The sequence below is a fragment of the Trachemys scripta genome, chromosome 7, assembly GCF_013100865.1.
Source record: "Trachemys scripta elegans isolate TJP31775 chromosome 7, CAS_Tse_1.0, whole genome shotgun sequence".
Classification (NCBI taxonomy): domain Eukaryota; kingdom Metazoa; phylum Chordata; order Testudines; family Emydidae; genus Trachemys; species Trachemys scripta.
Window position 1 is genome coordinate 57496327 of NC_048304.1, and position 72089 is coordinate 57568415.

Sequence of the window (72089 nt, forward strand, 5' to 3'; positions counted from 1 at the left end):
GAGAGAATTCCTTTCTTGATACTCATATTTCCTTTCCAGTCATGTTATTTTAGGATGAATACCCCATCGTGGGTTAATTTAATCAGTGACTCTCCCTTGCCTGGTCCTGTACTCCCCGAGGCTCAGTTCTTTGTGCTTTATGAAACTTTCCTCAAACAGACTGGACCCTCTACCCCTGAGTGAGTGTTGGGATTTCTTCACTTCTTTATCTGTATGTATATTGGGGAGGGTGCATGTCCAAGTTTGTGCAGGCCTTTGGGTGTAGACAATATGGTTACCACATTTCTAAAAAGATAAACACATAACAATATATTCTCTGCAGTCATTGTAAGGAAGAACTACATTCTCTCTCACCCTGGGCATTTTCTGACCAATAACCAGCTCCAACCATTCCTCCTTATGTTAACATTCTCTTGCAATGCAAATACACCTTTCCCGCAATCCTGACTTCACCCTGCTACTATCTAGTTAGTGACTGTCATATTCTCCCATATCACCGCACTTCAGTGGAAGGGAAAAGTCTTAACATTTGCAGAGTGAGTCAAAGACTCAGGGTATGTCTACACTACCCATCAGATCAGCAGGCAGTGATCGATCTAGCGGGGAGTCGATTTATCACATCTAGTCTAGACGCAATAAATCGACCCCCGAGCACTCTCCCATCGACTCATGTACTCCACCGCCGTGAGAAGCGCAGGCAGAGTCGACTGCGGTGAGTCAGCTGCTGCCACTCCACTGTGAAGACATGCAGTAAGTAGGTCTAAGTACATTGACTTCAGCTACATTATTCACGCAGCTGAAGTTGTGTAACTTAGATCGACACCACCACCACCCCCAGTCTAGAGCAAGCCTCAGTTACTGTTTTGGCAAAGGAGTTTACTATTATTCCTATAGTTGGAATTCAGAGCTGCCCAGTTACATATTATCCTGAATTCCATGGCCTACCACCTGCCATTCTGACAATTCTGCGGTTTGGAGTACGATATTTGATTTCAGCTACTTGTAGGATAGATTGTGTTATCTCTGTAGTCTCATAGAGTAATAGAAACACTTGTTTGGGTAAAGCAGCTTTGGTTGTCCCCCTTCCCACAATTATGTACTTGTTTCTACTGCCACAGCCAAGCCTGAGAGGCTTTGAACTATGGATTTTATTAGAAGTTGGAGGCAAGGAAAGGGGATGTAAATAGAATGTACTGGTAGAGGTGAATTTAGCTGTGCATTAACAGGGGCCACTATGGCATATTTAGGACAAGTGGGGACATTGTTCAGCTGCTAATAATATTTTGCATCTATTTCTCTTATTTTAGGACACAGTGTACATTAGCTGAGAGCTCAGACTCTCAGATTCAGTGATTGGCCCCAAGAAGGCCATGTAATTCCAATCCCCTCTTTCCTCTTCAGTGAGTATTCAAATTCTCCTTAATTCTAGCTTGTGCATACATTAAGGATGGTGTGGGAGAGGGTCCGTAAGGGCTCAAATGCATGTAAGGAATAGTGCTGCCACTTTCCTGAAAATGCAGGACAGTTCTCAGTCTGGGGATTGTAAGAAAGCTCGACATTCTCTCTCTCACCTTGGGCACTGTCTGACCCCTAAATAGCCCCAACCATGACTCCACACCCAAACATCCAGGATTATTGCAAATTGTCCCACCCTTTCCTTATTTATATAGTTCCAACGGTACTTTACAGTGAAGGATGAAGGCAAGGTCCCTGCTTGGAGGCTCTACAATCTCTCTAGACAAGGGACAGGTAAAAGATGTAAAACCCATTATTCCCCTTCCTTTAGTTTTTTGGCTGTTGCTTCTTCATCCTTATCCAGATGAAAGATGCTCATATTGCCTCCTTTAAAGAAATACACATTTTATTAGAGAAGGGAGGAGAATTGATACAGATATGAGTGAAATACAGATTAGCAGAGCTGAAAAGGGGGTTTGCTCTGCAGCAGCTGATGTTTCAACTCTTTTCCTTTAAGGCTGAGCTCTCCACCATCAGCCATTAAAGCATCACTGGCAGCTGAAGACCTTTATTTTACCCCAGACCAACCTCATATTCTGGACTGGGACTTTCCTGAAAGACAACTGAACAACATCATCTTCCCCCCAGTGAGTATTCAGAGTCTCAGCCATTCTTCCCTAAGTGTACCTCAGAAACAGGTTTGCTATTTACCTATTTGTACAAGGCTGAAAATGAAAATTTAAAACTACAGCCTACAACCATTCAGCCTACACCAAACTCTGACTCACTCAGAGCACTGTCTGATCTATGGCCAGATCCTACAATTCTAGGAACTTGTCTTTTGCCAGCCTGCTAGCACTAACTTAATATGCATGCAGTATTTATGCAGAGTTCCCTATTCCTTGATGATGGCAGGAGGAAATACCTCCTTTCCTTTATTGTAGACTTTGGAAATACTATACATGTTTTTGAGGTTGAGATTAGTATTATTTTCAGCATCTCCCTTCAACTATCTGCTCCAAAAGGAAGGACATGCATGACAGTAGCATTTACTCACTGCCCTCCAATAATGCAAGTTCTCTATAATATACTGGAATTTGCTGGTGCCTACCACAATCCTTTACTTGCTTCTTCTGCCCTCTGTGGGCAGAGAGGCTTTGCGTGTTCTCCTTTAAAATATGATGGAATTTATTAGTAGTCTGAGGGAAGGAGGGTGGATTCCTAGAGCTGTGATGTGCATGTCAAATTCCAGGTCTCTACAGGGTATGTAATGCAATTTTTCAGCTTTGCATGAGCATTTAGTTTTCTATTTCTGTCCTTTTAGGATGTGGACTCCAGCATCTGGCCACTGAACAGATCACAGTGTGTTCATTGCCCTGGGAGGCTTCAGTCTAACCATTCTATCCAGAAAGAGGTTTGCTTTAATTTAGAGCAGACCCTCTTCCATTCAGTGAGTACAGGAGATCTACTGTGCAGGTACATCTTTCTTTCTTTTGTGCGGGGAGGGGTCCATAAAGGCTCAGGTTAAAGCATGGAATAGAGTTGCCATCTACCTGAAAACGTAAATACAAGATGGTTATGTTGCTCCAGGCATTCTAAGGAGGCACCAAATTCCAGATTCCTCAGGACACTGACCGGCCAACATCTTCCCCCAACTATTGCTTCTCATCTCAGCATTTACATCAAGAAAGAATGAGTCTTTACTTTCCAATTTATATCATGTCATCAGAGCTTTAAAGAGCAGCATACAATGTCTCTGGCCAAAAGAGCTTACAATGCAGCAGATTGATACAGATCTTCCTGAGAGGTGATAAAATGGGATTGTGCTGATGCAAATGTTTGTGCTTCTTTTCCCTTGAGACAGAGATTTCCTTCATCTCCAACTTTACAGTCTCAGGCAGATCAACTGAAGAGTGGGCCATCTTCTGCCCAGCGAATACTGAGTCTGTCTTCAGTTCCTCCCTCCTCAAACACCACAAAGGGTGATACGTCAGTGTAGGGAGTAGGGTGGAGGTGTGCAATATAGCAATCATCTTCCTGAAAGGGGAACTGTAGGATGATCACACCTTGCAGGCATTTTAAGGAAGAACCAGCTTGTGGATCACTCAGGGCACAGCCTGGTCTATGACAAAACTTGGTCATGGCTTCTCATTTTAGCATCTCCTTCAAAGGTCAATAATCCTTTACCCCTGGGGGAATTCTGCACACACACAAAAAAAAATCAAAATTCTGCAAAATTCTGCATACTTTGTCAAAATAATGCAATATAATCACACCAGGTTCAACTGTTTTGGTAATTTATTTAAACTACAATACAAAAAAATCACAATAACTATTCAGCATTTCCTAAGCACATTAAAGTTAAATTACAAACACTTGGTAACTAATACCCTGCATTCCAGTTATAATCCTGGATTTTCATTTAAATTACATTACAGAACACCAAACAGCAAAAATAATAATAAAAAAAAGTAGAATGTCATTTTAAATTGCTCAGACTTTCACACATGAAAGTCATACAGTTTTGGTAATCATTGTCCTGGACCTGGCTGGGTACTTTGGGAAGTGCTTGGTTCTGATTGTCCTGATATTTTATTGACTCTTTGGTAAATGTTTTATTTGCCCTCAAAGTCTTTTTTTAAAATGGGTAAGTAAAATAAATCCTGAGCTGTAATCTAACCCCATTGTGCCACTTTGGCACAGAAGTAAAGTGAGAACTCCTGGATATGAGTCAACAGTGTGCCCTTGTTGCCAAGAAGGCTAACAGCATTTTGGGCTGTATAAGTAGGGGCATTGCCAGCAGATCGAGGGACGTGATCATTCCCCTCTATTCGACATTAGTGAGGCCTCATCTGGAGTACTGTGTCCAGTTTTGGGCCCCACACTACAAGAAGGATGTGGAAAAATTGGAGAGAGTCCAGCGGAGGGCAACAAAAATGATTAGGGCGCTGGAGCACATGACTTATGAGGAGAAGCTGAGGGAACTGGGATTATTTAGTCTGCAGAAGAGAAGAATGGGGGGGGGGGGGGATTTGATAGCTGCTTTCAACTACCTGAAAGGGGGTTCCAAAGAAGATGGCTCTAGACTGTTCTCAGTGGTACCAGATGACAGAACAAGGAGTAATGGTCTCAAGCTGCAGTGGGGGAGGTTTAGGTTGGATATTAGGAAAAACTATTTCACTAGGAGGGTGGTGAAGCACTGGAATGGGTTACCTAGGGAGGTGGTGGAATCTCCATCCTTAGAGGTTTTTAAGGTCAGGCTTGACAAAGCCCTGGCTGGGATGATTTAGTTGGGAATTGGTCCTGCTTTGAGCAGGGGGTTGGACTAGATGGCCTCCTGAGGTCCCTTCCAACACTGATATTCTATGATTCTATGAAAGCACACAGATCCTCCTAGCTGAGGATTCCCTTACTGTCATTTATAATAAGGCTCCTTTACATCACTCTGGGGATGTAGGGGCCTTAAAACTTTTACAGGTTTTATGCTCCTGGGGAAATTGACTGAGAATGGAAATAGTTAACTAACAAAAGTAACGTTAACATTAACTTTAACAGTCAGGCTGCTACATTTCTGCTTCAGAGAATGAGATCAATTAACCATCAACAGTAACTTTAATGATGTTACTAACTACATAGTCAGGCTGCTAATGCCTCAGAGAATGAATCAATTAACTCAAAGAAGAACAGGAGTACTTGTGGCACCTTAGAGACTAACAAATTTATTAGAGCATAAGCTTTCGTGGACTACAGCCCACTTCTTCGGATGCATATAGAATGGAACATATAATGAGGAGATATATATACACACATACAGAGAGCATAAACAGGTGGGAGTTGTCTATTAATTAAGAGAAAAAAAACTTTTGAAGTGATAATCAAGCTAGCCGAGTACAGACAGTGTGATAAGAAGTGTGAGAGTACTTACAAGGGGAGATAGAGTCAACGTTTGTAATGGCTCAGCCATTCCCAGTCCTTATTCAAACCGGAGTTGATTGTGTCTAGTTTGCATATCAATTCTAGCTCTGCAGTCTCTCTTTGGAGTCTGTTTTTGAAGTTTTTCTGTTGTAATATAGCCACCCGCAGGTCTGTCACTGAATGACCAGACAGGTTAAAGTGTTCTCCCACTGGTTTTTGAGTATTTTGATTCCTGATGTCAGATTTGTGTCCATGGGTCAATTGTATAGCTGATGTCCCTTGATTGGGCATCAAGCAGGCTAGGCAGTGCTAATGTCAATCTGTCTGGGGGTGTCACCCAGACACATAGCACAAGTTTGAAATACAGACATACCCTACATATCTATAACTCATAAGACAAAGGTGATACAAACATATAAACAAGATTATCATACTGGGCAAATTATAACATTTTTGCAGATACCTCACACAGTATATCTGGCACAACTTATTGCCATTTTACAATATTGGTATTCATGATATCCTAAAGTGTCTCCCATATCCATACAGAGTCACATAAACACATATCCTATGCCAAAAAAATCTCATTCCCAGCAATCAAAACCAATTAAACTGCCTCCTACCCCAAAAGAAAAAAAAAATCCCTCACTCCCAGCAACCAATACCAATTCAGTATTTCCTCTCCCTCCTCAGCACACCCTAGAGACCAAAACCAATGCAATGCCATTCCAAAACTCACTCTCTGTGACAAAACCCACTTTTAGTTTCTCTGTAGCTATTTGGAGGCTATTTGTTCATGGCCACATCTTGGGCTACTTGCTACTCTTCACTGTTTCACCAAGTCTGAGGAAGCCATCACACGCTTGTCATCCACCCTCCCTGCAAGCCAGGAGACAGCTACTGCTGCAGGGAGCATCCTGAGCTCAGTCACCTGACAGGCTCTTCAAATTCCCCATTCCCCATCAGGACTCAGGGGAGAGAGGGGCAGCTCTTCACCACCACCCTCCTCAGGCTGCTGCAAACATCCACTCTGCACAGGGCTCAGGCAGCTTCGCTTTTGGCTCCAGTTCCCACAGTGCATTCTGGAGCAATCTGAGGTGCTGGCATCATGAACATGGGGTCATACTCCCAGGGTCTGTGAAAGAGAGGGATCATTGTCCAGGATGGGTTGTAGATTATTGATGATGCGTTGGAGAGGCTTAAGCTGAGGACTGTAGGTGATGGCCAGTGGAGTTCTGTTGGTTTCTTTCTTGGGTTCGTCTTGTAGCAGGAGGCTTCTGGGTACACGTCTGGCTCTGTTGATTTGTTTCCTTATTTCCTTGTGCGGGTATCGTAGATTTGAGAATGCTTGGTGAAGATCTTGTAGGTGTTGGCCTCTGTCTGAGGGGTTGGAGCAGATGCGGTTGTACTTCAGTGCTTGGCTGTAGACGATGGATCGTATGGTGTGTCCGGGGTGGAAGCTGGAGGCATGAAGGTAGGTATAGCGATCGGTGGGTTTTCGGTATAGGGTGGTGTTAATGTGGCCATCACTTATTTGTACTGTGGTGTCTAGGAAATGGACCTCCTGTGTAGATTGGTCCAGGCTGAGGTTGATGGTGGGGTGGAAGCTGTTGAAATTGTGGTGGAATTCTTCCAGAGTCTCTTTCCCATGGGTCCAGATGATGAAGATGTCGTCAATGTAGCATAGGTAGAGGAGGGGCGTGAGTGGATGAGAGCTGAGGAAGCGTTGTTCCAGGTCAGCCATAAAAATGTTGGCATATTGTGGGGCCATGCGGGTGCCCATGGCAGTGCCACTGGTCTGGAGGTATATATTGTCACCAAATTTGAAATAGTTGTGCATGAGGATAAAGTCACAGAGCTCAGCAACAAGTTGTGCTGTGTCATCATCAGAGATACTGTTCCTGACAGCTTGTATTCCATCTGTGTGTGGGATATTTGTGTAGAGAGCCTCCACATCCATGGTGGCTAGGATGGTGTTTTCTGGGAGATCACCAATGCGTTGTAGTTTTCTCAGGAAATCAGTGGTGTCACGGAGATAGCTGGGAGTGCTGGTGGCATAGGGTCTGAGCAGAGAGTTACTTGTACTCCTGAATCAGCTACTTCTAGTTTTCACAAGAGTCGGATGTTAACTTGGGTTTCCTGGCCAAGTTTTAATGTGGGTATTTACAAGCTGCTTTCCTGAATTTCCCCTCACCATTTACAAACAAATCAGCTGCAGCAGCACAGCTCACCCATATTGATAATCCATAAAGAAAAGAAACATTGGGAAATTAACATCTAATGCTTTTCTACTCCTTTCTCCTACTCCTCCCCCTTCCCATAACAACATGTCATGCTTATTAAGCATCCACCGCGCCACACTTCACACCAAACAGGAAAAACAACTCTTAGGAGGGTGACAGTACAAATTTTTCCTTCCTCCTTCAACCCATTAAATCATCAACATGCAGACTCCAAATATATGGTTTAGTGATGGCTCCTTTTTGGAGGCAATCATCAGCAATACACTACCAGCACATGTAGACCCATGCGTCTTTCTAGAGCAGCTGACTAGGACACATCAAGTCCTGTGCAAGAATCCCAGCTGTCTTATGGTGCTACTTTAAGTCAAATGCACGCCAATGAACACAAACCAATTAAACACACACTTTTTGCCAAAAAATCTCATTCCCAGCAACCAAAATCAATTCAACTGCCTCCCACCACTAAAAGAAAAAACAAATCCCTCACTCCTATTGACCAATATCAATTCTATATTTCCTCCCCTCCTCAGCACATGCCAGAGACCAAAACCAATGCAATGCTTCCCCCTCAAAAAAACCCCCAAAAAACAATAAAACCTCACCCACTGAACAAATCCCATTTCTATTCTCCCCATAGCCACTGAAGACTCCTCTTTATGGCCACGTTCTGGGCTACTTGAAACTCTTCACTGCTTTGCCAGGTCTGAGGGAGCCATCACAGGCTTCTCACCCTGCTGGAAGGAGCCATCACAGGCTTGTCACAGCTACTGCTGCAGGGAGCATCCTGAACCCAGCCACCGGCCAGGCTCTTCAAATTCCCCATTCCCCATCAGGACTCAATGGAGAGACAGGCAGCCCTTCACCACCACCCTCCTCAGGCTGCTGCAAACATCCATTCTGCATACAGCTCAGGCAGCTTCGCTCTCTGGCTCCAGTTCCCGTAGTGCATTCTGGGGTAATGTGAGGTGCTGGCATCATGAATGCAGAGCAGCAAATGTTGCTTCCCAGCAAGTCCCCTGCAGGAGGGAAAGAATGGAGGGACTTATGGTTCTGTATGATTTAAAAAAAACAGGACTCTCTTTCAATACACAGAGGAAAATTTTAAAAACAGACACAGTCATTGAGTGACAGGGGCCTGCCAAGATACTTCCCAATAATCCTATGGGACAGTCCAGTCCTGGATCATTGGTGCACTGTGGCTTTGTTCACCCTCACCCAGTCAGCTGACAGGTCATTGCTTTATGCAGTGTTGTAGCCTTCCCACATCCGGGACTGCACCCAGTCTCATTTTGAGGCGGATTTGGAACAATCTGTAAATTTAAAATAAAATCCTCACACACTTCCTGTTTTTTAGAGTTGATAACTAGTATCAGTTCTGAAAAGTAAGTCCCTAACACTTGCCTTCTTTAGAAATATTTTGCTAATTGCCTAAGGTTTCCATGTCTCCTTCCCTCTGCTCTACACAATCCCCTAATACCACAAAGCTTCGCCTCTGGGTAACCTTTGAAACTAGCTTCTGCAAGGGCTAAATAGGAAATTGTTCAAGCAATTAACATTTTTAGAAAACTCTGCTTGACTCTGCCTCCGCAAAGCCAATAGGGAAAGAGAGTGGCTTGAGGATGGCCTATGCTACAGCATTACCAGCCTAAAGATAAAAAATTATGAGGAGTCAGGCCACACAAAACCATTAGATTGGCCAATCTTTTAAAAAAGATTATTATATGTTTCTTTGATCTCTCTTGATTTTGTATCCCCCATGCCCAGCCCCTGTGTGTGTGTGAGAGAGAGTGAGAGAGACAATTCCTGTTGCACAAACTCCCAAATTTATTATTGTGGAGAACAGATGATGTTAACTTGGAATTTTTTGATCTGAGTTGTTGTTCTAGGAGAAGTATTAAGCAAAATTGTATGATGGGGTATGTTGTGGGACAAAGACTGAAAAGAACATATGTAATGGGGTTCACAGACATGAGGCTTTTCCTCTGGCAGTAAGAAGGGTTACAGAACACTCTTGTAATGTTTATTATGTTTAATCTGGTTGAATAAAAGCTTACTGGTTTTTCAAACCCAGAAGTTGAAGGTGTTGTCAATCAGTATGTAGTAGAGTTCACTCACTGAACGCGAGCAAGTGTGTGCATGCCTGCAGTTTTTCGCCCTCAATTTCTCTGCTCACAGTGCCTCCTGTCGGCCGCTGAGCTCATCAGGCAGGTCTTTGGTGACTCAGACCTCTGGCCAAGTCACACGCAGTCCGTATGTTAAATGGACCAAACCCCTTCTGGGGCATAGGGTCCAGCCAGGACAATCTCACTGTCCTCAGTAATATCCTGCAGCCCTCCATGGGCTCAGTCCCTTAACAGTCCAACAGGTTCTATCATGGTACCCTCAGTTGGGTTCTGGCTACCTGACAAAGATTCCTGCTCTGGGATGGACTAGCGCTCCAGGGCTTCCTTCCTAGGGCGCTAGTCCATCCCTCTGCCTTCCCTTGCGTCCTCAGTGACCCCAGCTCTCCAGCTAAGCCACTCCTCTTGAACTCAGTTCATGGACCCCAGCCCTCCCACTGAGTCAGTCTCAGTTCAGCCCCTTTTCAGGGATAACCCAGTTCCAGATGTAGCAGTTCTCTGGTTTAAACTCCCTTGCTCAGGGCTTAGCCACTTCCCCAGTGACTGTTTGGAAGAGAACCAAGCCAACCCACTACTCTGGGTCCCAATCCAGGGACACTATACGTAGGACCCATGTGCCACATCTCTTTAATTAACTACATTTCCCTGGGCCACTTCCCCACGGCCCTTATCTTCTTTGAATCCCAACAACCAGCCAGGAACACCTTCCTTACTCCCCTGGTGCCTACACACAGACTGAATGTACAGCTCTGCAGCTTCTTTTATATGCGCCTGCTTGGCCCTGATTGGCTGCTTCCCTGCAACCTCTTTCTGACTGGCTGTGTCCCATGCAGCCACTCTAGGCAGCTTGGAGGACTCAACTGGCCTTTTCTGGGGCAGGGTGTGGTAGGACCACAAGGCCTCCAGGTCTAGTACAGCCTGTTGGTTTGGAAAAGATCTGCAGGGCCTTGGAGAGACTGAGGTAGGAAAAGGAGCCAGGACCACCCCATATTTACAGGCAAATGGCCCTGGTGCAGGAGATCTCACCCCAACATCTGCCCATCCCCTACCCAGCAATTATTTCTGGCTCCCCAACTTCCAAATCCATCCTTTCCCCCAAGTCCCCACATCAGTTGGGACACCCAGTATTTCTGTGTGTCCCCCTCAAGCCCCGTAAGTTCAGCTGACCTCTGCTTCCCCTGGAGTTCTTTCATCTGCCCACCCAGGCTTGGCAGAGCTGCAGTGGGGTCCCCTTTCACCCTCTCTACTCATTCCCATGCCATGTTCTGTGCAGGGGAGCGGAGGAGCTCTCCCATTGCTCACAGGAGCAAAGAGGGAAGGAGGGAATGGAGCTACCCTGAGCTGCTGGACTCTTTCTGTTGCCCCCTTCCCCACCTGCTAAAATGGCTTCAGGATGCAGAAGAGGAAAAGGGGAGGGAGCTCTTCCTACAGCAGCTCTGACTGGTTGCTCTTCCCAGGCAGGCAGCTAGCCAGATGGGGATTTCCCCAGAGGGGTGGAACTTCTTGTGTCATCACAGATTGGGATGCACCCCCCCAGCTAAAATTCTGTCACTCACCCTCTCTCCCCTCCCCCCCCAACAAGATCATGGGGGAAGTTGGCATCACTATACTAGAGCAGGAGCTTCAGAGCAGGCCTCAGGCTCCTCCCCCAGATCCCTGAGCCAGCCAGTAGGCCCCTCTACAATTCAGCTCCACAAGCCATTTGCAAGTTTCTACTAGCTCGAAAGTAGATCTGGCAGTTCAGCACACTGAACCAGTCAGGCTGGTTGTCCTAGGCACTAACTACCAGGGATCGCTGAACTGCTGTTCCACTCAGCCTTTGTTGCTGGGTGGTTGTTTTTTTGGGGAAGGGTGGGTTGCCGCTCCCAAAATGATTTCCATGGAAACAACATGGGCTGTTCCAAGAACCAGCTGTGCTGTTAGTATCTTCATGACCGCCTGATCTGCTCAAATTCCAATGCAGCTTCAAACTCTGGTTACCCCATAGACTCTCCTCCAGCCAAATGCCCAATGCACCACCAACCAGCTGGGAAGAGGTGTGTGTTAATCTCCTAGCTTACTATCATGACAAAAGGTAACCTTCTGGATGAATGAATTGATTTGTGTCTGTAGAGGGACTTTCCAACACCATGGTGACCTAAATCAATACAATCCCCCACAGCCTATCCTAGGTACCCAAAACCAGTCCAACCTCCCTCTCCAGTGCACCCCAGTGACCAAAACGTATTCAGCTCCCCCCCAAAAATGCATCATGGTGACCAATTTAATTCACTGTTCTCATAAATGGGCCTACAAATTTAGCCTACTTGTGCATTCAAGTGTAAAGAGTGATTGATTGTTCATAAAATGTCACAATAACCTATAACAGTAACTGTTGATGGGGAAATGTGCAAAAGGGAGAAAAAACAAAGTGATTAGCTAAAACAAAAGGGTCTGCTGACATAATTCAAGGACTCTATTAAGACCATGTCTGGTATACAAGAGAAGGGTGGGAGGACAAATTAAATGACCAAAATTGGTAAGGCAGAAATTAGGCCTAATTGGTGAACACAATAATGAGGGAATGGGCTCTTCTGTCACTCACCCACTTTCCAGGTTCTTTGGGGAGGAAATATGGAGGTGTGGAGGTGAAACAAAGGGGAATGCTGCCTGACTGAAGGACAAGAGAAGGGGGAAGGAAGGAGCTTCCCATCACGACTGCCACCACCACAATCTCCTGGGACCCCAGACCTTCTTCATCCTAATCCTAAGAGATCTCCTGAACAGACCAGGTCAGAGAGAGGGACCCAGATGACACTGGCACCTCCACCAGTTCTAGTTAAAACCTGAACACCACCTGGGATGTGAGACTCTGTTTTACCCTCCAACCCCACCCCAGGTGTCCTTTTTCTTCCCCAGCCAATACTGCTTATTTTACAATACTGCTGTAAGACTCTGACCAGAAGGAGGCAGCTAAAAGCAATGCCCTAAACAGTCTGATGATAGAACATGTTTCCCCTGCCTCAGAATGGTTGATAAGACCATGTGCTGTGTTTGTGTTTTTCCAGTAGTTAGGTTGTAAGTGAAAGTCAACAGCAGAGGCAGAAGCTGCATTTTCTATCTTTGCTGTTCTTTTCTTTCCCTTTTTGTCTCTTTCTCTTGGTTTTTGTTTGTTTATTTGTTTGTTTGTTTTTAGGAAACAGGATTGGAGTTTAACAGCAGCAACAACAATAGCACCAGCCTATGTCAGCTAACTTCTTTACTTTTCCCCCCAAAAGAACACTTATCTTTAATACCATCCAATAGACTGTCAGATGGGGGGGGGGAGTTTCTGACTAAAAATCTCTCTACAGCATAAGGGAACAAGGGATGTTAAAAATTAAAGCTTTTTTGATCGTTTACATTTCCAAAACTTTCATTGTTTCTTCCTGCCTGCTCTGTCTTTAATAATAGGTCGGAAAGATTTTGAATGGTTTGTTTGACATGGCTCCACTCTCACTTCAAGTATTGATTTTCTTTGGTATGAGGCAATCATTTACATCCATGATTGCCTCTGTTTATTCATCTTTAAATTAGGAGAGAGGTAACTATTTGAAAAGTTGTTGTGAAACTTAATTATTGTTTTGCATTTTGAGAGCCTTGGAAGCATGGTGTTATGTTATCTAAGGGCCTCATCCAAAGCCAAATAAATTTAATGACTACAACTGACTTTCCATCACACCTTAAGTGCAGACAGCATCATTCATATAAATGGAAAGTTATTTATTTCATATTTCATCCTAGATAATAGGATATTTATCAATATTTATCCTCATTGCGCCTCTGCTTATCCATCGTTGAAATGAAACTAATACTTACTACTCCACAGCATATTTTCTGGCTTAATAATTTGTTGCTACTCTTAAGAACCTTGGAAACAAGTTGCTAGCTAAGTGCAGGCACGGTGACTATAATAAAAAAAAGTGATTATTGAAAAATTCAATATTTATAAAAATATTTATCAATATTTCTTTAAATGCATCAACATTTTCATGTTTGTATGGGGCTCTGACTGGACTAGTCGCTAGAGAGGGCACTAAGATCGTAAACACTTTGATAGTCCTGGGAAGAGATGTACACATACATAACAGCCCATGCACTGCTATTGGGCATTGAGCTAAAGTCAGTGCTCCACTTGGCCTCTGGAAGAGCTGGTTGGCACTGTGCAATACTGCAACAATTTTGACAATACCTGTGGTGTTTGTCGCGAGACTTGGCATACAGGCCTTCGATAGAAGTAAGTGAATTTTTTTAGATGGCCAACATGACACAACTGTGTAAGTTCTATATTAAGTAAATCATGGTTCCAGAGGGGTCTTAGACCAGTTGTTCGTGAGTGCTTAAAACATTTCTTCTGTCCTTCTCAAGCTACACTATTCCCATGTAACAAACAAGGAATAAATAAAAGGTTGTAATGCAGCATGTTAGGAATTTTCACAGAATGTCCATTGGGATGGTTAGTCTAACTGTAGTATAGTCCGAGTTCTCTGCCCACTGATACATTTTGATAATAAAATAGAAAAATCCCATTGACTTTAATCAAATTGTGGCTTTTGGGTAATGTCCACAGTGTGGGTCTGTGTGGTGGGGCTGTACTACATCTGGAGATTCAGCAGGAATTCTCACTAATTTGGGCTTTGGTGGGTAGATTAAGGATTGAGCAAAACTCCTCACACACTTCAGGCATTGATTAACTTTGATTTTGGCAATCATTGACCTTTGAGGTGCCTTACTTTATTCATCTTGAAAACGGGGATAATGGTAAGTATTTATAAAGTTATTAATTACACTGCTCTACAGCCAAAAAGCTTCTGAAATAAATGTAGTCAAACTTTACTAATTCTGGATCACTGAGAATGAAAATGATGCTTAAAATCGTTGATTGGCTCTAGTTTTCAAGATATATACTGACCCAATAGCATATGACCCTTGACTTGGGAATGGCGGAGGATAAGTGAGTTATAAAGGGAAGGGATCTCAATTTAAACCAGAAATGACTAAAATACATCTTTGACTGGCTGTATGAATAAATCTATGACAGGGTTTGGACAGTACTTGCTTTTTAGGCAAAACAATGAATGATGCAATCTGAAGCTGGTATTGCGTCATACATGATATGAATTGCATCATGTTATTCCTAGAAGTCATGGATGATGCAATCATAACGAAGCTTACATCACTCTGCTGAACAAATTGCCCTAGATCAGTTCTAGAAATCATACAGTGTCGTGCTCTCTTATTTGTCAATGTTTGATTTTGCAAAGGGACACATTTCTGTTTAGCCAAAGTGAGCAGAGATGCCTTGTACTTGTGTGAACAGTGCAGATAACTTCTGCTATGTTTGTGGTGAAGTGAATTTTGCATCACAAAAGCGCAGTACAACCACTATGGTAAAGAAAGCCTATCACCTTTATTTTGGCTGCAAAATTGGAGATCAGGACAAGAGGTGGGCCCCACACATATGCTGGAACACTTGTGCAGCAAATCTTTGCCAGTGGTTGAACAGGAAAAGGAAATCTATGCCTTTTGCAGTGACAATGATTTGGAGAGAACCAACAGATCATACCAGCAAGTGTTACTTCTGCATGGTGCCTCCAGTTGGGAGAGGTGTGTCAAAGAAGAAAAAGTGGACTGTGCATTATCCAAACATTCCATCAGCTATATGCCCACTACCCCACGGAGAAGGACTGCCGGTTCCTGATGCACCAGAATCATTCTCACTTGAGTCAGACGAGGAAGAGGATGAAACTTCTGGTCCCGATCCATCAATGTCACAGGACCCACATTTTCTCCTACCCTCCTCCTCTGAACCACACCTCATAACACAAGGTGAACTGAATGACCTTGTCAGGGATTTGGAACTACCCAAGAGTAAGGCAGAGCTGTTGGGCTCCAGACTATGGCAGTGGAATCTCCTGGCAGGTGATGTTAGGGTTTCCATGTTCTGTGACCGTCAAAAGGATCTTGTTCCATTCTTCTTCATGGAAGGTGATCTTGTAGCCTGCAACAACATCGATGGTGTGATGGCAGCCCTCAACGTCATTCACAATCCAGATGAGTGGAGACTGTTCATTGATTCATTGAAGACGAGTCTTAAAGCTGTTTTACTGCATAATGGCAATGTTTTGCCATCAATTCCAGTTGGTCATGCAGTCCATATAAAGGAAACCTAAGACAACATGAAACAACTTTTGAGGTGCATAAACTATGACCAACATCAGGGGCAGCTTTGTGGCGATTTGAAGGTTGTTGCTCTCTTGCTTGGTCTGCAGACTGGATACACAAAGTACAGCTGTTTTCTCTGCGAATGGGATAGTCGTGAAAGAGATTCCCACTCCATCAAGAAAGATTGGCCACTCCGACAGTCATTGGAGCCTGGGAGGAAAAGTGTTCAGCATCCACCACTTGTTGAATCAAGGAAGATTTTGTTACCACCCTTACACATCAAGCTGGGTCTGATGAAGAACTTTTTCAAGTCCATTGACAAAACACAAGCAGCTTTCAAGTACCTCCGTGGAAAATTTCCAAGGTTAAGTGAAGCTAAGATAAAGGAAGGTGTCTTTGTTGGTCCTCAGATTCGTGAACTTCTTCGAGATGATGCATTTGATCATGCACTGCATGGCAAGGAAAAGACGGTATGGAAAGCCTTCCAGTTAGTGGCAATAAATTTTCTCGGAAACAACAAGGCAGACAACTATAGGTTGTTGGTGGAAAACCTCCTCAAGGCATACAAAAGCCTTGGTTGCAACATGTCACTAAAGATACATTTTTTGCACTCTCATCTAGATTTTTTTCCACTGAACTGCGGAGCAGTGAGCGGGAGCGATTTCACCAGGACATTGCAACAACGGAGAAACGCTATCAGGGCAAATGGAGCCCATCAATGCTTGCAGACTATTGCTGGACAGTGACAAGAGATGCTCCATTTAATGAATACAAGAGACAAGCCAAGAAGCGCCGAGTAGACACTGAATAGGACTAAACTATGTACATAATAGTTTTTGGCCTTTTGTTTCATAATAAATGTTATTTATATAACCCTTTTGCTGATTTTTAAAGTGTTACAGAAACAGGACAGGTGAAATATTATCATGTAAAGCATCCATAAACACATGAAAAGACCTAGGTATACAATTTATGATTAAAACTCTATTATCTACACAATATACATAGACATAAAATGTAAAAACTTAAATATCTTAGAAACAGTAGCCAATCAGTTGTTTTAATTGTCATATTTGAATTCAGCACATCAAAATACATAATAAATAGCACATTTTATCTCTGAAGCAGACGACTTCTCAAAAATTGTAGACCAGTGTTATTGTTTGGCATTTTGAGATCCTTGAAAGCACGATGTTATGTTATCTAAGTGCCTAATTCAAAACCAATTACATTTGCTGGAGAACACTATTGACTAGAGTGGATTTTCACTCCTTAGTGCGGACAATATTATTAATATAATTAGAAAGTGATTTATTTTAGGGCTGATAAATATCCTAATTTCTATCGTCACTGAGCTCTGTTTATCCATCTTTAAAACAGAGATAATATTTACCTACTCCACAGTGTGTATTCTAGAGTCAGCAATGCTTTTACTCCACTACTCCTCACTGCCTTCCTTAAACCCATGGTCTATTAGGTCTGGTCTATACTACCCGCCTGAATCGGCGGGTAGAAATCGACCTCTCGGAGATCTATTTATCGCATCCCGTCGGGACGCGACAATCGATCCCCGAATCGGCGCTCTAACTCCACCAGCGGAGGTGGTAGTAAGCGCCGCCGACAAAAAGCGGCAGAAGTCGATTTTGCCGCCGTCCTCACAACGGGGTAAGTCGGCTGTAATACGTCGAATTCAGCTACGCTATTCACGTAGCTGAATTTGCGTATCTTAAATCGACTCCCCGCTGTAGTGTAGATGTACCCTCAGTTGCTTTGGTTACTGGTAAAATATCCTCACAAATTTACTGGGATATTTTCCTGTCATTTTACACACAGGAACAAAATAATAAACATATTGTATATTTCCACCCTAAATCAATAGATAATGATTCCTCCCGGTGCCCCGCCATTCCTAACATTTTGTTGTTTCTATTTCATTTAGGATGAAGTCTCTATTGAGGGTCAGACCACGTATCTGCAGCCATTTTGCAGCTACTTTTCGGCCCCTCACATCCTTCTTCATCCCAAATGAAGCCTCTTCACTTCTCACAAAGGCACATCAATCCTCATTCAGCAGGTAATTCTGGCAATTCACACAGTCAGTCCTCTAGGGTACAGTATTTTAGGGACTGCAGGGTTTCAGGTACATGTATGGAACAGGGCCCTTATTTTTCTGAAAATGTGGATGCAGTCCTGTTTAAAAAATAAAATAAAATAAAAACACACACACACACACACACGCACCACAACTCTTCCCTACCGAGAGGCCTGTGTCCTGCCTAGACTCCTGCAAAATCTGGGTCTAAGGAATGCCCATGTCTGGAGCTTGGGACACAGTTTTCTACATTATGAGGCCCCTCTCAAGCAAGAGAAAATAAGGGAATTAGGAACAATAAATGCAGCAGTCACATCTCTAGTGCTATCACAACTTTCTTCCCTGTATTTCCCTTGGACTGTAGAGTAGGCAGAGGGTGAGGAACATCTCTACTGGGAGGACAATGTATTTGTAAAGGTCCAGTTTGGGGAAGGGGCAACTGAGAGCTCCTCCAATAATCACTTATAAAGAGATTATTCCCTAAAATCCTTTATCTCTGAGTAGTGTAACACTCCATCCCTGATTAGATGGAGTTTATTTTTCCTTATGTAGTGGCCAAGACCAGCAAGAATGGCTGATGAAAGAAACCACGTAGAAGGGACCATATAGGCACTAGGCAACCATGGGGCTCACTGGTGGTCCGTGCTTTTGCCCATTTAATTGATATGAGAATTTCAGGGTATGCAGGAGTCCAGTTCCCAAAATAAGTTTGAAATTTCTGCTGATGAAACAATAGAGATTTTATTAGACAATGGAAGGAAGCTAGATTAATATTCATGTTACTGGGAAGTAGAATTATGGGGTGTTATTAATGTAGATTATGGCATATGGGGAGGCATATTTCCTTTCCATTCATTTTATTTTAGGGTGAGTGCTCCCTCATGGGTCAATTTAATCAGTTACTCTCCTTTGCCTGTCCAGGTACTCTGAGGCTCAGCTCTTCATGCATTATGATGCTTTCCTTGAGCAGAGCAAATCCTTTCCTGCTGAGTGAGTATTGGGATTCCTTCACTTCTTTCTCTGTGTGTATATTGGGGAGGGTGTGTGGACATGTCTGTACAGGGCTTTGCGTGCAAACATGCTTCATGGTTACCACCTTTCTAAAAAGATAAACACAAGACAAGAGATTCTCTGCAGTCGTTGTAAGGAAGAAACAAATTCTGCCTCATATTGGGCACTTTCTGACCAACCATTCCTTCTCATGTTAACATTCTTGCGATACAAATATACCTTTCCCTCACTCCTGACTTCACCCTGTTACTACCTATGTAGTGATTGTCATATTCTCCCATATTACTGCACTTCAGTTCAGGGAGAAAGTCTAAATAACACTTTTTTGCACAGTAATTCAAAGACTCAGTCACTGCTATGGCAGAGGAATTTACTGCTATTCCTATAGTTGGAAATCAGAGCTGCCCTGGTCCTTATTAGCCTGAATCCCATGGCCTAGCACCTGCCACTGACACTTTTGGGGTTCAGAGTAAGATATTTATTTTCAGCTACTTGTGGGGCTAGATCATGTTATCTCTATTGTCCCATGGAATAATAGGCTCACTTGTTTGGGTAAAGCACCTTTGGTTGTTCCTCTTCTCACAATTATTTACTTGTTTCTACTACCACAACAAAGACAGAAAGGCTTTGAACTGTGGATTTTAGTTGGAGGCAGGGAAAGGGGATTTAAACAGATTGTACTGGCACAGGTAAATTTAACTGCATTAACAGGGACCAGTATGGCATATTGGGGACAAGTGGGGACATTGTTCAGCTGCTAATATTTTGTATCTATTTCTCTTATTTTAGGACATTGTACATTAGCAGAGAGCTCACATTCAATCATTGGCCCCATGAAGTTTGGGCTGGCTACATAATTCCAATCCCTTCCTTCACCCGCCCCCTTCAGTAAGTAGTCAAGTTCTCCTTAATTCTAGCTTGTGTGGGAGAGAGGGTCTGTAAGGGTTCAAATGCATGTGAGGAATAGTGCTGCCAGCTTCCTGAAAATGCAAGACAGTTCTCTCATTCCAGGCATTGTAAGAAAGCTGCACAGTCACTCTCTCAGCTTGGGCACTGTCTGACCACTAACAGGGCTGGTGCAACCACTAGGCAAACTAGGCGGCTGCCTAGGGCACCAAGTGGTTGAGGGCGGACAAAAGCACGCTCTGGGGCGGTAATGGAGTGGAGGTGAGCTAGGGCAGGGGGGCGCGGGGAGGGCCGCTTGCAGCAAGTAAGCGGGGGGGGGAGGGGCATGGCACACAGGGGAACCGCTCCCTGCCCCAGCACACCTCTGCTCCACCTCCTCCCTGAACATGCCGTTGTTGCTCCACTTCTCCCGCCTCCCAGGCTTGCGAAGAAGAGAAGCAGAGTGGGGCAGCGTGCTCAGGGAGGAGGCGGAGCAGAGGTGAGCTGGGGTGGGGAGCTGCTGCACAACTCCTCTGGCTCGGGGAGAGCTGCCGCGGGGGGGGAGAGGGGCGCCTCAGGGCGGGTGGGGAGCTGCCGCAAAGCTCGGAGAGGAGGCGGAGCAGAGGTGCGCTGGGGTGGGGGAGCTGCCGCACGGCTCCCCGGGCTGGGGAGGGGAGCTGCTGTGGGGGGGGCACCTCAGGGCGGAAGCTGCTGCAGGGCTCGGGGAGGCGGGAGGGCGCAAGGTGGAAGTTTCACCTAGGGCACGAAATATCCTTGCACCAGACCTGACCACTAAATAGCCCCGGCCATGACTTTACATCCATAATTAGAGCAAACTGTCCCACCCTTTCCTTATTTATATAGTTCCAGCGGTGCTTTACAGAGAAGAACAAAGGCAAGGTCTCTACTTGGAGACCCTACAATCTCTCTGGACAAGGGATAGGTGAAACATGTAAAGCCCATTATTCCCCTTACTTTAGTTCTTTGCCTGCTGCTTCTTCCCCCTTACCCAGCTGAAAGATGCTTGTATAGCCTCCTTTAAAACAATACACATTTTATTAGAGAAGGGAGGAGGATTGATACAGATATGAGTGAAATATAGACTGGCAGAGCTGATAAAGGGGTTAGCTCTGCAGCAGCTAACACTTCAACTCTCTTTTTCTTTACAGCTGAGCTCTCCACTGTCACAGCTATTGCGCCGTTACTGCCAGCTGAAGACCCTTATTTTACCCCAGACCAACCTCACATTCCAGACTGGGGCTTTCCTAAATCACAACTGACCATCTTCCTCCCAGTGAGTATTCAGAGTCTCAGCCATTCTTCCCTGATTGTACCTCAGAAACGGGTTTGCTATTTGCCAATTTGTACAGGGCTTTGGGTGCTGAAAATGAAAATTCAGAACTAGAGCCTACAGCCATTCCAAGGAAGCACCAAACTTTGACTCACTCAGGGCATTATCTGACCTATGGCCAGATACAATGGACAAGTCCCATTAAATTGGAATTGTTGTGAGTGAGCCTGCTAGCATTGACTTATGAATATGTATGCAATGTTTATACAGAGTTCCTTATTTCTGGAGTTTACTGCTGCCTAGTGCAATCTTTTACTTGTTACTTCTGCCCTCCTTGGGCAGAGAGGCTTTGCATTTTCTCCTCTAAAACATGATGGAATTTATTAGGGGTCTGAGGGAAGGAGAGTGGATTCCTATAGCTGAAACGGGCAGATTAGTTTGTCAACATTTATTATTAGTTTAATTTTCCTTATGTAGTGGCAGCTGAGTAATAGTTGTAACAGTTTTGGGAAAAAAAATATTGTTTTGTTTTCTTTAACTAGCTACAGATAAAGAGATAAATGTATAAAAATGACCTAACTAAACTGAAGGGAACTATAATGAAAATAATGAATTCAAAACCAGGCAAATAAATAGACGATGGTAGATAGAGCACCATCACCACCATTAAAAGTCTCCCAATAACGATATAGATTAACTTCAGCTAGAAGTTAGGAAGTTTCCAGGGGTTTTAATAGATCAAATAATGTGCTTCCAATAACTTATACCATGGAAACTTTAGTAAGGACATATAGGTTATACCTATATATATAGTGGGGAAAGAGGTTAAAAATCAATAAATATTAGGTAAATGTAAAAGTTTTCAGAGTAATACGATAAGGAACTTTCAGTGATAGTAAATCTAATAAAGAATGAATCAAAAAGTTGTGTGAATGTGTGTATAACACTTAAGTTTTATAAGAGGTTAAGAATATAAACCTTGTTGTTTTTATCAAGTTTCCATATAAATTATAATAGGGAATAAAATGATGGACTTTTTTGTTTTGTTTTAACTAGTAAAAATTGCTGTTGGTAAAAAGTTTATAGTCCTGCTAAAATGGGAGGAGAGATATTTTCTGTTATTTGTTTTATAGACATAATAAATGCAACCCAGATGATAGAAGGTGAAGCCCTATTTATCCTCTCTCTTCTTGGCATAGGTGCTTGCTGGATCTTGGTATGGTGGTGTGAGTTCGGAGACTGGAGTACTGAGAGCGACAATACAATGGAGAAAACCGAATTTAACTGCTCTTACTAATACTGAGGTTAGCTGTCTTTTTTGCAATCCCTCATCCTAAGAGTCAAAATATAAAGAACTGAATTGAGATCACAATGGGATCTGTAGAAAATACAGACATAGCTGCAGAAAACACCCACAGATGTTCTCTATCTTTTGCTGCTCCTACTATTTGGGGTGTTTTATGTACCCATGATTTCCCCTTCACCAGGACAAACAGGATGTAACTGGTTTATAGAAGAGGAAAAAGGAATAATACAGGAAAAAGCAGTTCAGTCAGGACAATGGCAGTGTATGTTAAGAGATGGTTCTGGGATAGTTGCCGTCTCCACTAGTCTCCTGGTTGTCACAATTAATCCAACCACTACTACTCATACCCATATGGAAAAATCCATATCCTTCAATTTCCTAATATACTTTTATAGCATGATATGCCCCTAAGTGGATAAAAGAGGAAAAAGAAACTATATTAATAAGGTGGGCTCATAATGATCTGAGTATAAAGAATGATATTTAATAATGTTTACTCACAAGGCAGATATTGCAGGGTAGTATTTCAGTGTACATCTCAGCAAAAGGTTGTACCAAGGGGACAGCTAAGTTTACAAGGACCTTGGTTTAGTCAGCTAATAGAACAGGGGAGTGGATATGAAAAAGATAAGACTCAAACTGTGTTTTCATATTGGTGTGAAGGCAGTACAGCTATGATGAGAAGGTCAGAGTGGAATATGTAAAATTATTGGTCCATATATTGGTTCTTATAGTTTTAATAAAACTTTTACTGTAATATGGATATCCAAGCCAAATCAAGTGAAAATTGGTCCTTATGTGGTAAAAGCAGATATCAAATGACAGTTAGTATTAGAACCCACATATTCCTTACAAATGGAGTGTGCTAGACTTAACCCCCATGAACATCTCAATCATACAACCACAATGTGCAAGTATATAAAACCATTACTTAAGGAATGGAAAAGATGGGTGCAAAGCCAAACTCAGATTTTACCAAAGCCCTCTACTGAAAGAGTCAAAAGAGATTTGGTACAGTTTCAGGAGGAGCAGAAACAGGTCTTACGGTACTAAACAGTATCGACAAGGGAGTATTCCTTATAAATTACATGCAATAGAACAGCATTTAGGTGCTTTGTCTAAACGCCTAAAAATGCCCCTCAATTAAATAAGTGCTGGTCATTACTTGATAGCTAGTCTACTCCCCAGCTGGAAAAGGTTGCAAGAAGTAGTTCTAGTACTGTTACAAACAATAGAAGTGCTTCAAAGCAATGTGTCTATGGCACTAGCTTGCATATAAGCAGAAACATGGACCAATGGTTTGGTAAAAGATATTCCATTCCTGATTATAAGTGGTATTTTGCCATTTGAAATAAGTAGTATGTTGAAATAGGTTACTGTTTAGGAGCAACATTTATATTCTTGGTGGAAAATGATAAATTTTACAGATAATGTGCAGCAAAATGAAATGTCTTATGTTCAAATAGAATGGCAATCCCCTATTATGGGATTGGGATTAAACGTCAATTATAGTGTAATGCAACCAATGGAACACAAATTATGGGCCATAAATCAAACCACCGTATGGAAAACAGTAGAACTTAAAACTTGTATGGAAGAACATGGAAGTGGATATATTTGTAATAATGATGTTATACAATCTTATGATATCTGTTTAAATCCAGAAAAAAGGAAAATGCCATTGTCAACTAAATCCATTTTTTAATACTGGATCTGTGGTTGTGTATATAGGAAATACAAGTGTATGCATTAGAAGTTGATGCAGAACAGTTTAGTGTTAATTATTTGTTTAATACAAGACACAATCCTTATGAAAGTCAATGTTTATGTAATAAAGTTTCAGTGATTGGATGTGATTTTAACTTTACATTACCTGAAGTTGAATACAAGGAAGTGAAGGACCAAAAGTATAAAGTGTCAACCCAGTGCCACTGAGTATGAATATCAGTTTAGTTAAACAATTGCTAAACCATTCTGATTTGCAAAGATACTTGCAAAAGGCTCAGGAAAATGCATGTAAAAGTATGATCACTATACATCACTCAACTGATGAAATTAAACAAATTGTGGAACAAGTAAAAAAAGAGGTATTTTTGGGATGGTCATCTACTGCCACTGGAATTTTAAATAAAATGCTGCACCCTATTGTATGGATAACTGAAACATATTGTTTGTGTAATATCTAATATTTTGGACCAGAAAAATTTTATTATATTCCAATTTGCCCAGAGGATTAGAAATTGAAAACAGTTTGTTAAAAGATCTAAAAATGGTTCAGGAAAAGTTGGAAATTGAAGGCAAACTTGTTAAGAATACTTTAAAAACTGTAAACAAGTGCATGTCACTGTTTGTGTAAAAGTTTAAAAGAAAGCAACATAAGCAATCTTAAATTTTTTGTAATGATTGTAAAAGTTTATATAATAGTTTAAGATTTAGTTACATAAATATTAAGTTACCATTTATATGTGTTTATGTAATGTAATTGTTAAAAGCTTGTAGCAATTGTCTCAGTTTTGGCAAACTGAAGACACCTGTTATAGAAATCAAAGCTGGTATACACACAGGGTTGTGATTACTGTCTACCATCCTATCAATAAAAGTAAATTTTACAGGAAAAATTTACATCTTGCGTATGGTAATTCTAATGCTTCAAATCTTGGTGGCAGTGAAAAGCTTATTCCGGTACAGGATGTAAGGAGGCTCAGGAGCTTTAAAATAAAGCCAAAGATGGTCATATCATTCTAGTAAGGCAGAATCCGGGGTAGTGAGGTATTGTGCCAACAAGAAGAAAGTCATGCTTGGTCCTAAATAGGAGCCTTGAGCCAATGTTGGGCAAGGTCAAACACCCATTGAACTCACTAGTAAAAGTGAGGGTCAGATAATAGATACTATCACACCCTCAAGAAGGGGAATATTACCAGAGAAAATTCTCCAGTCTCTACTGTGTATTTCTGAACTCCATTTTGAATAAGTAAAAATCACTCCACCTGAGATGGATGCTGTGGACCCTGAGCATGCTCAGTAAAAAATTAGGATTTCTGGGGGGGTGCGGGGGGAAGGTGCCCTGGCAAAAAGCCAAGTGTGGGTGTGGGGGCTCGGCAGAATCACAGCTCTGAGGTAAGGACAACAGTAAGCATGTGCAAGATTGGCAACTATTGGGCATGTGCAGTAAGGGGTGACAGTTCAGTCAGTTAAGCAGCTAACTGGTCAGAACCCTCTCATACTGGTCACAACTTGTTTTAAAGGTCAGAACTGTCGTTCGGAATTTGGAGGTAATGGTCAGGATTGAGCATGTGCGAGGGAGGTAACGGTCTAAGACTAGGAAGGTATGTAAAGAAAGAGCTACAATGTAGCATAAAAGGCCAACTGCCAACAACAGTTTTGGAATCCAGAAGCTGAGTCGAGAAGGAGAGAGGCATGCAGGGAGCGTCAGCAAGAGAAGCCATACAAAAGCTACTGCAAAGAAAGCGGAGCAGAGCTGACTGACCAGGAACTGAACAGCAGCAGCTATTTGATTTTTAAAAGAAAGCAGTAACCGATTTATAGAATAAGCTTAATCATCTTTTAAGTAAGTATAGTTTAGGATGGTATGTAGTATTTAATGTGTGCGCATTAACTATATGTTGTCTATGTAATTTTAAAGCAATTTAAGATCTGCTGTCAGCAATTTGTTGCAAACTGGCCACTTGCACTAGATCACTTGCTTAGAATCATTTGAACTATATGCTATTGTAGTTTGTGCTGTTTAATTTGTATTAAGGGATTTGTGTCTCAGGGCCGCCCAGAGGATTCAGGGGACCTGGGGCAAAGCAATTTCGGGGGCCCCTTCCATAAAAAAAGTTGCAATACTATAGAATACTATATTCTCGTGGGGGCCCCCTGCGGGGCCTGGGGCAAATTGCCCCACTTGCGCCCCCCCCCAACACACACACACACACCTCTGGGCAGCCCTGTTGTGTCTCTGGGATTTTGTGCCTTGTTTAGGATTTTTAGATCATATAGTAGTAGGGGATTGTTATTTTAATAAAAAGATGTATTCTTTCTAAAATAAAGTATACTGCCTGTGTCAATTACTTTAGCGGAAGGTTATATCCGTGTTCTTTAGTGTTTCCTTAACAACTCCGGGAAACTTTTACCTTGGGAAGAACAGACTAAGGGGGCAATAGGCAGATTATTATAGCAGTGCCCCAAAAATCCATTTTGGGGGTAACACTGCCTCTTCAACAGCATGGTATTAACTGATGTTAGATCTCACACTGCATCATTGTCAACATAGGGTGGCCTATCTGATAAAGATGTCAGCTGGTAGCCAAGCTCAGGGTACAGGTAGATGTTGGCTAAGCCTTGCAAATGGTCAAATACCGAAGGTAGTTTATATGTTTTTGTCACACTGCCCCTTGTATATCAGTTTCAAAGAAATAATAAATAGTGCCCAATTGCGAGAAGTTCCACCAAACAGAAAGGTCTAGAATATTACACATTCGTTTTCTTTTTCTGTGCACTTAGCCCATCATTTAATATAACAACTCTTTCTCTGGTATGTGTTTCTTTCTACTGCTGGAGAATCTGCCTTCTTCATTTTACTCCTTCTCAACATGCTGGTGAGAACCTGTAGGAATGCATGAGTTTTGGAAGCGGTTCTCATCCTGTATTGTTTCCACTGCACTACATCTGTGCAGCACTGCAGTACACTGGGAGAAGTTGGACCCTCAGCAAAGCATTGTATTCCCTTGGGTGTCCTCTTCTTGAAGTGCTAGTAGTAGTACAGCACAAAGAAGGAGCACAAACACTGCAACATGAGGTCCTTAGCCATCATTTTGCATAGTAACCATTCTTCAGTTATAAAACTGGTATGAGAGGAACGGGAATAAGGGACACGCAGAACCTGTGGCGGGGGGAGATGCAGGGAATCCCTAAAATAGAGGGGGGTGGGAGAATGATGCAGAAGACGCTTGTGGGAGAAAGGAGCTATTATGTGTGCAATGAGCTTGGCCTACATAAGCTTCAAAGTGTGTGAGGCCCTGGTAATTCTTAGCAGTTATAAACCTCAGGCCACGGTTCAGCTTCAAAGTGCCTCCCACACATGAGCTAGTTAAACCTCACAACATACCTCTAGGGTTACCATATTTAAAAAATAAAAAAAGAAGACACTCCACGGGCCCTAGCTCCGCCCCTTTCCCACCCCCCGGCCCCACCCCAACTCCACCCTTTCCTCAAAGTCCTCGCCCTAACTCCCCCTCCTCCCTCCCAGCCATGCGAAAAGGGCTGCCCGAGCGCTACCGGCTTTACGGTTTGCCGGGCAGCCTCCAGACCCTGCGCCCCCGGTCGGCGCTTCCCCAGTGCAGCTGGAGCCCAGGGGGGGAAGCGCCAAGCTGGGGGCGCAGGGTCTGGAGGCTGCCCGGCAAACCATGAAGCCGGTAGCACTCGGGCTTCGGGCAGCCCCTATGCCTCCGGACCCTGGGCTCCCGGCCGGGCACTTCTCCTCCCCGGCTCCAGCTGCTCTGCTCCGGCGGCGCAGGGTGCGGAGGCACGGGGGCTGCCCAAAGCCGGTAGCGCAGGCTCGGGCAGCTTGGGTCTGAAACAGAGCCGAAGTCTGAGTCCGGGGAGGAGCAGAGCAGCCGCGGGAGAGGAAGTGCCCGGCCGGTATTTTTCCCGGACACGTTCGGCTTTTTGGCAATTCCCGCCGGACGGGGGTTTGATTGCCGAAAAGCTGGACATGCCCGGGAAAAACTGGATGTAGGGTAACCCTACATACCTCACAAACACACACATGAGAACTACGGCAAATAGTTATTCCCCTGAAGAGGCAAATACCCACACGTAGCCTCTTGAGAGGTTCAGGGTGGGAACACGCAGGCTTCAGTTCTCTGAGGCAACGCACAGGCTCAGCTCTATGTTCTTACTCCACTGCAGGGCAGAGAAAGACTGGTGTAAAAATTCAACTGTGCTTCAAAGAGCAGCACTCTGTTCACAAGGAAATTGAATAAAGGAAACTGCAAGGCCAACATGCTCTCCAAAGGAGCATCACTTTTGCTGCCTTCTTTACAAATAAGGACTCATTGCCATTGTTCCAGAATCAGCCACTTGTAATTTTCACATTAACTCAGGTTTCCTGGCCAAATTCTAATGTGGTTATTTACAAGCTACCTTCCTGAATTTCTGGAAAATTAAAATCTAATGCTTTTCTGTTCTTCTTTCCTACTCCTCCTACCTTCCCATAACAACATGTGATATTTATTAAGAATCCACAGTGCCACACTTCACACCAAACAGGAAAAACAACTCCTAGGAGGGCAACCTTAAGAATTTTTCCCTCCTCCTTCAACCTAGTAAATCATTATCATGCAGTCTACAAAGACACAGTTCAGGGATGGCTCCTTTATGGATGTGATCATCAGGAATGCCCCACCTGGTGGGTAGGTCCATGCATTTTTCTAGAGCAGCTGACCAGACACTTCAAGTCCTGTACAAGAATCCCAGCTGTCTTATCTGGGGTTACTTGGTTTGTCTAGATCTCTTGAATCTTCATTGACACCAAGACCCACACAAGCCCTGGCCAGAGAACCCCCATCACATTCCAATGTCCCTCCCTGAGTGTTGGGAAGTGGAGTGAAAAACTTCCCAGCAGGCTGGTGCCCACCGTTTGGCATGGGGAGAGGTGTGCATTCCAAATCACTGCCACAAGAAGAGGGAGACTGAAAAACTTCCTGTCAGGTCCCCAGCTGGATGAATGAATAGATTTCTCACTGCAGGGGGGCTTTCAGATACCCGTGTGAGCAAAATCAACAAAACCTCCAGCCTCAACACATCCCAGTGACCAAAACCAATGCAATGCCCTCCCCCAAAAACTTATCCCCTGCAACCAAAATCCATTTTTAATTCTCCCCCCAAGTTATTTGCAGTCCTTTTCATGGCTAAGTCCTGGGCTACTTGCTACTCTTCACTGCTTAACCAGGTCTGAGGGAGCTGTCACCCACCCTCCATCAGCCAGAAAACAGATACTGTTGCAAGGAGCATGCTGAGCCCAGCTACCTGCCAGGCTCAAATTCTCTATTCCCCATCAGGACTCAGGTGAGAGACAGGCAGCCCTTTGCCTCCACCCTCCCCAGGCTGCTGTGGGGATCCACTCTGCACAGGGCTCAGGCAGCTTCGTTCTCTGGCTCTAGCTCCTGCAGTGCATTCTGGGGTAATGTGAGGTGCTGCTGCCATGAATATGTGGCAGCAACTGTTGCTTCCCAGTACATTCCCTGTAGGAGAAAGAGAATGAAGGAACCTATGGTTCTGTATGATTTAAAGAGACAGACCTCTCCTTCAATACACAGAGGAGAATTTTAAAAATAGACAAAGGCATTGGCTGGCAGGGGCATCCCATGATATTTTCCAGTAAACATATGGGACAGTCTGGTCCTGGATTATTGGTGCACTGTAGCTTTTAACTCACAGTTTCACCTTCACCAAGTTAGCTATCAGTTCATTGCATTATGGAGTGTTGTAGCCTCCTGACATCCAGTATTTCACCCAGGTTCCATTAGAAGGCAAATTAGGAACAATCTTGTAAATTTAAAAAACTGAATGTGTGGGGGGTTTGTTTTTAAAGTTGGTAAAAAGTATCAGTTCTGAAAATTAAATCCCTAACATTTGCTCCTTTGGAAATATTTTGCAAATTGTCTAATGTTTCCTTGTCTCCTTCCCTCTGCTCAACACAATCCCCTAATACTACAAAGCTTTGTGTCTGGGTAACCTTTGAAACTGGCTTCTGTGATAGGAAACTGTTCAAGAAATTAACCTTATAAGAAATTCTGCATGTTTAATCTGGTTGAATAAAAGCTTAGTGGTTTTTCAAACCCAGAAGTCAAAAGGTGTTTTCAATCAGTGGGTTTGGAAAATATCTGTAGGGCCCTCAGATAAGTTAGGTAGGAAAAGCAGCCAGGATCACCTGATATTGACAGGCAAATAGCCCCTGGTTGGGGTGAGAGCTTCTGAACATTTGCCCATCTCCTGCCCAGCAATTAATTCTGGCCCCTCACCTGATATCGGTGAAATTCCTCAGACTCCATTTTGTGTCCCAAGCTTCCATTTTGAATAATCATAAGTCAATCCACCATCGGAAGCTGCAGGTCATCTACAATTGTAAGCTGCAGGTCACATGATATTTCTGAGCGTGTGTGCATTACAAAAGTAGGCTAACGGTCACAGCCACTAAATGTAGGTAAAAAGGTCATAACTGAATATAGGCTAAATGTTACAAAAGTGGTAAACAATGACTGACAGATAATGGCCCACATGGGCTGACAGTCAGCTAGCCAACAGAATGTAAACAAATAAGATGATATAACAGATAGCCAATGAAATGCGGAATCTAAAAATAGATTGTATAAAAGACCTGACACGTAACTGTCTGCCTTTTATACAATGCTAAGACAATTAGTGGAGAGGGAGAGATTGAGAGAAGCTGGAACCAAGAGGGGAGAAGAGAGCAGATGGAGCTGTGGAGCAAATCTGTGGAAGAGCTGGAGAGAGAGCACATGCAGAAGAAACAGAAGTCAGACAGAGAGCTTGTCAGTTATAGCATAGTATAGTGTTAGCATATGCGTGGGTTAATAAAGATGTATGAGTGTGTGTTAATGGTAATTTACGTATGTAAGACAAAGTGATAGACTGATCACTTGTTACAGGGTGCAGCCACTTAGGATCATTTCAAGCTGTAGGGCAATACAGCTTGGGATGCTCTCTAACTAGCTATAAGGGATTGTGCTTTATAACATCAAAAGGAATTGTGTCATTTGTTATTTAATAATCTGTTTTTGTGTTTTAAAACATTGTATTAGTGATTATTATTTACATTAATAAAAAGATACAAGCAGTATTCCTTCCAAAACAAAGTGTCAATCACTTATCAGAAGGTGGTATCCATGTCCTCCAAGTATTTCCTTAGCTACCCTGGAGAACCATACCTAAGGAAAGGCAGATTAAGGAAGCAATAGGCGCGTTATTTTAGGAGTGCCCCAAAACCTGTTTTTGGGGGTAACAGATTTGGTGAGCCAGCCAGGAGTTGTTAAGAAAAGAGGATGATTGACATATGGCACTAGAAGCTCTCTCAGGCTTTATTTTAGTAGGTAGTAAAAACTAGGGACTGGACAATCATATTAGATCCCATAAGGATCCAGGAGTGGTTGTAGCCAGACGGAGGCCATAATTCCCCAAGAGTAGTGAGGACTGTAAAATAGACAGTTCTAAGAGTGGTATGGACATGACCCCAGATTTCCCATGATAAAATAAATGTTTACTGTTTCTGTGGAAAACAGAGGTAGACCCCCTGAGAAGGGATATCTGTATAACACATGGCAGATTCCCTAACAGGAGGGATAGCAATTTTGTTGTTTTTGTGGAAACATGATTGTGGTCACGACGAGAACAAAAAAACACACAATCCTGCAAGCGAGAGGACAGGAACTAGAATCATAATCTACATTCCTGCCATAGTCTATGAGTTACTCAGGGAATTTAGGACTCTGGTATTATTATCTGGCTAAGTGTGCAAAATAACAAAAAATGACAGCAAAGAACATAAATTCATTACCATTTAATTTTCCTTTAGGAAAAGTGGGGTTAGAGGATTTTGTTTTAAAATATCAGAATGGCCCTTGGAAGCCTGGTGCTTTTATTGGACCTGATGCATGTCACCAATTATATGAGCAATGGGATCAATGGGGTAATCCTAAGAAAAAAGGAATTTGTACAGGAGGCCCAAACAAAAAGGTAAATAAAAAGGCTGCCCTACAGGGTTTACAAATGGTTACTGCTGTTTTGAACAAAGAGGTTGATAATTTTAGAACAAGAGAGAAAAACAAGAATTAAATTAGAAAAGGAGTTTATTACATTAGAGAAGGAAAGATTAGTGGAAGAAAAGAAATTGGTAGATAATCTCAGGCAGAAATACAGGCGCTAAAAGAAAAGAGGGACAAGAGTGGAGGCTGATTATGTGGAGAGCCATTATGTTAGCGCAGACTACCCAAATTGTTACCTCAGAGAAGGCATTAGAGGAGAAATAAAAGGAATTAGCTAATTCAAAGGCAGAAGCTGCTAACTTAAAAGGAGAAGCTGACATCCTAAAGGTAGAGGCTGACACTCTAAGAACAACTGCCTTAACACATGAAGCCCAGGCTATAGCCTTGCAGAAAGAGGCACGTGAGGCACAGAGAACAGGACAAGTTAAGGTAGGAAGTGACGGAGTGGAAACAAAAAGTGTTAGATGGGCAAGCTGCAGTGAGAGCTGTGCTTTCAGATGTAGAGGAAGAAAATAATTTTAGCCACGAGGCCTGTCAGTGCCAAAAATATGCTCTGAAAAGTGAGTTGCAAGTGAGAAAAGGAGTGATAGTGGCAGCAAAGGGGCCAGAAGGGAGGAATTGGGATGGTGATTTCCCTAACTTGTACAATAAAGAGGAAGAGACCGATCCTTGGGTTAAGGATTCCTCCAATTTGTATTATGAGGGGGACAACCTTGAGGAGTTCCCTCAGAAACCTTACACCCCAGAACAAATTAGGGTATTGGGCAAGTACAGTAACTGATGGTTGACTAAGACATCTTGTATGCCTGTGATAACAGGGACAGATATCTGAACTGTGGTTAAGGAGCATGGTTTAAAAATACAGGAGTTAGAGAAATCAAAGACATCAGGAGTTTCCTAAGATCAGACTCAACAGCTCCAGCAGCAATCAGAGCTTTGTCTTAGGAAGAAGGCTCAGTTTAAGGCTGAGAACTCCACACTACAAGGAAAAGTTTTAAAGGATAAGCTGCAGATTGAAAAGCTGCAGCAAACTTGTGATAAGCAGCGGCAGGAAACTGAAATATTAAAAGAGCAAGATTGCTGCTTAGGGGAACTGGCATACAGACAGCAATAGCTGTGGTTCTAGATTCACAGTACCAATAGACTGTGATTAGACATGCACATTGCTGGCAAGAAGCAGCTTGCTTGTAGAAGGAGCTGCAGGCTGTGCAGCATGGCCCAGGAAAGCGGTGCTTTGGGAAGCATCGGGGGAAAATAAAAAAACCCTGTGTTTATACATTTGGGGGAGAGGAAGAGGGTTAACCCTGGTACAGAGCCAGAGAACTTTTCTGAATTCCCCTATGGAAGTAATCCTCATAGCCTAGAAAGGGAAGTGGCAAAGTCTTTCTTTCTAGGAGGGGATTCTGTGATGTGACTTCCTGAAAAGACACAGTGGTTAAAGGAAAAAACAGAGCCATGTATGGCTTGGGAGTTGTTGTATGAAAAAGTTGTATATAAAAAATACAAAAGAAAGGATGGCCATCCCCAAAAAGGAAGATTGAGAAGGTATCAGTTTCCGACAATGGTCCTCAGGAAAGAGGGGACCAACAAAATAAAGGGGAGGTAAAAGTTCTAATAGGGGACAATGGAGAGCCCCTGATTCATTAAGGAGTTTGGTTTGGAAGCGACTATTGTGATATGAGAGAAGGGACAAAATTGACAGGTTATTCACTGCCGACCTGCTCGAAGGTTAGCAGATCATAAGGGAGCTGAACCCCACCATCAAAGTAGCAGCATACGGAGGCCAGAGGCCCCCAATCTCCCCAGTGTCAACACAAGATCATGTTGATGGCACATTTTGATCAGGGTACCTGGGGAGCCCTACAAAAGATGTGACGCTTACTAACGGAAAATATTACAAGGATTTAATAAAGCAGAGAGTAAAATTCCATTTAAAAATAGTGGAGTGTATAGTTGTTTAAAAATAATAATAAAATTATCTAGTTATAATTAGTAGTTTTGAAGTTAGACTAGTAAGTAATCCCAATTATATTTCTTTATTTAGTATAGAGGAATTACCAGAAAAGAAAAGAATTCAGAAAAATGGACAAGGAGTTCCAGGAGCAAACGCAAGGATTGGTACAGTTTACGGATTCTGTTTATTTAAAGAGGCCCCCCTCTTTAAAACTATGTCCAGGAATAGTAGCATAGCTCATAGTGGATGAGTAGGGAAGGCCAATGACTCAAGTAGTCATTGAGGAAGGTGTTTATAGCCAGTTGTGCTATCTGAATAGGGAGGCCACTTGCTCTCTTCCAAGTGTCCCAGATAGTAAGCAATGAATGTTTAGAAATGATTCCCCAGTATTATGGAAGAAAATATTTGGGATCAATGGATATAGAAGTTTAGTCCCCTTAAGTTCTTTTATGAGATTCCAAATAGGGACAAAAGATTTAAAAGGATGATTTTTGTTAAAGAGCATAGGAAACTATGGTGTTATTGGTATTGATATTATCCAAAACCTCAATGTTACAATTGATTTAGTAAATAAAGGTTCTCTTGGAAGTTAAATATTTTTACTAGTTGTGTATATTGTTACAATTGTTCTTTCATTATTTGTTTAAATAATAAACTATATTTAATAAAAGAAAACTTTGGAAAAGAAGATGCGTAATGTTTTAAAATGGGGAATGGCATACCAAAAATCCAAAGTGAAAAGAAAGAAAGCAACTCGAGTTGACCCGGTATTGTCCCAGGTTATGGACCTGGTGATGCATGGAACATCTCGGCGAACCTCTCTGGTCTCACCCGACCTTGTTACCTACATTTCCAGGAGGACGGAGTTATCAATCTAATCTGGTTGTTTGTTGTGGGGGAGATGTGTCATTACCCCACCACCACTGAGATCACAGATGTTAGAACAGCTCCATTCTGGTCACTGTGGACAGGGCCGGCTCCAGGCATCAGGCAACCAAGCACATGCTCAGGGTGGCACCTGGTAAGGGGCGGCCAATCTTGGGGTGGCGGGGGGGGCAGGGCGGCGCGGCATTCTGCGGAGGGGCGGGGGCGCTCCGGTGGCGCGGCGCTCGGCGGGGGGCGCTCCGGCGGCGTGGCGTTCGGCGGGGGGGGGCGGCGACGGCTGCGGCGCTTGGGGGGGTTCCGGTGGCACGGCATTCCGTGGTGGGGGGCGCTCCGGCGGCGCGGCACTCGGCGGGGAGGGGCAGCGCCACACGGCATTCCATTGGGGGGCGGATGCTCCTGCCTGTTCTGTATCGTTAAAAAGTGAAAAAGATTTAGGGCTTATCTACACTGGTAATTTACAGCGCTGCAACTTTCAGCACCGTAAAGCACCAATGTAGACAGTGCACCAGCACTGGGAGTTGTGCTCCCAGCAGAGGTAGCTACGCCCTCGTGGAGGTGGGTTTTTTAGAGTGCTGGAAGAGGTCACTCCCAGCGCTCTGCCACGACCACACAGGCCACGTTAAAGCACTGCCATGGCAGAGCTTTAGCATTGCTAGTATAGACTAGCCCTTAGAATGGTTTGTTTGCCCTGGTACTAAGCAACGTCACTATACCAAACCCCAAACCTGGTTTAAAACTGTTTAATATTGGACAGTGACAGAGTCATGCTAACACTTTTGGGGCTTTGGGCCCATTTATTCCATCTAAATTAATATGTCAATGCACCTCAGCTAACTGAATCCATTCAGCTCCCCCCTCCACCGCAATGCACCCTGGCAACCACATGCAATTCATCTCTCCCACACCAAACGCATGCCAGAGTCCAAAAGCAATTCAGCTGCCTCCTCTCACAAGGCTCACCAGTGACCAAAAAACAAATCAGTGCCCTTCACCTGGTTCCTCCCCAACTCAGCTTGGTGAAAAAATAAAAATTCAACTCTTTCCTCCACCCATCAAACTCCCCACACCAGCAACCCAAACTGATTCAATTCCCTTACATCAACAGCCAAAACCAAAGCAATTTCCCACATGCCCAACATATCCTAGCAACTAAACTCATTTCAGCTCCCAGCCCTACCCTACACTCTGGAGTAAAAAAAAACAATGCCATTGCTTCTCCCAGCAACCACACCCAATTCATCACCAAAACAGCCAAAACTAATTCAACTTCCCCTCCCACCAAAAAATCACTCCTACAAAAAGCAGTTCATCTAACTCCCCCAAACTCCCCCCAATCACAAAAAGGAAATTCATTTTCCCTCTTGTAGCCCATAGAACTACCTTTAGCATTTATTTTATTTAGCAGTAACACAAGGAACCTATAGGCCTCTACCCTACAAGACATTGGCTTCAGCAGTTAGCATACAGCTTGAAGCCTTCGAACTCTGGCCCAGATAAATGGCCTAACGGTAGCCCTTAAGTTTTGGGGAACTGGGAACAGAGTTTTAAGGGAGAAGTCTGTCCATAACAACACCAGCAAACCACATGAACATGAGCCAACACCAGCTTTCCAATATCTTAGGCTAGAACATCTGCAGAAGTCTGACCACAAGAGTGCCATGGCAACGAATTGATGTATATTACAATAAACTGAGATTATTAATAGACTAACCTAGAGGAGAAGGGCAACCCAACATGAGCAGGGCAAGGAAATTCAAATAAGGAAGAGGCAAGAAACCCCTACTGAATATGCATTGGATATAGTGGCGTCAGCATAACGTATTATAAAAGTTGTTACCCAGCCTGCCTGCAGGAGGAAAGAGAGATGTAACCCTTGGGAGATACCAGGATGATGGCCACTGGTGATGATAAGGAAGGTGATGGCTAACATATCAGGTTGTTCTCCAAAGGATTGTGTGAGTATCTGGATGTTCAGATGTACATTCTGTATCAGCTCTATCTACCTTGCTGGGTTAGAGTGTTTGTGACTTTGCTAAATGTATTAACTATTGTAAATGCAGAAGGGTTCCTAAAATGTAAGTGTTGCAACTGTGCACATCAGGGTTCCCAACTAAATAGTAATTTTAATAATACTAGGCCTGAGTTTGGGACAAGAACCTATCAAACCTCAGACAGATAACTGGGAATTCTTAAGTAATCAATATAATTAAAATAATATTCATAGATTGGGCCAAACCCCTCTCCCTACTTCTAACCAGTGATCAAAATCAATTTAACTCTGCACTCAATGCACCCCCATAGCACAAACTAATTATTTGGCTTCCTCTCCCAAAGCATCCTGATAATGAAAACCACACTGCTTTAATTAAAAAGAAGAGACTAGGTGGTATTATCCCCATTCTATCCCTGATGCAGGGTTGTTAAGTAACTTTGGCAAGTCACAGACAACCAGGAGCATAACTACAATGGGAAACTAGCTCTCCTGAATCTCCCCTTCTAAACTCCTCTAGAATTAACGATTGTCCCAGATGTTATAAATTACTATTATTAAATCGGAGGCTGAATGCAGACAGACACAACAGAAGCCAGGTATTTTATGCTTCCCATGCTAAGCTCTCAGGATCATAAATTCAAAAAAAGCGCCTCTGTCACTTGAGCTAAAGAAGAATCACTTTCAGATCTCCTTAACATTTGGGCTTTTATTCTCTTTCTGGGCTAGAGAGTGCAAGATAATCACAAAAACTTGGGCAGACCAAGCAGGGACACACACATACATAAGATCCAATATATTCCCTTTTTAGGAGTTAGCACCTAGTTGTTATGGCGATTCTGGTACATCTTTCATTATGGCATCACCTGGCCCACACATAGCTATTGGCGCACTGAGCTCAAGTCAGTGCTCAACTTGGCCTCCATGAGAGCTGGTTGGTGCTGTGCTGTGCTGTACTGCAGTGATTTTTGAAATCCCTGAGGTGTCGGACACGAGACTTGGCATTCTGACCTTTGATAGAAGTAAGTGAATTTTCTCAGATGGCCAATGTAACACAACTGTGTAAATTATATATTAATTGAGTTGTGGTTCCACAGGGGTCTCAGACTAGTTATTAGTGAGTTCTTAAAACATTTCTTCTGTCCTTCTCAAGCTACACTATTCCCATGTAACACACAAGGAATAAATAAAAGGTTGTAACTCAGCATGTTAGGAATTTTAGCAGAATGTCCACTGTTATGGTTAATCCAACTATAGTATAGTCCGTCAAAGTTCTCTGCTCAATGATATATTTTGACAATAAAATACAAAATCCCATTGACTTTAATCAGATTGTGGCTTTCAGAAAATGTCCACATTGTGGGTCTGTGTGGTGGGGCTGTACTACATCTGGAGATTCAGCAGGAATTCTCACTAATTTGGGCTCTGGGGGGTAGATTAGGGATTAAGCAAAACTCCTCACTCACTTCAGGCATTGATTAACTTTAATTTTGGCAATCATTGACCTTTGAGGTGTCTCACTTTATTCATCTTGAAAACGGGGATAATGGTAAGTATTTAAAAAGTTATGAATTAATTATTGTTTGGCATTTTGAGATCCTTGAAAGCAAGGTATTATGTTATCTAAGGGCCTAATTCAAAACCAATTGCATTCATTCAATGGAGACCCTATGGACTACAGTGAACTTTCAATCACAACCTTAGTGCAGACAATGTTATTAATATAAATAGAAAGTGATTTATTTCATGGTTGATAAATATCCTAATATCTATCATCACTGAGTCTCTCTTTATACATCTTTAAAACAGAGATAATATTTACCTACTCCACAGTGTACATTCTGGTTTAATAATTGTTGTCACTTTTAAGATTCTTGGAAGCAAGTTAATTGCTAGCTGAGTGCAGTACACTGTGACTAGTATCAAAAAAGTCATTCTTGAAAAGTTCAATATTTAAGGACATTTATCAATATTTCTTTAAATGCACCAACATTTTTTTAAGTTCATATTGAGCTTTGACTGGACTAGTCTCTAGAGAGGGCACTATGATCACAAACACTTGGGTAGGCAGAGCAAGGCTGTATGTGCATTGCCCTTTTATGGATATAAAACCTGGTTGGCATGGCATTTAACCACACCCCTCATTATGAAGTCCCTGGCCCAACCCCAGCCATCAGTGCATTTAGCTCAAGTCAGTTCTCAGCTTTGTATTAGTGGAAGAGCTGATTAGTGGGTTGCTGAATTGCAGCTATTTTAGAAGTTCTGCCCACTTCCTGGGTTAGGGATTTCAAACATACTCATGAGAGACCTAAAGCAGCTCCTAGATGATCCTAGGGCAGCACCCTGTGTATTATCCAGTTCTGTGGTGCATGATGGGTACATCTGGGAAAGGACTGGTCAAAGAGCACATGCTGGAATGCAGCACTAGGACCGCATATTATGACATTTCTTAACTCTCCCAGAGCCCTTATGTAAACAGCCACAGCAAGGCAGAGGAGTTATTTCACTCTTGGTTGAAAATGCTGGTTTTTAATTTATTTTGTGGTACATTAACTGAATTGAAAAAGCAGCTGCTGTGTGGGGTAAAGAAGCTAAATGCCTTTCCAAGGGCTACCAGCCTAATCTTGGACTTGTCCTGAAGGAACTAGCAGAGCAGTCCATTGTCACACTTTCTCACTGGGGGCTTCTGAAGGGAAGGCCTTTCCATATTTCTGTTGTATGAGATATGGAAACAGTTTGACTACCATGCCCAGCTGCAGAAATCACATCATTGCTGGATAAATTCCTGTCCTGTGTCATTTATGAGGTGATAATCACCTGGGGAAAGTCCTTCGAATGTCGATTATAATCCCTTCTCTAGCTAGTGATCAAAGGTTTTTATGTATTACCAATCACCACAGCATCTATGTATTTTGCTCCTGCGGAGTATAGTGATAATAAAACAAGATGATAGTCCTGATGAGAAACATACCCTTTCCTGAGTAGCTTCCTTGCTGATCAGGTTTGGGTGGAATTTGGCTAATCATCCACTCTACCCCTCCTTCCCCCCACCCACATAATTTAAGATTCTCCACTATATGAATCTCCCATAAATTCAACTAACCCAGTTCTTCTTTATCTATTATCCATGGACCATCAGAAGTAAACAGCCCTTTCTGATGGTTTGAAGAGATAAACTCAGTACAAATGAAAGGAGTATTGAGAAAGTACATGAAAAGGGAACGCTCTTACAAAATCATCTACAGCGTGGAAAATAGAGAATACACTGATTTAAGTCATTTCTCAGCATCTCCAGTGATGGAACCTCAATTACTATTCTAGGCAGTTTATTTCTTTTGCCAGAGCATTGCTGTTTAACTCCCTAGAATATTTGACTAATGTCTAGTGTGAATGTCTGTTTTTATCCAGTTAAAATCTGAGTACCCATCAGAAGAGGACGGACTACGTAAAATCAGTGCTGGATTCTTGGTAAGAAAAGAGTTTTGCATTACACACATTGTATCGTGTGGGCGGTCGGGAAAGATGAGTGTTAAAGTCACATAGTTAAGCCAACAGTCTCAGAATGGCACATAGGCTGACAGCTTCACAGATAACCCTGCAGGCAGCTCTTAGTATATAACATATTATGTCTCCTTCTTAATCTCTTGACTGTTGTGTTGTTGAATGTCTGGGCTCCTCTCAGAGATCCCATTCCTCAATATTCTTTTTCTAGGTACCTGAAAGATTCATTAAGCCACTATTTTCAATGGGGTTTCCCGTTCAATATTGGAGTCAGCAATGATTTAGCTCCTCTACTGTTCACTGTTTTCCTTATAGCACTGTCCCTAAATTGCTGTGGTTATTGATAAATTATTATGATCAGAAACTCACTACTAATATTTTCTTGTTTCCATTTTATTTAGGATGAAGGCTCCATCGAGGGCTAGACCAGATATCCGCAGCAAATTTGCTGCATCCCTCTGGCCCCTCACTTACTTCTTTATCCCGACTGAAGGCTCCTTATATGCCACAAAGGCATATCAATCCTCAGTCAGCAGGTAATTCTGGGATCAGCTTCCTCCTCACCTGAGTATCCAGCACTTCGGGGAGCCGAACTCCCACCATTCGGAAAGTGTGGGTGCAGCAGTCACTGAAAAACACTTCCACAGCCAGAGATCTCTATCCCGCCTAGACCCCAGTCAAGTCTGGGTTTAAAATACTCTGGGAGGGCTCAGGGCCTCAGCATTGGACCCACTTTTCAAGTGATGAGGCTCCTCTTCAAAGAGGAGAAAGAAGGGAGTCAGAGACAGAAAATAAAGTACTCACATCTCTAGTGTGATGACAGTTTCACTGTAGACTGTAGGGCAGGCTCAAGGTGAGGAAGACAACTATGATGTTGTCAGTGTCTTTATAAAGCCATTTCTACTCTCCTATCTTGGGAAGGAGCAACTGACAGTTCCTTTGAAGAGCCAATAATCACTTGTAAGGAGAATATTCCTTAAGATTCAATGCCTCTGAGTAACATCATGCCTCCTCCCTGATCAGATGGAGTTTTCTCCCTTTGTGACCAAGAGCAACAACAATAGCTCGTAGATGTTAAGGTCAGAAGGGATCATCGTGATCATCTAGTCTGACCTCATGCATATTGCAGGCCACAGAACCTCACCCACCCACTCCTGTAATAGACCCCTAATCTCTGACATAGTTACTAAGGTCTGATGGAACAAAGCACCTGCTGTGATGGCTGAAGGCCATAGAGTGGTTAGGCAGCCATTAGAGAGGAACACCAGTGAGCCTCTCGCCCAATTACGTGATATGAGAATTTTGGGATACTTAGGAGACCAGTTTCCAAAATAGGCTTTGATATTTCTGCTATTTAATAAAATACAGCTTTCATTTGAAAATGGAAGGAAATTGAATTAACAGTGATCTTACTGGGAGGTGGGATCATGTGGTGTCATTAACATAGATCATAGCATATGGGGAAGCAGAAGATACAGGAGGGAAATGCTCTCCTGATGCTAATATTTCCTTTCCATTCATTTTATTTTAGGATGAGTGCTCCCTCATGGGCCATTTTAAGCAGTGGCCTTTCTTTGCCTGCCCCTGAGTCTCGGCTCTACATGCGTTACAAAGCTTTGCTGGAACAGAGCGGACCCTCTGCCACAGAGTGAGCATTAGGATTCTATGCCTGTGTGCACATGGAGAGGGAGGGGAAGTGGGTAGATGTACATATACATACAGGGTTTTGAGTGCAGACATGGAATACCGGTTGCCATCTTTCTAAAAATGCACTCAAGACAAATTCTCTGCACTTGTTTTAAGGAAGATGGGGTTTGTCTGACCACCAACAGGCCCCAACCATTCTTCCTCATGTTAACATCTTCTTGCAATGCAAAAACAGTCCTTTTCCTCCCTCCCAACTTCATCCTGCTACTATCTGTGTAGCGATAGTCATATTCTCTCCTATCCCTTTCCTTCGCTGAGGGGAAATGTCTTTTTTTATTATATCATTTGTGCAATGGTTTGATGACTCAGTCATTGCTATGGCAAACAATTTAACTGCTAATTTCTGGAGTTGGACCTGCCCTGTTCCTTACTATCCTGAATACCTAAGAACTGAAATGGAAAGTTAGCTGGAGGAGTTCAGTCTCCAGCATTTTTATTTAGTATTACAATTGAAGTCAAACTCCTGTGTAGTTCCTTGAGTACAATTGGCTGTATTCAGTCGTGCAGAGGATTAAAAGACCAGAAGGATTAGCCCAATGACTTACATTCTGTTTGGAAATTGTGCATATGCAAAGGCTTTACAACATGATTCAACAATTTCTCTCACACCCATCAGCAGGGGAACCGATAGACTACATCAGGGGTCAGCAACCTATGGNGCAGCGTAAGATCAACATTTTAATTTAATTTTAAATGAAGCTTCTTAAACATTTTGAAAACCTTATTTATTTTACAATACAACAATAGTTTAGTTATATAATATAGAGACTTATAGAGAGAGACCTTCTAAAAAGCATTAAAATGTATTACCGGCACGCGAAACCTTAAATCAGAGTGAATAAATGAAGACTCGACACACCACTTCTGAAAGGTTGCCGACCCCTGCTCTATACTATACCAGCACAAAGAAACAGATGCTATCGGGATAAAAATCCATCTAAATGCTCTCAGATCAAAACCTACACTACTGGACTGCCTCAGGACTCCTTAAACCAAACCTGGATCTATTCCATTGGGTACCAGAGAAGCCTTGTAAAAGATCTAAAAACAGAGCCAATCATTGCAGAGGGCTGCACTTCGAATGCCATGGTTTATAACAAATGGGACATTGTTTTTTATCTGTATACAAAAACAACGGGAAGAACTTTAAACTTTGAATCCCATATAATCAAATAATTACTTATAAATACTGTACAAACGGGATGGGACCACATGCAATCAACATCATTGGAATGGCCTGGGTGAAACCTAGTGCTTTGTACCAAAAACAAGATCTGAAACTTACACGATAAAAAGTTATTAGTTTTTGTCTCTGGAACTACAGAGTGCCATGACACAGTACTTCCACTTCTGAAATATTCCTGACGTATCATTTAAGTGACAAATTAGTGCTAAAGGATTAGTCCCATATGGAGCAGTGTGCAGAATTCTGGGGCTTTAGGGACTCACTGCATTGGTTCTTCTGACAGGGTTTGTGAAAATGATGCTCCCAGGCTTGATTTGTAGAAATGGGCAGACAGTCAGTATAACTGTAGGTTTCAGAGTAGCAGCCGTGTTAGTATGTATCCGCAAAAAGATCAGGAGTACTTGTGGCATCATAGAAACTAACAAATTAATTTGAGCATAAGCTTTCGTGGGCTACAGCCCACTTCATCAGATGCATGCAGTGGAAAATACAGTAGGAAGATTCATGGGGTGTGTGTGTGTGTGTGTGTGTGTGTGTAACAATGGGGGTTACCATACACACTCTAACAAGAGTGATCAGTTAAGGTGAGCTATTACCAGCAGGAGAGAAAAAACTTTTTGTAGTGGTAATCAAAATGATCCATTTGCAGCAGTTGACAAGAAGTTGTGAGGAACAGTGGGCGGGGTGGGGAGGCGGGGAAGGGGGCGGAATAAACAGGGGGAAATAGTTTTACTTTGTGTAATGACCCATCCACTCCCAGTCTTTATTTAAGCCTAATTTAATGGTGTCCATTTTGCAAATTAATTCCAATTCAGCAGTCTTTTGTTTGAGTCTGTTTTTTGACTTTGTTGTTGTTGTAATATTCCGACTTTTAGGTCTGTAATCGAGTAAGCAGGCAGATTGAAGTGTTCTCTGACTGGTTTTTGAATGTTATAATTCTTGACATCTGATTTGTGTCCATTTATTCTTTTACGTAGAGACTGTCCGGTTTGGCCAATGTACATGGCAGAGGGGCATTGCTGGCACATGATGGCATATATCACATTGGTATATGTCCAGGTGAACGAGCCTCTGATAGTGTGGCTGATGTGATTAGGTCCTATGATGGTGTCCCCTGAATAGATATGTGGACAGAGTTGGCAATGGGCTTTGTTGCAAGGATAGGTTCCTGGGTTAGTGCTTTTGTTGTGTGGTCTGTGGTTGCTGGTGAGAATTTGCTTCAGGTTGGGGGAAGCTGTCTGTAAGCAAGGACTGGCCTGTCTCCCAAGATCTGTGAGAGTGATGGATCGTCCTTCAGGATAGGTTGTAGATGCTTGATGATGTGCTGGAGAGGTTTTAGTTGGGGGCTGAAGGTGACGGCTAGTGTAGGGTTACCATATTTCCACAAACAAAAAAGAGGACACTGCGGGGGGGAAGCCCCGCCCTAGACCCACCCCGCCCCATCCACTCCCTCCCACTTCCCACCCCCTGACTGCTCCCCTCAGAACCTCAACCGCCCCTGCTTCTTGTCCCCTGACTGCCCCCTGCTGAGAACCCCCTACCCTAACTGCCCCCCCCCCCCAGGACCCTACCTGTACCCTGACTGCTCAGACCCTTATCCACTCGCATGGGTGGCGGGGTTGTAGAAATTTTGGTGGTGCCCAGAACCCCCCACCCCACCTGCCTAAGGCTCTGGGAGGGGAGTTGGGTGGGGGAAGGAGGTCTGGGGTGCAGGTCCTGGGCTGGGGATTAGGGTGCAGGAGGGGTGCAGGTTCTGGGATAGAGTTTGGGTGCTGGGTGCAGGCTCTGGGCTGGGGCAGGGGGTGGGTGTGCAGGAGGGGGTGAGGGGTGCAGACTCTGGGATGGAGTTTGGGGGTGAGAGGCGGTGCAAAGGGAGGGGGTGCAGGCTTTGGGAGGAAGTTTGAGGGCAGGAGGGGGTGTGTGGGAAGGGGGAGGGGGATTGGGAGGGAGTTTGGGGATAGGAGGGGATGCAGGGGGAGGGCTGTGGGTCTGGGGATGTGGGGTTCATGATGCAGGAGGGGGCTCAGGGATGGAGCAGAGGATTAGGGTGTGTGGGGATGAGGGCTGGGGCTGGGGGGGTTGGGGTGTTGGAGAGGCTCAGGGCTAGGGTGGAAGGGCAGGGTAAGGGCAGCCTGTCTTCCCATTAGTGGATGGGGGCACTAGGACCCTGGGGCAGCAGACAGCAGTTGCTGCTGGCTCTGGCAGTACACGCAGACAAGGGAGAGGCAGACAGGGAGGGGGGACCCACGGAGGGGGGGATGCGCAGAGGGGGGATGGCAGGTGGAGGCTGGGGACCCATCCAACACTCCCCCGCTCTCTGACTGCCCCCCCCCCCGACTCCTCTTAGCATTCTGGCTCCACGTGTTTGCAAAACACACTGCCCGGTGGGTCGGTTTGTGTGTTACACAGGACTATAGAGAGAGGGAAGGGGAGCAGGGGAGGGCTCTGGCTGCTGGAGGCCAATGGGAGTGGGTCAATCGGCCTAGCCGCCCAATCAGCAGCCACACTCTGCATGGAAGGGAGGGAGGGAGGCGAGGGAGAAAACCTCCCCGGACATTTTAACCTTGTTACCAATTCCTCCCGGACGGCTATTTAGAGACGCAAAAGCCGGACATGTCCGGGGAAATACGGACGGATGGTAACCCTAGCTAGTGGCGTTCTGTTACTTTCTTTGTTGGGTCTGTCCTGTAGTAGGTGACTTCTGGGTACTCTTCTGGCTCTGTCAATCTGTTTCTTCATTTCAGCAGGTGGGTATTGTAGTTGTCAGAACGCTTGATAGAGATCTTGTAGGTGTTTTACTCATAGGCGGCGAGTTCCATACCCACGTGGTGCTCGGGCACCAGCAATATTCAGAGCCAGGGACCCAGCTCCACCAAAATTTGGGGCCGGAGCCCCCACCCCCCGGCCCCACCTGCCGCCTCCCCCAAGTGTCCTGTGGCCCTGACTTGCTGTCCCCGTCTCCCCGCCTCCGGAGCAGAGCATGTCTTTCCCCGGAGCAGAGCTTCTCTGTCTTTGTCTCCTCCATGCGGCTTCCCTGCAGCAACTGCTGCCGCAGGGTCCTAGTGCCCCCTGCTTAACTGCCAGGGCAGACTGACTCTGAGCCTGTCCTTTCCCCTCAAACCCTTCCCTCTTCCGGCAGGACCCTCCAGCAGCACAGCCTCCCTCCTCCCCCTCCCACAGTCACTGTTCCTGCCCCATGCTGGACAAGGAGGCAGCCCCATCCCTCACCCCCCAGTGAGCCTACAGTCAGGGGAAACAGCAGGGAAGGAGGCGCACGTAGCATGCCCTGGCACCCACCATGGGGGAGGTGAGGGAGATTCCAGGACCTGACAGGGGCCCTAGGAGCACATGCAGTGACAGTGTCCTGCTGGGGGAGCAGGAAAGGGGGACTTGTCCCCCAGAGCTTGCTGCTGCCAGCAGGGAAAGGGCTGGGGGGAGTCCTCCTCTCTGGCCCCTGTCCTGGAGCAGCCTGCCTGCCCCCCAAACTCATCCCCAGCCCTGTCCCAACCAGAGCCCACATTCCAGTCAGAGCTTTCACCCCCACACACAGCACCCTCAACCCTCTGCCCAAGCCCTAAGCCCCTCCCACACCCCACAGCCCTCACCCCTGCACCCCATCCCTCTGCACCCCTCCCATCCCCAAACTCCCTCCCAGAGCCTGCACCCTGCACCTCTATCCCCTGCCCCAGCCTAGGGCCTGCACCCCAGACCTCCTCCCTCACCTAAACTCCCTCCCAGAGCCTTGGGCAGGTGGGGGGCGGAGTTTGGGCAGGGGCGGGTTCTGGGCACCACCAAAATTTCTACAAACATGCCACCCCGGGTTTGTCTCTGTCTGAGGGGTTGGAGCAAATGCGATTGTATTATAGAGCTTGGCTGTAGACAATGGATCGTGTGGTGTGGTCTGGATGAAAGCTGGAGGCATGTAGGTAACTATAGCAGTCAGTAGGTTTCCGGTATAGGGTGGTGTTTATGTGACCATTGCTTATTAGCACTGTAGTGTCCAGGTGTGACAATGCGGTTCTGGTGGAACCCAACTGAGAGTGCCAACTCAGGGCAGATTGCTTAAACAGGGCAGTTACAGCCCAAAGCTGGGGTTTTTCCACCTCTAAGGCAAACCAAACCAGCCAGACTAAGACTTCGGTCTCACCCCACTGGCTAACCGCAAGTCTCACAAGCAATCTCCTTAGACACTCCAGTTTCCCAGTATTACCACCAGTGCCACACGTTATGGGGACAAATGGTTATGAAAACCAATACCCCAGTAAAAGAAAAAGGTTCTCCTGATCCCAAAGGACCAAGCCCCAGACCCAGGTCAATATACAAGTCAGATCTTACCCACAAATCACGCTGTTGCCAATCCTTTAGAATCTAAAATCTAAAGGTTTATTCATAAAAGGAAAAAGATAGAGATGAGAGTTAGAATTGGTTAAATGGAATCAATTACATACAGTAATGGCAAAGTTCTTGGTTCAGGCTTGCAGCCGCGATGGAATAAACTGCAGGTTCAAATCAAGTCTCTGGAATACATCCCCAGCTGGGATGGGTCCTCAGTCCTTTGTTCAGAGCTTCAGTTTGTAGCAAAGTCCCTCCAGAGGTAAGAAGCAGGATTGAAGACAAGATGGAGATCAGGCATCAGCCTTATATAGTCTTTTCCAGGTGTAAGAATACCTCTTTGTTCTTAGTGTGGAAAATTACAGCAAGATGGAGCCTGGAGTCACATGGGCCAGTCCCTGCATACTTTGCTGAGTTACAAGGCGTATCTGCCTTCTCTCAATGGGTCCATTGTATAGCTGATGGTCCTTAATGGGCCATCAAGCAGGCTAGGCAGAGCTAATCTCAGCTTGTCTGGGATGTCACCCAGAAGCATAGCATAAGTTTGCCATACAGATAGTATAGAGCCAATATTCATAACTTCGACTACAAAACTGATACACACATATAGACAGCATAATCATAACCAGTAAACCATAACCTTGTCCTAGACACCCCATTTGACCCCCTTTATACAAGATTTGGGTGCCACTACAGGACCTTGGTTGCAACAATGATCTATACGGTCCCAGTTTATGTCAATAACATCACACCAGGAAGTGGATCTCTTGTGTGGACTGGTCCAGGCTGCAGTTGATGGTCGGGTGGAAACTGTTGAAATCATGGTGGAATTCCTCAAGGGCTTCTTTTCCATGGGTCCAGATGATGAAGATGTCATCAATGTAGTGCAAGTAGAGCAGGGGCATTAGAGGACGAGAGCTGAGGAAGCGTTGTTCTAAGTCAGCCATAAAAATGTTGGCATACTGTGGGGCCATGCGGGTACCCATAGCAGTGCCGCTGATTTGAAGGTATATGTTGTTCCCAAATGTGAAATAGTTATGGGTCTGGTAGAGCTCTAAAATCCAAGAACGGACATGCAAAATGGAAAAAAACTTCATTGTAACAAAATATCTCATGGCAGGACAGTGTCCCAGTGACTTAATGTGACCTCTCTATTTTTAGCTATTTTCATTTAGTATCCTATCTCAATGAAATTAGATTCCATGATTTCATGGATCTCATTATCACACATGAAAACTGTGACAATTATGGGGATGCTCTTGAATTGTACTGTAGCTTGCCCTATTACTGGCTTGGTTTTCTGCACAAATATTTCTGATTAAGTTCATCCCACAGGCCAGAAGGCAGAGATAGTTCACAATGGTTGCCTAGTAGCGTCCACTGAAGGGTTGCTAAGAGACAATGTCAGAACAATTACCTCCAATTACTCTAGCCCCCCGCAGCACAGCCTATATAATTAGTTTGACCTGGGTGGGCAAGTCCCACCACTTCTTGAAACTTCTGGGCCTTATATTCACTATGGAAAATAAGGTGTGTTTGTAATTCAAGTTAACTAATTTGAGGTAAAATCCTAGTGAAGACAAGGCTGTTTGTAATTGTCACATGTGTTAGCAGGTTCTCTATGGGGGAGTCTAGGGCTTACCTTCACCTGCTAGCTCATGTTAAAACTACAAACTGTTTTGTCTTCCCTAGGATTTTACCCTTGTGTTAGTTACCACGGGTTAGCCAACGTGAGGTAAGAACATCTTTTTCCTAGTGAAGACAAAGCACTGGAGAACAAAGAAACTTAGCAGGGTTTTAAGAGACACTCTCAGGAGTGCAGAGAGGAGAGAGACTCAGGGCTTGTTCACACTGGGACACTCAGGGACTTAGAGGTATAACATGTTTTAACTTGGATGCATTAACGTCATACCTTTAGTTAATTAATCTTCACTTTCCTGTGTTTCCCTGTGTAGACATGGCCTCAGACTCAAGAAGTCATATGGGTATCTGGAGAAGCTAATCCTATCTAGGTCACCAGTATGGAATGGTAGTACTTCAGGGAAGACTGACAGAGATTCATAGATTCTAGGACTAGAAGGGACCTCAAGAGGTCATCGAGTCCAGTCCCCTGCCCTCATAGCAGGTCCAAATACTGTCTAGACCATCCCTGATAGACATTTATCTAACCTACTGTTAAATATTTCCAGAGATGGAGATTCCACAACCTCCCTAGGCAATTTATTCCAGTGTTTAAGCACCTTGACAGTTAGGAACTTTTTCCTAATGTCCAACCTAAACCTCCCTTGCTGCAGTTTACGCCCATTGCTTTTTGTTCTATCCTTAGGGGCTAAGGTGAACAAGTTTCCTCCCTCCTCCTTATGACACCCTTTTAGACATGCACACAGGTTATTTTGAAATTCTTAATCCAACTGCTAAACACAATAATGCTAGTCAACAGGTTCCCGAAGGGGATGCAGCAAATAATACATATGATCCATGTCAAGTGCATGCATGGGTACACAGACACTTTCATTCGATATGATGCACACCATCTGAGGAACACAGGAGTTCAGTCTTAACTTTTAGACTGCGAGTGCTTCCCTGGAGACACATCAAAGAGACACACTTTCTGCCACCCAGCTGGTTCTGCTACAGGACAATTATCTCTACTCCCCTCACAGAGCAGCCCAACTCAGCCAGAGTCTTCCTGCTCTTTGTACACCCGGATCAAGAGTGACTACAGGGCTCTGGGAGTACGGGTGAAGGAGTTTGGAGCGCAGGTGGTATTCTCTTCAATTCTTCCTGTCAAAGGTAGGGGCCCGGGCAGAGACAGATGCATCATGGAGGTGAATGCCTGGCTGCGAAGATGGTGTCGCCAGGAGGGCTTTGGCTTCCTAGACCACGTGGAGCCATTTGTATATAGGCATCTAAGATACTGGTTTGATCTTTCCTCCCAGTTTTGTCCTGACTCTCCTTTCTCTCTGCCAATATAGCCCACACTCCCTCTCGTTTCCGACCCATCTCCCCGGTCTCCATGTTCCCCACTTACCTGTGGGCTTTGCTCACCTGTCCCCGTCGAACCTAGTTTAAAGCCCTCCTCACTAGGAATCACCCCTCCACCACTGCAGAGAATCCTGTACTGACTCACTTCCTCTCACTTGCCCCCAACTGCTTTGGTCTCCCTGTTGCAGACATACCTTCCTTCAGCAGGGCTCTAAATGCCAGCAGTCCAAGTCAGCACCACAATTTCTGCCCAGCTACTCTCTCTGAGGGAGGGCCAGAGATCTTCTCTCCTTCCTGGCCTACCCCCAGCTGAGCTGGGTTCAACCCTATTCACTCCTTTCTCCAGGCTTGATACCAAGTGCAGGTGTGGTGAGGTAGGGCTGACTGACCCCACTGCCTTTCATTAACTTCTTCTGGCCCAGTGTGGGGTTGGTACACCTCATCACAATACAATTCATTTTAACACTAAATTTTTGCAGAATTTTTGTAATGCATTTCTTTAAATATCTGGGGAATAAACCAGGATTATATGTGTTTCAGGATAAGCAAGGGAAATATAAATTCAGTAGCAGGACCAAATACCAGTCTTAGCCCCCGTTCATGAAAACGTCCCAAATCAGGAAAGCACTTAAACATATAGAGTAGAAAGGAGTGTTGTAAGGTGTTGAGCTCAGAGTAATTTTATTCCCCAAATTACTAAAACAAGAAATGGGGGGACAAATCGTAATGATTGCCTCTCAATGCCAGAACAGGAATGCAACCCCCATTATTTTAGTCACATACGGTACTTGCCAGACCTTAGGGGGCATCATGATTAAAGGCAAGCAGAATGCTCACAGTGGTTCATTGTGACTATTTTATTATTAAAGAAAGGAAATGAAATAATATTTTTGTAAAAAAAAAAAAACAATAAATAACACTGGTCTACAATTTTTGAGAAGTCGTCTGCTTCAGAGATAAAATGTGCTATTTATTATGTATTTTGATGTGCTGAATTCAAATATGACAATTAAAACAACTGATTGGCTACTGTTTCTAAGATATTTAAGTTTTTACATTTTATGTCTATGTATATTGTGTAGATAGTAGAGTTTTAATCATAAATTGTATACCTAGGTCTTTTCATGTGTTTATGGTTGCTTTACATGATAATATTTCACCTGTCCTGTTTATGTAACACTTTAAAAATTAGTAAAAGGGTTATATAAATGAAATTTATTATGAAACAAAAGGCAAAAAACTATTATGTACATAGTTTAATCCTATTCAGTGTCTATTCGGCGCTTCTTGGCTTGTCTCTTGTATTCATTAAATGGAGTTTCTCTTGTCACTGTCCAGCAATAGTCTGCAAGCATTGATGGGCTCCATTTGCCCTGATAGCGTTTCTCCATTGTTGCAATGTCCTGGTGAAATTGCTCGCCGTGCTCATCACTCACTGCTCCGCAGTTCGGTGGAAAAAAATCTAGATGAGAGTGCAAAAAATGTATCTTTAGTGACATGTTGCAACCAAGGCTTTTGTATGCCTTGAGGAGGTTTTCCACCAACAACCTGTAGTTGTCTGCCTTGTTGTTTCCGAGAAAATTTATTGCCACTAACTGGAAGGCTTTCCATGCCATCTTTTCCTTGCCACGCAGTGCGTGGTCAAATGCATCATCTTGAAGAAGTTCACGAATCTGAGGACCAACAAAGACACCTTCCTTTATCTTAGCTTCACTTAACCTTGGAAATTTTCCACGGAGGTACCTGAAAGCTGCTTGTGTTTTGTCAATGGCCTTGACAAAGTTCTTCATCAGACCCAGCTTGATGTGTAAGGGTGGTAACAAAATCTTTCTTGATTCAACAAGTGGTGGATGCTGAACACTTTTCCTCCCAGGCTCCAATGACTGTCAGAGTGGCCAATCTTTTTTGATGTAGTGGGAATCTCTTGCACGACTATCCCATTCGCAGAGAAAACAGCCGTACTTTGTGCATCCAGTCTGCAGACCAAGCAAGAGAGCAACAACCTTCAAATCGCCACAAAGCTGCCACTGATGTTGGTTATAGTTTATGCACCTCAAAAGTTGTTTCATGTTGTCATAGGTTTCCTTCATATGGACTTCATGACCAACTGGAATTGATGGCAAAACATCTTTAAGACTCGTCTTCGATGAATCAATGAACAGTCTCCACTCATCTGGATCATGAACGATGTTGAGGACTGCCATCACACCATCGATGTTGTTGCATGCTACAAGATCACCTTTCATGAAGAAAAATGGGACAAGATCCTTTTGACGGTCACGGAACATGGAAACCCTAACATCACCTGCCAGGAGATTCCACTGCTGTAGTCTGGAGCCCAACAGCTCTGCCTTACTCTTGGGTAGTTCCAAATCCCTGACAAGGTCATTCAGTTCAACTTGTGTTATGAGGTGTGGTTCAGAGGAGGAGGATGGGAGAAAATGTGGGTCCTGTGACATTGATGGTTCAGGACCAGAAGTTTCATCCTCTTGCTCGTCTGACTCAAGTGAGAATGATTCTGGTGCATCAGGAATCGGCAGTCCTTCTCCGTTGGGTACTCGGCGTATAGCTGATGGAATGTTTGGATAATGCACAGTCCACTTTTTCTTCTTTGACACACCTTTCCCAACTGGAGGCACCATGCAGAAGTAACAATTGCTGACATGATCTGTTGGCTCTCTCCAAATCATTGGCACTGCAAAAGGCATAGATTTCCTTTTCCTGTTCAACCACTGGCGAAGATTTGTTGCACAAGTGTTGCAGCATATGTGTGGGGCCCACCTCTTGTCCCAATCTCCAATTTTGCAGCCAAAATAAAGGTGATAGGCTTTCTTTACCATAGTGGTTATACTGCGCTTTTGTGATGCAAAAGTCACTTCACTACAAACATAGCAGAAGTTATCTGCACTGTTCACACAAGTACGAGGCATCTCTGCTCATTTTGGCTAAACAGAAATGTGTCCCTTTGCAAAATCAAACACTGACAAATAAGAGAGCACGACACTGTATGATTTCTAGAACTGATCTAGGGCAATTTGTTCAGCAGAGTGATGTAAGCTTCGTTATGATTGCATCATCCATGACTTCTAGGAATAACATGATGCAATTCATATCATGTATGACGCAATACCAGCTTCAGATTACATCATTCATTGTTTTGCCTAAAAAGCAAGTACTGTCCAAACCCAGTCATAGATTTATTCATAGATCCAGTCAAAGATGTATTTTAGTCATTTCTGGTTTAAATTGAGATCCCTTCCCTTTATAACTCACTTATCCTCCGCCATTCCCAAGTCAAGGGTCATATATACTGACCCAATAGCATATCTTGAAAACTAGAGCCAATCAACAATTGTAAGCATCATTTTCGTTCTCAGTGACCCAGACTTAATAAAGTTTGACTACATTTATTTCAGAAGCATTTTGGCTGTAGAGCAGTGTAATTGTAACCCTTCTGCCCCTCTGAGTTGGCAGCAACAAGGGCCGGGTTCAGTATCTAGAAGTTCCATTTCAATAACGCAATGCAAAACCGGCTCAAGCCCCCACCCAGTGACCTGGGACAATTACATACCATCCCCCGGGAGCCTCTAGGAGGCAATACTTCCCCTCTCGCAAGCACAGAGTCTGAGTGTAGCAAAAGCCTTTTAATAAAGGAGGGAAACAATGCGGCATTATGTTGGGGAAACACCACAAACAGGATTCATAACACAAACCATGAGCAAAAGACCCACCTCCACGTAAGTTTGGCAGTGTCCTTTTCCCCTCAGGGTCTTAAGTCCAATCACCCCAAAGTCCAACAACCCCAAGTCTCTGCCCCTGGTCAGTGACACCCCAGAGTTCAAAAGTTTATCTGCAGAGTTTTACCCCCCCCCAGCCTGGGTGGAAATGGGGGGTCACACGGGGTGTTAAGGGGCACCTTACGTGGTGCAAGGCCGACTGCCCCGCCTCTCCGTGGAGTTCTGCTGCAGCCTCCACCACGAATGGTTCCGCTCTACCAGCCGCACCACGCCACTCCTCCAGCCGCCCCCGCAAACAGCTCCGCTCTGCTCTGCTCCGCTCGCTGTTCTGTGGGCCATTCCAACCATCCCACAAACTGCTTGGCTCTGCCAGCCGCGCCACCCCACCAGCCATCCCATGAACTGCTCCAGCTGTCACCGCAAACTGCTCAGCTCACTGTTCCGTGGGCTGCTCCAACCATCCCGCAAACTGCTCCACTCTGCCAGCTGCTTAGCAATATATCTTCAGGCTCCCCCACTAGTTAACACCACACTCAGTGATTTCAGCTCTTAGTGATTTCAGCTTGTAGTAGGGGAGTCCCAGTGCTGGTGCACTATTGGCCCAAAGTGAATTCAGCTCAGCAACCTCTAGCTAGACTCCTAACGGAAGCAAAATTAGCTCTGCTATTCAACGGGACGGGGAGAGAGAGAGAGAGAGAACAATTGGTGTTCCAGGCCCTCAAAAGGGGCCCCATACCATCAAGTACACATACCGGTCATCATCCCCTACCCCCCCGTGCCAATTCACTGGGTTTTGTAACCTATGCCCCTTGTCTAGCGAGTGCTATTTAGTTAATGGTGAGTCCCTCTGTCATACAACAGTTCCACTGGCCTTGATTCACAGAATCAGGATAACAACACTTTATTCTTCCTGCCCCAATAACAGAGGAACTGGGGTCCCACACCTGCCAAAGTAACCACTTTCAGTTGCTGTTGTCCCAGGCTAGGCAGGTGGGTGTGCCTATGCAAACAAGATCAGCCCCTGAAGTTCCTTTCCACCCCCACTATAATTCACCACCAGATGTCAGGGTAGAGCTCATCCTGACTCTGCTTACATAATGATTAATTCAGTTATAATCCCTTCTGTATGTCTCTCTGTGGAGAGCTTTCAAGAGCGATTGCACCTTTGAGAATGCATCTATCCTAGGGGCAGTGCTCTTCTCTTGGTAAGTTAAGACAATACTGGAAGTATTGTATAAGTGTATATTATCTCCAGAATCAGCAGTGAGTCCTGTCTCAATGTATCATAGATAACTAAAGCAGCTTATAGATGGGCAAAAGAATTTTCTTTTAAAGGTTAGTGAATCCTATTTGGTTTATCGTGTATAACCTAGCAGTTTATAAATGAGCAGAAGTAAATTATCTTAACTAAGTCCAATGGAACCGCAGAAAATATTTAACTCAGTTACTTAAAAGAAGCCATTCAAGGAGCAGTTTTGCGACAGGCAAATTAAATTCAAATGATTCCCCACAATTTCTCTCTGTTTACCAAGATTAATTTGTGTCTCCTCTCCAGGGGTACAGTCTACATAAACAGGAGAAGCTGTTAATACCAACCACATTTCAATCTCCCATTAAAATCATTTCAAGAAAATTTTAAATCTAATCCCTTGGTGGTACTTTTGCAAACTCCATCTCATTCATGATGCTGAAGTCTCAGCAGTATCATCGTGTTGCACATTCAGTGCTGGATTGGAAGATTGCTGCTTCTTGGTAGTGCAATGTAGGGTTTTTTGTTTGTTTTGTTTTTGTTGTTCTACTTGTGGCTGTTTGCTTGTTGAGGTGTCAGCTTGAAAGTGTGATGAGATGTACAGGCTGAACCCAGGCCATAGGAGTTTGTCTAACAGTGCAAGAGTGTAAGAGTTTTAACATTGTGCAAGAAGAAGCATGAGAGTATGTATGTCAATTCAAAGGAATGTATACTCTTCTTTTTCCATAGTTTCACTGAAGGTGGAAGGCCACATCTTCTTTGTACGGTTAAAACAACTGGGCAGTGGAGAAAGCTGCAAAAGGAAATTGTAGAATCATCATTTCCCTAAAACCATTCAAGACTAGACAATGAACTATTAGGGTTGTATTAAGAAGATACGGAAAACTATTTTATAGTGATTCAGGGATCTGAACTACATAACCCTAGATGCCTATTCCAACGCTTTAAGAAAATAATCTATTCAACAGTCTTTTTTTAAAAAGTAAAATAACATTAATAAAAATAAAACATTATAAATGTTCTGTTAACTAGCTACTTTAGAGGTTATGAGCCAGCTCCTGGGCCCTGCTAAGGTCTCTCTGCATCACCCGAGTGGTACAAAGTAACCTTTAAACTATCCTAAAGAAGAAGCGAGGATTCCCCTAGCAGGCATAAATTGCAAAGGACATATCTGGGACACTAGGGGACATGACAGCTGGAGAAAATGGAGCTGGGTTGCAATACACTCTGCCATGCCCCCATCTAGTGGAACAGTCCTTAGGGGACTGAGAGAGCTGTTCTGTAGCTGCTCTAACTTGTCATTGCACTGTGGTCCCCTTCTGACAACAAAAATTACTACATGACCCCAGTAGGGCAGACCAAAGCCCGAGCCCACCCCAGCCCTGCCGCCTTGGGCAGAGGGGCCAAAGCTGAAGTCCAAGGGCTGCTGCCCTGGGCAGGGGGCATGTAACCTTAGCCCCCTTGCCCAGGGCTGAATCCCTCAGGCCTCAGCCCTGGGTGGCGGTGCTCAGGCTTCGGCTTCAGACCCCGGCAAATCTAACACTGGCCTTGGCAACCCCATTCAAACCCCATTTTGGGGTCCCAACCCTCAGTTTGAGAACCCCTGAACTTCACAAAATTGATTTTAGTGTTTATAACCACATTGCTAGATTTTTGTCTTGCTGCCCTTTTATTTCACTCTCTTCTTACCAAACTGTGGAATACTTTTAACTCCTCTGGGTAGAAAGTCAGTTATTTGACTATAGGTGAATCTCACCATTTGGGGCAGAAAATATGAATGTCTAATTGTTAGGCAATCAGGCAGGAAGCTCACTTATAGTTTAATAAACCCTCACTACTTTTATTTGTGTCCTGCAGTGCACAGACCTCTCATTCAATACAGTACTAAAGCATTTCTCATAACATTGTTTTACAGTTCAAGTGCTGGACTGTACATTGTTTATGTCTTTTATTTTATGCATCTGACTGAACCCAAACGAAGATTTTGATGACCTAGTTTAAGTTCCATTTTTCACTGACTTGTCAAGGTGACATATTTATAAATGAAATGTTTGTTCATTATGTAATAGTACTTGATTTTGTTTCAGATTGTGTTACTGTACTCTAGCTCCAGATTGAAACTGAACAAACAGTCTTTGAAATATTGCTTTACTTGCAGAAAAGGAATCATCAGTTCTATTCACATTGAACCCAACCCTATGAACACTGTGCACCTGAATAGTAATTGTATATACATTTACGTGGGCAATTACATTTGAAGGCATCACTGTAATAAATACAGGAAGATATATCCATTATATTTCTGACATAATGACCTTCTTTACTCTATGGCATAATAAAGGAGAAAGAAATAAATACTGTATATGCATATGAAGAACACTAATAACATATGATAATTTAATTCTTATTGTGAAATCTCTCTGCAAGCAGTTTGCATCTCCCTTCAAGTTCTTGAAGCTACAGGCTGTTATTTCCAGTGGAAATGTTCTCTTGCATTTCCACAACTCATAAGCTCTTACAATGGATATCAAACTAACTAATGCTACAATTATACGCCACATAGGCTAGATCCCTGGGGTGTGCCCAGAATGCTAATCATGTGCACATCTATAAAGGTGGCTTAAAGCAGAATCTAATGTTGCTTCAATGCCAGAATAGTTCTGTGCCAAGCGACAACCATCCCAAAGGGCAGATTCTGTAGTTAGTGGCTGCAGTGACACAGGGAAGTCCCAGCCATACCGTTTTTGCTGCTGTGCAGATATCAGGGAGAAAAAATGGTACTGCAGCCCCTATTGGAGTTCTAAGTAGCCCCTTTTTTAATGGAGTGGTCCTCCCAGGTCTGGTTACACCGGTTTTAGGACCGGATTCCCCTGGCAGTCCAGAACCACACTGGAACATCTGTCTCTATATGCCTGCATAAATTACTAGATTATGTTAAAGATGGAAGAAATAGTTTAGGAAAGAGATAAACCACCTGAAACATCTGCCACTTTTAGAACCAAATTTGAATCAAACCTTTTAAAATAAATATTTAGTGCTTTTGTGTTTCTGGCTCAGCAGAATCGATAGTGACAAAATAGTGCAACAGAGACTGTTCTTGTAATATTGTAGCTAGAACTGTACTGTATGTAGTACTGAGTGTTGAAATATTTCCAACCATAGCTTGCAGATTCAAGGAGCCAGATTCAGTTGTAGCCTCTCCCTCCACACAATTACTAGAAATAATAAAGTATCTGATTTTGCTGCACCCAACCAGAGAGTGAGAACTCTGTTTTTCTCCGACAATTTGGGGGCTCGTCTGGGAAGACACGAGGGAAGTGGGAGGGTTGCAATAAGGTACGGGTTATATTATTCATTACTAGAATAATTTCTATACAGGTAAAATTTCCAGTGGCAGAACAAACTCTTTGGGTATTCGTTTGATTATTCACTAATTGGGTGACCAAATAACAATAAGGGCCTCTTTCATTTAACACATTGCAAATTCCAGGAATAGCCATCATATCTACTTCGCTATAGAACCCATCAATTTCAATTACAGATTCTTGGGGTTCATTTGTAGTGATATCCTATAACTCTATCTCCACCGATCCATTTGTTTTCCACTCAATTGTTCGGTCATATGACCTATTCTGAACTTTAAAGAATAATCTTTCTGAACAAAATTTCAATAAATCACTAAGATGTGAAGGCCTTGGCCAAGAATTTACTTAGAATTTACGGTATTGTCTGTATCTGGGTAAATTACAGTGGTGGTGGCAAGGGTCGAGGGGCTGGTGGGGGTAATATTTTGTGGTAGCAAGGCGCTTTTGATATTCATCATCTGGAAGCCAATTAGGGAGGGCAGTGTATGCTGAAGGTACTCATCCAAAAATACAGGGCACAGCCTGTAGAATAAACCCAAAAATCGAATCAATACCACATTCCCAAGCATGGGTCCCACAAGTTTTTTTCCTGCCAGTGTATAATTCTTTGTTTCTTAATATCTTTTGTAGCCTGGAATTCCTGGACTTTAGCAATTTCAGCAGAACAAGTATTTCCTTCTGCTTTCCTGAAGCAATCGTGGCTCAGCATCATACAGGGGAGAGGTTACTAGCACATCACCCTGTAATGCTTTGGTTTCTGTAGCAAATACTGAATGCAGGTTAGCTCTATCAGTGGACAAGGGAGAGGTTACCAGCACATCACCTTGTCCTTTTCTCCTGCTGTCCAGAAGGAGGAAAAGAAATACCCAAAGAAGAGACAGGCTGATCGAGTGGAATTATTTCGAGGTGGAGGAGCTTTCTTGCAGTGAGAAGCATGGGTCCAGACAGTCAGTCCTTGACACTTTACAGTAGTGTTGGTAGGTAGCAGGACATGGTAAGGGCCTTTCTAGTGTGGAGCCAGAGCAGTCTTTCGTTGATGGATCTTACGTAGACTCAGTCTCCTGGTTTCAATAAATGGCAGGGCTGCTAGGGTCTTTAGGTAATGCTTCTTTTACCTGTGAGAAAAGAAACCTGACACGTTTCATTAATGCCTGGCAGTGTTTGCAGATTTTACAGCTGCTTGGGCACATTCAAGCGCCCCCTCCCCCTTTTGTTGGCTCGAGCCAAGTCCCAGCCATGAGTAGGGTCCTTGAACGGGGCCAGCGTCTTATCTTCTGGACTGTTGTGTTCTTTTTCCTTCTCCCCATCTTCTTTAACCTTCCGGTGACTCTCATTCACACTGGTGTACACACATGTTCACTAAGGCCTCTGTTTCTAACTTCCACTCTCCACTCATACACCTTTTTCCCGCAATGAACACATACATATTGCCATTATACAGTACTTTAGTCTTATTATTCAATGTATGCCACATACACGCTTCCAGTAAAATAACTTTATTACAGAGCTTTGGAGCAACAAGCCAGGAGGAGCACACCCACTTTTGAGGAGTCCCTCAGTACAACCTCTGGTGTCCAATAGCTTCCCTCCCTCCCCAGCCGTCTGGCTAGAAATCTGAGGTAGCGAGAAGGATCCCATGTGCAATATGGGGAGTGGGTTAACCTTTCATGTCCTTGTTTCCAAAGACTGTTGGTGTGCAAAGTTTAACAACAATTTTTTCAATTAAAAGATCTGGCCAATGAAGTTTCTTTTTCTTAAGCAAATGTGTTAGACTTTAGTATATCACATTTTCCTGATTTATCCAAACACTTTGTATTTCAGGTTGAATAAAACAAGTAGCTGCATTTTAATTTAACACTTCTGTTTGATTTTAAACTAGACTATCCTATGAAAATATTAAACACAACAATTCTGGCCATGAGACAAACACCACAAGACAGGACGTAGAACACAGAACATAATTCCTATTATGCCAGTAAATGTATGGTATGTTGATTGCTTTTCAGCTGGCATCAGATTTCTCTGATTATCTGAAAGACAAAAACCAGAGGTCTACCCATTCTGGGCAGTCAGTCATTGCTTAAAATATACAAATACCCTTGTTGATTTCAGGCAAAACAGAGGAATTACCCCATATTTTCTTGTATTTGTTTCATAGGCAGCCCAGGATTCAGTGGCTTCTACCTTATCAGTTAGATAATTTGCATTAATACAGATGCTTTCTGGCTTGCTTCTGGATCCAAAGCTATCCACAGCTTAAAGATTCTTACTTAAAAAGGGACACAATTAACTTTACCAGAATTTTGATTGCCTTTTACTTCTAACTCCTACTTTCAAACACACAGTGATCTGAAAGAAAACACTACTTATTGTAGCCCCTTAGAGCCTAATAGGATTTTAATTAAATAGCACTGTATACATTTCTTTAGCTAATTCGACTAAATTGTTCATAGCCAAATGATTGCAATCAAATAATTTCTTTGCATGGATTTATTTACAAACATTTCAAAGACAGCAAGAACTTTCCCCTTTAGCATTTTTACAAAGTTCAACTGCTGTTCCCTCCAGCAACTACAGAGATAACTTCTCACTCTTTCCTTAAATCACCTGCTTGTCTCCCAACGGCCACTTGTTATCAACTCAAATCACCATTTCAAGTATTGTCCTGGGGATTTGAAATCCCCATGCTTATACTTACTTACTCCTTCCTTCCACTATGCCCTCAAACTTTCTAACCTGTTTTCCAGTCTCTCTATCTGTTGCTTGCCCACTTGGGCCCAATCCTGCTTTCCTCGCTGAACCGTCCCTTCCCTGGGCACCGGCTTTGTTCCACTACCAATTTAGCTAGAAGGGTGGGCTTCTCAACTAGCCCCCACCCTTCCTGGTCTCTTCCCTTAAACATTCTTACTCACAAGGCTACCCGAGTCCTCCCCCATGAGGCTTTCCACCTGGACAGAACACACAGCCAATTGGCGTTTAACTGTTCAATTTTCTCTCTAGCTGTCAGGTACACATCTCTTCCCTTATTCCCCAACTCCTCTATTCCCAGTCCTGCTACGACTGGGAGTAGATCCACCTGCCACCCTTCCCCATCAACTGGGGTGGAGAGAGGACTGCGAAACCCCTGTCTGGTTCCCAGACCTACTGCAGCTGAGAGAGAACACACTTTTAATCATCAAAAAGAACAGGAGTACTTGTGGCACCTTAGAGACTAACAAATTTATTAGAGCATAAGCTTTCGTGGGCTACAACCCACTTCTTCGGATGCATATAGAGTGAAACATATATTGAGGAGATATATATACACACATACAGAGAGCATGAACAGGTGGGAGCTGTCTTACCAACTCTGAGAGGCCAATTAAGTAAGAGGAAAAAAAACTTTTGAAGTGATAATCAAGATAGCCCAGTACAGACAGTTTGATAAGAAGCAAGTGTGAGAATACTTACAAGGGGAGATAGATTCAATGTTTGTAATGGCTCAGCCATTCCCAGTCCTTATTTAATCCTGAGTTGATTGTGTCTAGTTTGCATATCAATTCCAGCTCAGCAGTCTCTCGTTGGAGTCTGTTTTTGAAGTTTTTCTGTTTTAAGATAGCCACCCACAGGTCTGTCATAGAAAGACCAGACAGGTTAAAGTGTTCTCCCACTGGTTTTTGAGTATTATGATTCCTGATGTCAAGATTTGTGTCCATTAATTCTTTTGCGGAGAGACTGTCCGGTTTGGCCAATGTACATGGCAGAGGGGCATTGCTGGCACATGATGGCATATATCACATTGGTAGATGTGCAGGTGAACGAGCCCCTGATGGTATGGAGAGTTGGGAACGTTCCCACATCACTCAGAGGAAGAAAAACATTAATGCCCCAAGCCCTAAGCCACTTTCATACTCACACACGTACGTCCAGACTGGCCACGTCTGTGTATAACATTCAGAGAAGGGGAAGAGGTGGACAGGAGATTATCCTGTATACAGCTTGTCCAGAATTTCCAACATGCTTCCGCTCTTGGGAGGGCTGTTCTTTTACACCCTGGGGTCTACTGGGCATCTTTTTCAGAGATTCCAGTCCAAGCTGGCTGCCTGTGGCTTCTTCAGAGTCCCCAAACCACGCCGGCTCCAGGGTCGCAAAGGCAGACTGTTGGATCTCACTGGACAGTTAAGCTTTGCAAATGTAATCTGAGTCCTGTAACTTGTATTGCCTTTGGTTTGCCTCTGTCAATATTTTTTCACAGCCAGCTGGGGCCAAAAGCAGTTTTTCTTTGTACTTAGCATGGTCTGCGTTGATTCTTGACTTTGAACACAAAGCAACTTTCTCTTTATCTCTGGGTCAAGCTGAATTCCAAAATTACCCATTCCTTTCCTCAATAGACAAATTGCTCCCACTGTGTGTCAGAGGCTTTTTGGTGATTAAAAGCTCCTCTGAGATGTATGATCTTATCTAGATTGAAGGTACCTTCTAGTGGGCATTGTTTAGATGGATTTTCACACATGTAAAGATTCCAATTTTCTAAATATCTGCAGGTTTTAGGACCATAATGTACGTACATGTAATATTCTGGGGTACCCTTAGGGGGTGAGAGGGACTGTCCTCCACCCATTTTCCAATCACACACAGGGAGAACGCCCTGTCCGCTAGCGGCTCAGAAACTAAGGGTCTCACCCTACAGGGCACTCACACAGGAGAGGTTAACGAGGATGGCCACGACCCTCCTACATCTCCCTTCAGCCCTCAGAGAGACGGCGCTGCTTACTCTCATTGCCTCCAATGAGATGGTCAGATCAGTCAGTGACTCGCATGGAGATGAAAGGGGAGGGAAGATGGGTTCACACACTCCTAGACCCAGGTAGCTCCCTCGCTGGACAATGCCAGGCAGAGGCAGCCCACTGTGGGTCGGATCTTTTACCGATCCTCTAGGTGGAGAGTCACCGGGCTTGCTTTAGAATCTTTCTGGTCACGAGCCAACAGCTTCGCAGAATACTCTAGGCGTCTTCCGGCGACTCTCATTCACACTGGTGTACACACACATTCACTAAGGCCTCTGTTTCTAAATACCACGATGCATCGGTTTTCTCTCTTTTTATCTTTTTTTTTTATTTTAACCTGAGGGCATCACCACAACTCCTCTGTCCAGACTGAACACACCTGTGTTCTTCTCTGAGGGCGTTACCACAACCCCTCTGCACCGGTGCATTAACCTAATGCATTTGCCTTATGTATTAACCTTATTGGGGGCGGCCAAACTATAGTCCCCAGTACCGCATACAACTACCTTATTTAGGGTGGCAAACTAAGTCCTCAGTACCACTTCAAACTAACCTTATTGGGGGTGGCAAAACAGTTCCCCAGTACCGCTCTGCATCTGATCTTGCTGCACAGTCAATAAGTTCGGATGGCGTAAGCCCAACCGGGACAGACAGCCCCACGGACAGTCCTCCTCCGACACCCCAACTTCTCACACAGTTCATTCCCACTTGCCTCACACAATCCACACATCTACAAGTCTCGCTTTATTAGGATAACAGCTAGCCTGACTCTTGCTCACAGAAGAGACTGTTTGCATTGACAGGTTTCAGAGTAGCAGCCGTGTTAGTCTGTATCAGCAAAAAGAACAGGAGTACTTGTGGCACCGCAGAGACTAACAAATTTATTAGAGCATAAGCTTTTGTGCCCACTTCTTCGGATGCATATAGAGGTTTTTTTTGAAGTGATAATCAAGCTAGCCCAGTACAGACAGTTTGATAAGAAGTGTGAGAATACTTACAAGGGGAGATAGATTCAATGTTTGTAATGGCTCAGCCATTACCAGTCCTTATTCAATCCTGAGTTGATTGTATCTAGTTTGCATATCAATTCCAGCTCAGCAGTCTCTCGTTGGAGTCTGTTTTTGAAGTTTTTCTGTTGTAAGATAGCCACCCGCAGGTCTGTCATTGAATGGCCAGACAGGTTAAAATGTTCTCCCACTGGTTTTTGAGTATTATGATTCCTGATGTCAGATTTGTGTCCATTAATTCTTTTGCGGAGAGACTGAATAAGGACTGGGAATGGCTTCTTATCAAACTGTCTGTACTGGGCTAGCTTGATTATCACTTCAAAAAAATTTTTTTCTCTTATTTAATTGGCCTCTCAGAGTTGGTAAGACAACTCCCACCTGTTCATGCTCTCTGTATGTGTGTATATATATCTCCTCAATATATGTTCCACTCTATATGCATCCGAAGAAGTGGGCAGTAGCCCACGAAAGCTTATGCTCTAATAAATTTGTTAGTCTCTAAGGTGCCACAAGTACTCCTGTTCTGTTTGCATTGAAATCCCCTTCAAATCCCTGTCAGTTCTTGCTCTACTTCCACAACTGGAATATCATACAAGAAGATTTGGATGACTTTGAAAACTGAAGTAATAGAAACGGGATGAAATTTAATAGTGCAAAATGCTAGATCATGCACTTAGGGACTAACAACAAGAATTTTTGCTATAAGTTGGTACTTATCATTTGGAAGTGACAGAGGAGAAAGACCTGGCTGTATTGGTTGATCACAGGATGACTATGAGCCATCAATGTGATGTGGCTGTGAAAAAGGCTAATGCAGTCCTAGGACGCATCAGGCGAGGTACTGCCAGTAGAGACAGGGAAGTATTAGTATCATTATACAAGGCACTGGTGAGACCTCATCTGGAATACTGTATGCACTTCTGGATTGCCATGTTTAAGAAAGATGAATTCAAACTAGAACAGGTGCAGAGAATGGCTACAAGGACAATCAGAGGAATGGAAAACCTACCTTATGAGAGGAGACTCAAAGAGCTTGGCTTGTTTAGCCTAACCAAAAGAAGGCTGAGGGGAGATATAACTGCTGTCAATAAATACATCAGAGGTATAAATACCAGGAAGAGGAGGTATTTAAGTTAAGTACCACTGTGGACACAAGAACAAATAGGTATAAACTGGCCATCAACAAGTTTAGGCTTGAAATTAAACAAAGGTTTCTAACCATCAGAGGAGTAAAATTCTGAAACAGCCTTCCAAGGGGAGCAGTGGGGGCAAAAAATCTAACTGGCTTCAAGACCGAGCTTGATATATTTATGGAGGGAACGGTACAATGGGACTGCTACAATGGCATGTAACTGATTTGCGACTGCCAGCAGCAAATATCTTCAACTGCCAGTGATGGGACACTAGAAGAGGAGGTGTAGCGAGGCGGTGGGATACCCCACAGCCCCGCTTAGGGCCGAACCTCCCCTAATACCAACGTGAGCGGAGCCACCGGGTCTGGCGCCTGCCCCTCAGAGGTCACAGTGCCGACCCAGAAGTATAAAAGCCCACCTGCTGAGCTCAGTGGAGAATAAGCCGGCGGAGAGAGCAGACGTCTGTGGCCGGGCTACGGCTTGGGAGAGAGCCGCAGGCCGCGACCGGCCTGCTGACTCACCAGACCAGCCAACCCTACCCCTTGCCCGTTACGCTGAGGAGAACTGGCCAAGCCTGCCCCTTTCCAGCTATCCCGTGGAAGAGCCGAGCCTGCCCGTTTCCTGCTATCCCGAGGAGGAGCCGAACCTGTCCCTTTCCAGCTACCCCGAGGAGCCGAGCCTGCCCCTTTCCTGCTATCCGGAGGAGGAGCCGAACCTACCCTTTGCTACCTACCCGGAGGAACCGATGCTGGTGGAGAGCACCGAGGACCGATGCTGGTGGAGTACAGCCCAGGTACCATACGAGGGGGAGTGTGGAAGTAGCCCGGGGGCAGCCGACCCCAGTCTGGCTGCAGCACTGCCAGAGCCTATGTCAGTGTGTTGCGGCCAGGAGCCCCACTGACAGCAGCGAGTTTCCGCCGCTGCTAGGGCCCCGGGCTGGGACGCAGTGGAGTGGGAGGGCCTGCGTCCCCGCTGCCACCCACTCCTTGGGTGGCAGACTCCCCCTTTTCTCTGGCCTAGAGAGGCTGGGTTCCTGATTGCCTATTTGATTGCTGTCCCGCCCTGACCTGACCTAGGGCCTGGGCTGCTACAAACATTGACTCAGCCCCTGCTTAAGGGCCTGGGTTCCCGAACTATTGGCTCAGCCCCTGCTTGAGGACCTGAGCTCCAGACTGCATGGTTGCTGCCCCGCCCTGATTGAGGGCCCGGGGCTTTTTCTGACCTATTGGCTCAGCCCCTGCTTAAGGGCCTGAGCCCCTAACTGTGTGTTTGCTGTCCTACACTACCACTGGACCAGGACTGACGGTGAACCAGAGCGAGGCGGTGGGATACCCCACAGCCCCGCTGAGGGCCGAACCTCGGCCGAGACTACTACATGTGGTACCAGAAGTGGGGACATCTTGCCCAGGATGTGGGCACGAGCCCTTGACCCCTGTGAGAAAGGGTCTGGGGGGGAGCGATCCCCCACAAGAGAAATGGATTTGACCAAGCTCTTCACGCTCCTGACGGAGAGCCAGGAGCGACAGCAGGCGGCCTAGCTCCAACAGCACCAGCAGCTTATCCAGCAGCTGGGAGCCCAGCAGCAGCAGCTGATACAGGGCGTGACTGTGCAAAACCGGGAGTTCCAGCAACAATGCTTATAGCAGCTGGCAACAGACCTGCCCCAGCCCACGGGGTCCCTGCCGGGAGACCCGGACAGGGCTCCCCGATTCACCCCGCCTGTAAGACTGACCAAGATGGGACCACAGGATGTCCCCGAAGCCTTTCTGGTGACCTTCGAAAAAGTCGCGCATGTTGCCGGGTGGGCGCCAGACCAGTGGGCCACCCTCCTGGCACCATACCTGACGGGGATGGCGCAAACGGTCTACCAGGGGTTATCCATGGAGGATGCAAGAGACTATACCCGGGTAAAGGCGGCAATTTTAGATGCCTTAGACATCAGCCCGGAAACCTTCCGGCAGTCGTTCCAGGCTCTGTTCTACACCCCGGGCGCCCGACCCAGGTTAGTGGCCTAGGAGCTGAGAGATCTGTGTCGGCGATGGCTATAACCCGACAGGCGGAACCCCGAGGAGCTCACTGAGCAAATCCTGTTGGAACAGTTCATCCACATGCTCCCATCACGGGGGAGGGCTTGGGTCCTCTGTCACCGGCCTCCAATTGTAGCAGCTGCCGTCACCCTCATGGAGGACTTCCTGGCGGAGGAAGCCCCGGTCGGGCCAGTTATGAGGGGCCACCCTCCAGGGCTTGATCGCCCCAACCCCGAGAGACGGACGAGCACCCGAGTCGAACCACGGAATCCCCCGCAGAGTCAGAAGCCCCAGTATAGACATCCCGAGGGTCCCCCTCGGCCTGCCCCCATGGGGCCCAAGACCGGGACTGGCCGCGGCCCGCGGAGTCTCCCTAGGAACCAGGGGGGAGGCTCAGCCCGACCCGGGCGACCCAAAATCGGGCCCTGTTTCTCCTGTGGGAAGCGTGGGCATCTCCAACGGGACTGCACTGAGATGGACTGCAGCTTTGGGCACGTTTGCGCCGGAGAGAACCGTGCCTGACCGCCGCAGACTACCAAGGTCACCGTGACCGTAATTGTCGGAGACTGCCAGATGCGGACCCTGGTTGACTCTGGCTGTGGACAGACCCTAGTCCGCCAAAGCCTGGGCTTCCCTGAAGACCCCCAGCAGGGGAACATTTTATTGCAGTGCATCCATGGTGACGTTCGACCTTACGCCAGTGCCCGAGTCCCACTGACCGTCGACGGAGTCACGCGGACCATGGTGGTTGGCCTGGTCCCACGACTCGCCTACCCCGTGATCTTGGGGCGGGGCTGGCCAGAGTTCCCGTGCGTCCTGGGTTCCCATGCGCAGGAGAGTCCTGATATCACCCCAGCCTTGGAGGGGGACTGCCGCGAGGACCCCGCAGAGGAGGCTGAAGAAGTGGGACATCGGAGCCAGGAAGGCGTGCCTAAAGACTCCCACTAACATCGGCAGATGACCCTCAGATCGGTACGGACTTCTGCCGAGACCAGAAGGAGAATCCCACCCTGAGTCGGGCATATGAACAGCTGGCGGCAGTAGACGACAGTCTGATTGATCCCGCCCGGGCCAAGGTATGGCCCCGTTTCAAGCTACGACACGACCGCCTCTATCGGATGAACTGAGATTCCCGCACCGGGGAGGTCTAGAGACAACTGATGGTGCCTCGGTGCCACCGACGAGCAGTGATGAAGCTCGCCCACGACGTCCCCGTGGCCGGACACCTGGGTCAGGAAAAGACCCTTGCCCGGATTCTGTCCCGGTTTTTCTGGCCTGGGGTGCACCAGGAGGTGCGAAATTACTGTAGCTCCTGTCCAGAGTGCCAGCTTGCCGCTCCCCCACGGACGGCCCTGGCCCCACTAATCCCTATGCCCATTATGGAGACCCTATTCGAGCAGGTGGCCATGGATTTGGTGGGACCCCTTCCGAGGAGCCGGGCTGGGTTTCTATACATCCTTGTCATTGTGGACTACGCTACCTGCTTCCCTGAACCCGTCCCACTCCGGAGCATCACCACCAGGACCATTGCCGACGAACTCGTCAAGGTCTTTGCCCGCGTGGGCTTTCCCTGGGAGATCCTCACCGACCAGGGTACCAACTTTACCTCCCGGTTGCTGCGGCAGGTCTGCAGACTCCTTGGGATTAAGCAGCTACGCACCTCTGTGTACCACCCGCAAACTGATGGCCTGGTCGAGCAGTTCAACCGCACCCTGAAAGACATGCTGCGCAAGTTCTCCCCCGAGGACCTGCGCCGATGGGACCAGTTTATACCACCATTGCCCCTGGCTGTCCGTGAAGTACCCCAGGCCTCCACAAAATTCTCTCCCTTCGAGCTGTTGTATGGCCGTCGTCCGAGGGGACTGCTGGATCCCATGAGAGAGATCTGGGAGCAAACACTGTCACCCACTCAGGGCCTTCTACAGTATGTCCTCCAGCTTCAGGGACGTCTAGCACAAGCCGGAACTCTAGCTCAAGAAAATTTGAAGGTCGCACAAGAAGCTCAGGCCCAAACATATAACCGAGAAGCCCGAGTCCGCGAGTTCCAACCTGGCGACCAGGTTCTACTTCTCTTACCCTCCAGTGAGTCAAAACTACTGGCTCGGTGGCAGGGGCCATATGAAGTGATCCGGAAGATCGGGCCGGTCACTTATGAGATTAACCAGCCAGACGCCAGAGAAAAGTCCAGCAGTACCACATCAACCTCCTGAAACCCTGGCGGGAACGGGAAGGCCTTTTAATTAATCCCTGTCCACTAGAGCCCGAGTTAGGGCCCTGGGTTACGCCGACTGAAGACGTCACAACACCTCAGCTCGGAGAGTCTTTAACTGTAGAACAACGAAAACAGACCGGGTGCCTCCTGCAGGCGTTCCATGGGACGTTCACCACCCAGCCGGACTACATGACCCTTGTGTACCAAACCATTCAGATGGAGCCAGGGGTGGTGATCCGAGAGTCAACGAGACCCCTACCGTATCGTATGCGGCAGGCCGTTGAGGAGGAAGTCCGAGCAATGCTAGAGCTGGGCGTCATTGAACCATCACAAAGCGAGTGGCTCAGCCCAGTAGTCCTGGTTCCCAAACCGGACGACACACAGCACTTTTGCATCAATTTCCGCCATGTTAATTCTATCTCAAAGTCGACGCCTACCCAATGCCTCGGGTAGATGAACTGCTGGACCATTTAGGCAAGGCCCGCTTCCTCGCGACCCTTGACCTAAGCAAAGGGTACTGGCAGATTCCCCTCGACCCCACGTCACAGGAAAAAACTGCTTTCGCCACCGCCACGGGCCTCTACCAATTCACCCGGATGCCCTTCAGTCTCCATGGTGCCCCCGCGACGTTCCAGCGGCTCATGGACCGCCTCCTTCTTCCTCATCGAGAGTACGCGGCTGCATACCTGGACGATGTTGTCATTTATAGCGACCAGTGGGAGAACCACCTGGAGCAGGTAGCGGCTGTCCTGAGGTCTTTACGAGCCGCAGGGTTAACCGCCAACCCAAAGAAATGCCGTATCGGGTGGCAGGAGACCACCTACCTGGGCTACACAATTGGAGGGGGACAAGTGAAACCGCTTGTGGGAAAGGTTCAAGCCCTAGTGGCATGCCCACCACCCACTACGAAGCACCACGTACACCAATTTCTCGGACTTGCGGGCTATTACCGGAGGTTCATGCCCGATTTTGCCTCCAGCACAGCCCCTTTAACAGATCTCCTCACCAAAACCCGTCCCAGACAAGTGGAATGGACTCCGGAGTGTGACAGCGCCTTCCGGGCCCTCAAAGACTGTCTCTGCCATGAACCCGTCCTGTACAGTCCTGACTTTAACCGAGGGTTCGTCCTCCAGACCAACGCCTCGGAGGTAGGACTAGGGTCAGTCCTATCTCAGGAGGTGGATGGGGAGGAGCACCCAGTTACATATCTCAGCCGGAAATTATTCCCGCGAGAAAGGCACTACGCCGTAATAGTGAAGGAGGCCCTGGCAGTAAAATGGGCCTGTGAAGCCCTGCGTTATTACATCCTAGGGACCCCTTCATACTGGTCACTGACCATGCCACGCTACGGTGATTGGCCCGAATGAAGAACAATAATATGAGGCTAACGTGATGGTACCTGGCACTACAGCCTATGCTTATACCGTCCGCCATAGGGCCGGTAAGAACCACGCGAACGTGGACTTCTTGTCCCGCCTGGGAGAGTTGGACGGGTCTGGCTCCAGGGACGGGAGCCAGCCTTGAGGAGGGCGGGGGTGTAGTGAGGCAGTGGGATACCCCACAGCCCCTCTGAGGGCCGAACCTCCCCTAATACCAACGTGGGTGGAGCCACCGGGTCCGGCGCCTGCCCCTCAGAGGTCACGGCGCCGACCCGGAAGTATAAAAGCCCACTTGCCGAGCTCAGTGGAGAATAAGCCGGCGGAGAGAGCAGATGTCTGTGGCCAGGCTCCCACTTGGGAGACAGCCGCAGGCTGTGACCGGCCT

General features: G+C 45.0%; 1 long non-coding RNA gene across 1 annotated transcript; it reads right to left on the minus strand.

The window, feature by feature from the left end:
• Positions 1 to 3152: 3152 nt before the first annotated feature.
• LOC117880406 lies at positions 3153 to 30647 on the minus strand. Its single transcript, XR_004646517.1, has 2 exons — positions 30529 to 30647; positions 3153 to 3655 (listed from the first exon to the last, which is right to left on the minus strand). It is a non-coding gene; the product is annotated as an uncharacterized LOC117880406 (long non-coding RNA).
• Between the last annotated feature and the right edge of the window lie 41442 nt (positions 30648 to 72089).